Source organism: Nerophis lumbriciformis, linkage group LG09, assembly GCF_033978685.3.
Source record: "Nerophis lumbriciformis linkage group LG09, RoL_Nlum_v2.1, whole genome shotgun sequence".
Classification (NCBI taxonomy): Eukaryota; Metazoa; Chordata; class Actinopteri; order Syngnathiformes; family Syngnathidae; genus Nerophis; species Nerophis lumbriciformis.
In genome coordinates, this window is record NC_084556.2 from 17,968,750 (window position 1) to 18,040,838 (window position 72,089).

At 39.0% G+C, this 72,089-nt stretch overlaps 2 protein-coding genes across 8 annotated transcripts in view; both read left to right on the forward strand.

The window, feature by feature from the left end:
- Positions 1-3,486, forward strand: part of puraa (purine-rich element binding protein Aa) — a 10,063-nt gene extending 6,577 nt beyond the window's left edge. For all 3 annotated transcript variants that reach the window (XM_061962444.2, XM_061962445.2, XM_061962446.1), the window contains exon 2: positions 1-3,486. This exon is cut by the window's left edge and continues 306 nt beyond it. In XM_061962444.2, coding sequence (XP_061818428.1) covers positions 1-659 — 659 coding nt within the window. In that variant the 3' untranslated portion in view covers positions 660-3,486.
- Positions 3,487-11,200: 7,714 nt separating this feature from the next.
- LOC133607625 (uncharacterized) lies at positions 11,201-59,629 on the forward strand. Of its 5 annotated transcripts, XM_061962441.2 has the most exons (8): positions 11,201-11,786; positions 11,894-12,023; positions 12,311-12,763; positions 25,986-26,133; positions 26,238-26,337; positions 28,932-28,973; positions 39,117-39,384; positions 58,488-59,629. In XM_061962441.2, exons 3-8 carry the CDS (start codon positions 12,577-12,579, stop codon positions 58,706-58,708), a joined length of 966 nt encoding a protein of 321 aa, XP_061818425.1. In that variant the 5' UTR covers positions 11,201-11,786; positions 11,894-12,023; positions 12,311-12,576; the 3' UTR covers positions 58,709-59,629. The 5 variants fall into 5 exon arrangements, with proteins under 5 accessions (XP_061818425.1, XP_061818424.1, XP_061818423.1 ...); XM_061962440.2 differs by lacking the exon at positions 11,894-12,023; XM_061962439.1 differs by lacking the exon at positions 11,201-11,786 and having other exon boundaries at positions 11,793-12,023.
- The last annotated feature ends 12,460 nt before the right edge of the window (positions 59,630-72,089 follow it).

The following is a 72,089-nucleotide window of genomic DNA, read 5'->3' on the forward strand; positions in this document are numbered from 1 at the left end:
TCGGGGCCGGTGGCAACAAGAGCCGCCTCACGCTGTCTATGTCGGTGGCGGTCGAGTTCCGCGACTACTTGGGGGACTTCATCGAACACTACGCCCAGTTGGGTCCCAGCAACCCGGGCATGGTGCAGGATGAGCCGCGGCGGGCCCTGAAAAGCGAGTTCCTAGTGCGGGAGAATCGGAAGTACTACATGGACCTGAAAGAGAACCAGCGGGGACGCTTCTTGAGGATCCGGCAGACCGTGAACAGGGGGCCCGGCTTGGGGTCCACGCAGGGCCAGACCATCGCGCTCCCGGCGCAGGGACTTATCGAGTTCCGCGACGCTTTGGCCAAACTTATTGACGATTACGGCGTGGACGAGGAGCCCGCGGAGCTGCCGGAGGGCTCGTCGTTGACTGTGGACAACAAGCGCTTCTTCTTCGACGTGGGCTCCAACAAGTACGGCGTGTTCATGCGGGTGAGCGAGGTCAAGCCCACCTACCGCAACTCCATCACGGTGCCCTACAAAGTTTGGGCCAAATTCGGGAGTACATTCTGCAAGTACGCCGACGAGATGAAGAAGATCCAGGAGAGGCAGCGGGAGAAGCGAGCGTGCGAGCTGCAGCAGCAGCAGCAGCAGCAGCAAGAGGAGGTGCAGGCGGATGATGGAGACGAGGATTGATGTCCAAGTCGTGAGAATAACCAGAAAATATCTACTGTATAAAATAAATCTAACAATTAACGGTTTAACTCCAAGGGAGCATCACCCACAATTTAAGAAACCTCCACAAGCTGACAGTTCTGACATGTTGTCACTCATCGCTGGATGTTACCCCCACTTATCCACCATTAATACAGTAACTGGCTGCTAAAACAAAGTAATAACATATTTGAACATTGTTTTCCTACTTGACAATGTTGAACTGAGTGTTTATTTCCCTTATTATTATTGACAAGAGATACAACTTTTTCTACCAGTTAAAAGCTAAAAACAAAAGTGTTTGCGACGTCCGACTGGATTTGCGGACATCTAAAGTAAGCGTTTCCCTTTTCCATGTAAGCTAACTTCAGCACAAATCTGATTTTTTTGAAACCAAAATTCAGAAAGTTTATAAAAAAAAAAGGAAAAAAAAGGTTGTCACATGTTCTCGCCATCTTATTTACCTTTACCTGTGACTAGAAATGTGTTTACTCATCAATTAAAATGAGGGCTAGGTCTGATTTGGAAACTGTCTAGAAACCATCCAGTTTAAAAAAAAAATAGGAACAAGTGCTCTCTATATGTCTTGCAATATGCATCACATACAAATCAATATCGACCTGGTCAGTGGTTCATGACGTGTTGACATTTGCCCGAGGCATTCAAAGACATTGTAAATCTTGTTTCAGTGGAAATTGTTGCCATGCAAATGGATATATAATGGACTACCTTCGTGTGTCGTCGTTAATGCAATGTGTTGAGTTTAAAAGGTACAAAAAAAAAAGAGCATTGAAATGAAATGACAACATGTAGCATACGCCACCAAAAAGCAAATCGGCCAGAACTGAAATGTCTAAACGGTGCCAATGAAGGCGTGCTGTTGCTGCATGATTGTCCGCACTTAAAAAGTTCCGATTTCGTTGGCCTCCCAAAATATTGGCTCAAAGACCCTTCCATATTAGTATCTGCCTGTATTGCACGACGCTCAGCTGTGACTCCTGAGCGATGTCCACCCAAAGGCTTTGCTGGTGTTGGAAGTGTCAGGAAGGAGACTTCTTCTGCCCGCTATTTGTTGGGAGGGTTGGGTGGGGGGGTGTGATTCGATTGTGTTTTTGTAAATATTTGGGCTGCCACACGGAAAAGCAACTGGCTCCGGCCCAGTTCTGTCGCATCTCATAGATGTGTGATAGCAGTTTTATAAACTCTTGCCAGTTGAGTTGAGAGAAGCTGGCAACAATCAGATCAATTTACCTCAGCATTGAGTTCGATGTTTGCTTCCATTCTGACTGGAAACCAGCAAACTTTGTCCTTGACCACCTATTATTGGAGCCTATATGGTATAGAAAGCTTACTGGGAGCGTCCTCTTCAGCATATAAAACAACCTGGTGCCTTACACACTCCGCATGCTTACACGCTGGCCTGGTGCTTTGGATCGCAAACTTTTGACTTCTTTTCAACTCTTCCATTTTTGTTCGTGTTGTCTCGGCCCCCGACTCGTGGTGCTAAAAAACAAAACAAAAGGTTTGTCCTTCATTATTCCCCGTTATAATCCCGCAGCCATCCAGGTATCGGCCTACATGTAAACATGGAAGGGGAGGGGAGGTCACCTGGATGCCATGATGCAGAGGAGTTAGCACCAAGCACATTAAACAGCAGGAGTGGCCTGAACTTATTGCAAATAGTTGTTGACAAGTCTCCATCGCCGCCCCTACCCCATCTCTTGTCGCTCAATTACAGAGTAGCAAGCATTTTTATTTTTTATTTTTTTACCTTCTCAGCATTATTCCACTTTAAACTATTGGAATGTTTTCGCCCACAAAAAATATATCTATTTTTTATGTGCAACATTTCATGACTTGTGTGCAATATCCGTATGTGCCAACGGTGGCAATGTATGTATATCAATTAAAATATATGATTACTATTTCAAAGCATGTGACTGAATCCATGTTTATTTGCACTTAAAAAAAAAAAGAATGAAGGAACACGGAAGGTGATATAGATAGCAGCCGCTGCGGGTCAAGTTCACATGCATAACTTGAAACAGAACAATGAAGGTGCATCGAAAATACTTTTGGTGAAGAATCTCCCTTTTAGCTTTAAGCTAAGAAAAGGTGCTTGAGTCTAGTCTCCATTTAAGTTGTTTGGTGAACTGTCTTCAGTGGTTGTTGTGTGTACGTGTAGCACTTTGCTTTCCCATGCAGGTTCTAAAACACCTGACCCAATACTTTTGTTAAGACTATCTCAAGAATGTCATTATCTCCTCTCCTTTGTTTAAAAGAGGACATTTCATCTTTTTGTTTTCTTACATGGGATATAACTTATGTATATTATGACACATCTGGAGTTTAATTTTGCCCTAGAGAGTAGCTATATTCACTATGTTTTTTTTCTTCCAATGTTTAAAGAAAAATACCAAAATGTCGACTATATTCAGATGAAAAAGTATGTTTGATTTTGATGTAGTGTTTTTTTTTTCAGTCTTTGACATTCGCATCGATACTAATGACTAAAGCTTAATTTTACAGCCTAAAAAAAGAAATGCTAAATTGAAACACCTGAAAAATAGCTGTGTCTTCTAGAGAATTCTTCATTCCAGTACTGTATGTGTCATAACAGGCTGTAAAATAAAGCATTACTTTCATCATGATTGTTGCTACTTTCATTCCAATGCAGCCATTCCAGTTAGGACACTCGCTATAAAGATGAGAGCGTGCTATATAAAGAGCATACTGATGATGAAATGACATCTTCATTGGTATTTGAAAGAAAACGTTTTCAATAAAAGCTGAAGTTCTCCCACTGCAACATGTTTTGCATCAAGGAACTACAAACCGATATCAAAGCTTTGTAATTCTGGTGACGTAATTTACTGCAGCTAGTCTAGCAGTGGCCACTAGAGGGGAGTGTTTGTTTATAAATGACAGGCATGAAAAGGACCTTGTGAATATTTTTTTCACATATTTGGGGAGGCCTAGACAAATGGCGTACCTGCAACCCTCAGGCATCCCTCCCTTTCCCCACAAAAACACTTAATTTTTCCAGTCCTAAACATTTTTAATTAAAACAGGAATGTTTTATATAGATCATGTTTATATCAATATGTACACATTCTAACAAAAATGTAATATACATTAACACAAAACAAAAAAATTACCTAACATAAAATAAATATGTTATATTATTACAATGTGCAAATATTCATAACATATTTACAATGTATACTTAAATGATTACTGCGATGAGGTGGCGACTTGTCCAGGGTGTACCCCGCCTACCGCCCGAATGCAGCTTGGAAAGGCTCCAGCACCCCCCGCGACCCCGAAAGGGACAAGCGGTAGAAAATGAATGGATGGATGGATGGAATTTTTTTTTTCAATCCCAAATTGTTCTTAGACAGGCCTGTTTCAAGGTATTTGGGGGCCCTAGACAAATGGGGTACCTGCAACCCTAAAGCCCCCCTCCCATTCCCCACAAAAAACCCTAATTATATTTAACGGACTGAAGCATATCACACACTAATTTTTCCAGTCCTAAACATTTTTAATTAAAACAGGAATGTTTTATATAGAACATCCATCCATCCATTTTCTACCGCTTATTCCCTTTGGGGTCGCGGGGGGCGCTGGAGCCTATCTCAGCTACAATCGGGCGGAAGGCGGGGTACACCCTGGACAAGTCGCCACCTCATCGCAGGGCCAACACAGATAGACAGACAACATTCACACTCACATCCACACACTAGGGCCAATTTATGTATATCAATATGTATACATTCTAACAAAAGTGTAATTGACATTAACACAAAACAAAAAAATAACCTAACATAATATAAATATGTTATATTATAACAATGTGCAAATATTCATAAAATACTTACAATGTATACTTAAATGATTACTGCGATGAGGTGGCGACTTGTCCAGGGTGTACCCCGCCTACCGCCCGAATGCAGCTTGGAAAGGCTCCAGCACCCCCCGCGACCCCGAAAGGGACAAGCGGTAGAAAATGAATGGATGGATGGATGGAATTTTTTTTTTCAATCCCAAATTGTTCTTAGACAGGCCTGTTTCAAGGTATTTGGGGGCCCTAGACAGATGGGGTACCTGCAACCCTAAAGCCCCCCTCCCATTCCCCACAAAAAACCCTAATTATATTTAACGGACTGAAGCATATCACACACTAATTTTTCCAGTCCTAAACATTTTTAATTAAAACAGGAATGTTTTATATAGAACATCCATCCATCCATTTTCTACCGCTTATTCCCTTTGGGGTCGCGGGGGGCGCTGGAGCCTATCTCAGCTACAATCAGGCGGAAGGCGGGGTACACCCTGGACAAGTCGCCACCTCATCGCAGGGCCAACACAGATAGACAGACAACATTCACACTCACATCCACACACTAGGGCCAATTTATGTATATCAATATGTATACATTCTAACAAAAGTGTAATTGACATTAACACAAAACAAAAAAATAACCTAACATAATATAAATATGTTATATTATAACAATGTGCAAATATTCATAAAATACATACAATGTATACTTAAATGATTACTGCGATGAGGTGGCGACTTGTCCAGGGTGTACCCCGCCTACCGCCCGAATGCAGCTTGGAAAGGCTCCAGCACCCCCCGCGACCCTGAAAGGGACAAGCGGTAGAAAATGAATGGATGGATGGATGGAATTTTTTTTTTCAATCCCAAATTGTTCTTAGACAGGCCTGTTTCAAGGTATTTGGGGGCCCTAGACAGATGGGGTACCTGCAACCCTAAAGCCCCCCTCCCATTCCCCACAAAAAACCCTAATTATATTTAACGGACTGAAGCATATCACACACTAATTTTTCCAGTCCTAAACATTTTTAATTAAAACAGGAATGTTTTATATAGAACATATGTATATCAATATGTATACATTCTAACAAAAGTGTCATTGACATTAACACAAAACAAAAAAATAACCTAACATAATATAAATATGTTATATTATAACAATGTGCAAATATTCATAAAATACTTACAATGTATACTTAAATGATTACTGCGATGAGGTGGCGACTTGTCCAGGGTGTACCCCGCCTACCGCCCGAATGCAGCTGGGATAGGCTCCAGTGCCCCCCGCGACTCCGAAAGGGACAAGCGGTAGAAAATGGATGGATGGATGGATTTTCTATATAAAACATTCCTGTTTTAATTAAAAATGTTTAGGACTGAAAAAATGAGTGTGATATGCTTCAATCCGTTGTCTGTCTATATAGAACATATTTAAATCAATTTGTATACATTCTAAAAAAAAAAGTGTAATTTACATTAATACAAAACAGAAAATAAACCTAACATTATAAATATGTTATATTATAAAATATGCAAAGATTCATAAAACATTTACAATGTATGACTTACAGTAAATGATTACTGTGATGAGGTGGCAACTTGTCCAGGGTGTACCCCGCCTTCCGCCCGAATGCAGTTGAGATAGGTTCCAGCGCCCCACGCGACCCCAAAAGGGACAAGCGTTAGAAAATGGATGGATAGATGGACTTAAATGATTATGGGTTCTTAAATAGTTAACAAAATAAATAAAAATGAGCAAACAAAAAAGTAAACATAATCCCCAAGAGGGACAAACGGCCCTTCTGTTGCATCAGCACTAGTGTGGAATCAAGCTGCCTTGATGAGGTGGATGCAGAATCGATTATAGTTTCTACATTTTTGTTCTCCTCCGATAGTGTCTTTGGCACTGTGCTATAGTGTCATTGTCATTCATTCATTCCTCGTTGTCATTGTGCATATGAGACTTTTGGCTGCTGGAAGGGGCCCCTCAAAGGGGAATTTTGCAGTGTCTTTGACATTATTCTGATATTGTCATTGTATTTCCCGGTGATAGAATCTCAAAGTTCTAGTTGCGGTTAAATTCATGCTGGGGCCCCATTGGTAATTGCCTAGTTTGCCTACTGCAACGGGTCTGTTAGGGATGCAATGGTCACAATTAATTAAAAAAATAATCTGCAAAGATTTGGTATTGTTGATGAGTCACTTGATAACATTTTAATTGATAGGCCGGCAGGAAGGTTAATGTTTACACTTTTTTTTCTTTTGGTAAATGATTGCAGCTACAGTACTGGATACAATCCTGTGATGTTCAGGGCCGTAACCAGGATTTGACAAATATCAAGGTCAAAATTCTGCAACTCCTGCCTTCACCCTGTTCTCTTTCCGTTTCTCCGTCTACTGTTTGTCCCTTCTCTCCACATTCTATCGCTCTCTCTCCTCTTGCCAAATGTATTACAAGAGCACTAAGTAAAATGAACTACAACTCCTTCATATCAACATAGACACATTTAAATAATAATGACAGAATGTAATCAACAAAATACAAGAAGTACAAGAGTAAAATGCTATTACTCTTGTTGATACGCTGTTAAATTCAGGCTATAAGTTACATTGTGACTGCCAGAGGAAACTTCTGTGGTCATTCTTTAAAGCAGATTATCTGAGCACACAAAAGTTTAGTTTCTTTAACATAATCAGTCTGTGTGTGTACGGTACTGTTCACCTGACTGATTTTCCAAGTGACAATCAGGGGTGGACTGGGTCAAAAATTTGGCCCTAGACTTTTTGATCCACGTTTATTACTCATTTTTTGTATTTCATTATGTGTTACTTTTGTTACCATATGTAAAAATCTGCACCGCAACCACATAATTGCCTCATTATGAGATAAATAAAGTTGTATCCTATCCTAATCAAAAACATTCGTTTCTCAGTAATTTATGTGTTTTTTTGCTCTTTGATTGAATATACACTAACAGGTTTTAAAAATAAGTTATACGTCAAACTCATAAACGTGTACCGCAGATCATAAGCAATTATTGATTTGACTAGTTGACTAATCGAAAATAAATAATGACTGACTGGTCGACTATTAAAATAATCACGAGTTGCAGCCCTGGTGTTACTGGTAGCATAAATTAAATGCAGTTTATTATGGTGACTATACAGTGGTCTACTGTATACATTATACTGAAAAGTACTCCCCTATGATGAAGGGCCAAATGGGACAAAGTTAAATAAAGCATCAAATAATTACCAAAGTGTGCTATTAATTAATTAAATCATTAAATAATCACAATAATGAATAAAAAAACATGAATTAATGAAATTGATATATTTTTAAATAATTAAATCATGAAATCTTAATCATGAAATAATACAGTCATGAAATAAGTAAATGGCTAAATGTAACTTTACGTTAAATTAATAAATGAAACTTCTAATAACTCATGTATTTATTCAACTCCAATTCAAATTGATGAATGACACATTTAAAGATATATTTATTGAATTTGGTCCTATTTGGCCTACTCAGTGGCCTAGTGGTTAGAGTGTCCGTCCTGAGATCGGTAGGTTGGGAGTTCAAATCCCGGCCGAGTCATACCAAAGACTAGAAAAATGGGACCCATTACCTCCCTGCTTGGCACTCAGCATCAAGGGTTGGAATTGGGGGTTAAATCACCAAAATGATTCCCGGGCGCAGCCACCGCTGCTGCCCACTGCTCCCCTCACCTCCCAGGGGGTGATCAAGGGTGATGGGTCAAATGCAGAGAATAATTTCGCCACACCTAGTGTGTGTGTGACAATCATTGGTACTTTTAACTTTTAACTTTTATTTAGATAGGACCAAATAGCACCCACCGCGACCCCAAAAGGTAAAAGCGGTAGGAAATGGATGGATGGATGGCCCCCCATATCCTATAGAAAGCTGTTGATTTCTTTAAAATATTTGCCCGGTGAGGGCAGGGTTGCCTGTTCAGAGTCGTGTATAAAGAGAGTATGGCTAACTCGGTTTGAGGCGATCACCTCAATCGTTGCTCAAAAGACACTCACATGACTACCAGGCGCCATTATTGCTACCAACTTTGAGCTGATGCTGTCATTCGGGAGGAGCTCAAAGTAAAGCCGCTGCTCCTCCACATCAAGAGTTGCCAGATGAGGTGGTTCGGGCATCTGGTCAGGATGCCACCCGAACACCTCCTTAGAGAGGTGTTCGGGCACGTCCGACCGGCAGGAGGCCACGGGGAAGACCCAGGACACGTTGGGAAGACTATGTCTCCCGGTTGGCCATGGGAACGCCTATGGATCCCCCGGGAGGACCTGGACGAAGTGGCTGGGGAGAGGGAAGTCTTGGCTTCTCTGCTTAGGCTGTTGCCATCGTGACCCGACCTCGGATAATCTGAGGAAAATGGATGGATGGATGGGCTACGTGTCTGCGGCGCTTTCTTGTTTCTTGTTAATTTTTCGACGTGTCAAAATCCCCTGTTTTGCAACATTGGGGCTACTCCACCCTTGAGAAATGTGGAAAGCTTTTACATGGCTTTACTCACAACCCGGAAAGAAGACAAGTATAGGAACTAGTAAAGATTTGCGAACAACACTGGCGCGTCACCGATTACACCGTTGTGTGCGAGGTAAACACACAACACAATGTCTGTGTTTTGTTCAGGAGAGAACAGACAGAAGCTAATACAAATAATAACAGAAGAAATTAAGAATAAAGAGATGGTTAGACAAAAAAAGACTCTTTGAATCGCAGTAAAACTGAAAAAAATGCTATTCAGTATGAGTAGAGTAAAAGAGAAATTCAAACACAAATACCAATAGACGGACATTGAAAGAGTTAAAGAAACCACATTTTGGGTGTAATAATAGATTAGAAAATGAACTGGAAATCTCATAAAAATATACAACATAAAGTGGCAAGAAATACCCCAATAATAAATACAACAAAATATGTTGTAAAAACTGCGATGAGGTGGCGACTTGTCCAGGGTGTACCCCGCCTTCCGCCCGATTGTAGCTGAGAAAGGCTCCAGCGCCCCCCGCGATCCCGAAGGGATTAAGCGGTAGGAAATGGATGGATGGATGTTGTAAAAAATCACTCCATAGTTTCCACTGCTCGCCAGTATTACCTATCTGAGTTATTATGCAGAAATATGGGGAAATAAATAAGTACACGTAGCATGTTACAAAAAAAAAGGTCAGTTATAATAAAACATAATGAGTGATACATACAGTGATTACAAATACAGTGAAGGCATCCACCACAGTTGATATACTTTACACAAAAGTCATAATTTCTTCTGATTGTTGGTCCAAAGCTAATGAAGACTAGGTGAGGCTAATAACTTTTTTATTTTTTTGGTCGGTCTGTGTACATTTTTTATGTTCATTGTGCCGTCGGGTGCGCGTTAGAGAGCCTGGTGGTCACTAAAAACTGCAGGAATGTGGCAGCAGAGTGCGTCAAATACGGCCACAAAATTATACTTTCACAAAATAAAAGCATGTTTCATTGTAGGTTTAGTAGGTAGGTCTTTATTGTCATTACACAAGTACGACGGAACTTTGTTTTCAGTACAAACCCGTTCAAGATTAGACAAACAGTGTACAGGGTTACAGAACAGGAACGCTGATGGGTCGCGACAAGGCGCCCCGTAAAAGATGGGAAAAAGGTAAACGCTGGGGAAGGATAAGTAAAAAAAATACAATGGGGCCCAGTCGAGAGTGGGAAAAAACCTCCATAGCAAAGCCCATATACATATTACAACATACATCTCGAGACTTGCAACAGAGGGGAGGGAGTCGGGACTATGGTGGCAGGCTGCAGGCTCTTCAGGCGCTGCCCAAGATCTTGTCAATGTCATTGAGGCCAGTTAAATAGTGCTAATGTTTAGATTTGGACAGCAGTGCAAAAAGAGGCAACAAGAAAGTTAAGACAAGACAAGACAAAGAAGCAAGCAGGAGAGATAAGGGAGAGGAGAGGGGAGCGTCTGCCCTCGATGAGTGCCAGTGAGCTGAAGTATGTTTATATATATATATATATATATATATATATATATATATACTTATAATATTGGTTTATTTGGTCAGATATATATATATATATATATATATATATATATATATATATATATATATATATATATATATATATATATATATATATATAATGACTTTAGTGTTTCTGACCAAATAAACCAATATATACTATATATATATATATATATATATATATATATATAATGACTTTAGTGTTTCTGACCAAATAAACCAATATAACAAGTATACATATATATATATATATATATATATATATATATATATATATATATATATATATATATATATATATATATATATATATATATTGCTTGCACCGGGCACAGCTGCACATGACACGTCCTTGGTAGCAAAAATGGCGCTTGTTGTTACATACAACCTCGATATGACCATTTCAGACATGCTAAAAATATAAAAAATCCAATAATGACTAACCCTCTTGGGCATTTCAGTGGGATTTTGTATAATGATAACGTTTTCAATAATACATTTTTACATTTTATCATGGGGCATTTTCCAACACGATGCCTTCTGTCCTTTCAGGGCCACCGTATCTCTACTCGAGATTCGCAATGCGGAAGTGAATCAAAACACGTCGGCCTGTATACGGTACATATATTCGCTGTATCGCGTTGTTAGCACATTTTATAACAGAATGTTTAATAATGGAAAAATAAACACATTAATTTAAATCGGTGAGGAAAAAAGAGGCAGTCTGCGGACCTTGAGAGCTAACCGCGGCCATGACGACAAGGACTGAGACAGGGGAGGGATATGCTCAGCCACTATGGGTGGGGCGAGGTTGTAAAAACATTGTATGTATTCTTGATTTTTTTAAAGCCGAAAAAAAAAAGACTACTAGCAACCTTCTACCAGTAATGAAATCCTTCATGGGAAAGTTTTGGTTTCAAAATTTTAGGTTAGGTTTTCGTCTTTGAAATGTATCCACTTTCATGTATTATATTATAATATCTGTGGGAAAGAACACTTCTTAAGAGACATCTTCAAAGACAGCGTCAAGTAGACCGTAACAAAGAAAGAGAGTCTCCGGCAAGAAAGGCGGCTTCAAAGTGATGAGGGGAGGGAACATCATGGAATGCTGTGATGTCATCAGCGCAGTCACACACACACACACACAAAGACAAGGAGGCTCTCAGCTTACTTAGCATACTCTGGTGTGGAGCAGCTGTCTACATCCTGCTGTGAGTACCCTCTTGCAAACTCCTCTTTTTGCTCTTTCTTTCTACCACTTTCCCCCCCGTTCTTAGATTCCCATGTTTGCACACTTAACCGGTTAATAACTCAACAGCATCAGGACTTCACTGGTTTCCAATCTTGAGCTTCCTTTCCCTCCAAGTGTGTTGTTGGCTGTGTGGAAGCCATTGTTTGCCTCCATGCTGTGATTTTGGGGGGTGTCCATTTTAGTGCTCTTCTTAAAAGTAAGTGCCCCTCTTTGTCTACTTCTTGCAAGTTGAAACTTGATTTAAAAAAGAACGGGGTTATTGTGAAAGTGAATGGAGTCAGGGTTTGGGGAAGAAATAGGAGGAGGGATCGGTTAGGGGTGGGATTTTATTTTTCTCTTAAAGATGATGACAGAAACAGTCCCATTCCTTAAGAATCTCCTCCCCTTCTGGGCAGTTAGGATGTAGGCTCTGGCAGGCTCAAGCTGACAAGTGACAGGAATGAATTACGTCAAGAATGCTTGTCTGTTTTTTTCCGTATATAGACGCTGCCGATGATGACAGGAAACTGATGTCTCAGCGCGTGGGAGAAGCCGTCAGCAAAGAAGAATCAGCCTGTCTTCTCAAGTACGAGGATGAGCACTGGACTTAATTTGTGATCCAAAGGAGCATCCTTCAAGAGGATTTTGGCACATTAAAGACGATGATATGAGAGCGTGAAACTATAAGTCCACTGTCTGGAAGGAGAAACTACCTCACTGCACCTCCTCAGCCTGGTCCACTGTCCGAGTCGCTCCGCGCTGCCATCACCATGCTGCAGCAGATCCTGAACGACATGTACATCGAGCCCGATGTGCTGGAGGCTCTCAATGACGACCAGAAAAAGACCCTGTTTCTAAAGATGCGCCAGGAGCAGGTGCGACGCTGGAACGAACGCGAGGAGAAACTGGAGAAGGAAGGCGGGGATGCAGAGTATAAGCGAACAAAGCCAAAAAAAGGTAACCACTCAATTGTCTTTTGCTTCAAAGCTGTCTAACTTTCAGTAGTCCACGACTTCGTAGCATCAAAAGTGCCGACTTCATACTGCATACAAGTCTTTAAATGGTGTAAATCGGTGAAGTAAAACCTGACGTTATTTGACATTTGTAGGCGATTTCGGTGCAGTGGTGACTCTGTTTTGGGAAACGTAAATAAGGCAACAGTATAATGTGAGGACACCACCTTCTTGTTGGTGGAAAAAAGCTCAACATCTTTCAATCAAAGCATTAGAGGCAGTTTGGTTGCAAAGAGAGAGGGGGGAGGGTAAGCCGACACTGCTGTCAAGTGGCCAACTCCAAAATAACTCAAATAACCATAGTCACACACGTGAGGTTGTACTAAAAACAAGAAAATCAACCGAGGCAAGATGGACTGTACAATACAAAGTGTACGTAAAACTGCTAAATCCTACCCTGGACTCCAACGAGTAACCTCAAAACTCTGAGTGTGAAGTTTATGACCCACTTAGTTCTCATGGCAATATTTACAAAGTTGTTCTGAATCACGTAATAGAAGCCTGCATCAGCCATGACAGATTTAACGAACAGAACTCAGGGCCGCCGTCCCCCGATGCAGCTGTTTGCCAACACAGCACAATGTTTATCCCTCAGTTCATTTGGACAGTTTATAGTTTCCTCAAAGACAAACTTAGTTGAGCTTGACACCCTCCAGCTGCTCCCTATTACATGAGGTTGGGCCGTTTGAGACGTGGCCACGCTGGAAAGGATGAGAAGTTTAAAACAAAGTGTTTATACAGGATAGTAGTGTTATATTCGTGAAGGGTTCTTAATGTCATTAATAGCGTCGTCAAAAGTATCGCTACTCAAATAAGTATCTACTAAAGTGCTGTGTCCGGATATGATACTTGTTTGCTAAATTATTTTTACTATAGCTTGCATCGCATTATTTTCCTTTAAAATCAGCATCATCCTGTCGTTTAATGGTTAGTTACAATAAGTAGCCTTGTTTTGACCTGCATGCATCAATTAGATCAGCAAACATAAACTTTATATTAGCTATCATCTGCTAAAAACATTACTTCATTTTTCAAATTATCCAAGGCTGTCGATATCTATCTTATCTACTCAAACAAAGTAAGGGTAGTCAACTCTTGTTTGTGAGTCCTTGATTGTCATCAAAACAAAGTGAATGGGGGAAGGACACTTGTGTCAGCCTATGGAGATAGGGTAGTAAAAACAACATTAAAAAAAGGGCAAAATCCTAAAGTGGACTTTCAGCGATGTGGCTGGATTGTGGTGATATGTCAAGTGTAGGTTAGAATTGGAGTGTTTTTTATTGGAAGTGTTTTACATTTTATTTTCTAGCCCACTGAGAATGTATCCCATAACAACATAACATGTTTAGGATTTGCTTTATTAATCTCCATAGTTGTAATGTAAAATGTACATACAATGTGAAATGGACAACAAGTAAGCATGACTTGGTAAAACATGGCTGGAAAGAGTAAAAAGTAATATATTACTTACTGTCTATCTGTGTTGGCCCTGCGATGAGGTGGCGACTTGTCCAGGGTGTACCCCGCCTTCCGCCCGATTGTAGCGCCCCCCGCGATCCCAAAGAGAAGAAGCGGTAGAAAATGGATGGATGGATGTTATTAAAACAAAAATCTAATAAATTAAAGTCAATGGAAAAATTGTATTTAGAATTTGTGCATTTGCAAAATTGGCTGGGCAAAATCACATCATTCTAAAACCCTTGACAGTGTTGTCATATTTGTATAGGATCTTCATGGCATGGCTGGTCAACATGTTGATCGCAGATGATTTGAACATCAATAGGACAAAATGTGCATGTTTTTCTTCCAGGCTTTCTTAATGTTATTTCCCCCAGTCACATGTTGCCAATTTATACAAGTCATGGCGAATGATGACACAAAGTAGGGGGAAAACCGTGCAATCATTAGTGAATGATATCACTCGGAATTGTTTTCTTTAGGGTAAAAGCCTCTGTGTTGGAAGCAGAAGGCCATGTGCCAAACTGGTTTGACACACTGCAGAATCTCACCTTTCTGCATTTCCTCCCTGCTCAGTGCTGGGAAACTTACATAGTATACAGTGTAGATTTTCACCCACAATGCATCTGGTTCAAATGTTGAAGTTGTGCATGACCCGTGGCTGACTGATACAGCAATATGAGCTGTCTCTTAGGGGCTAAATACAAAGCACTTCCTATCAGCTGCGCTGCAGTGAGGAAGAACAAACTTCTTTCTGTTGCTCTTTATTGACTGATGTCCCTTTTAGCAGTGCTGATATCACAAGTTTTTGCAAACCCTAAAACAGGAAGTGAGTCAAGCCCTGAAACAATTAGTAAGGGGCTGAGCAGGAAGCAAGCAGGAAATGTATGTGTTTGAAACACACACAAAAAAGTACAATCTTGAATGTGTGGCTTTGCAGGGGTGTGTGGTTTTTGTGCACAGAATAAAACTTCAATGGGCCATGGTGGTCATGGGACTTGTGTGAGTACTCTCTACGTTACTCTATGCGCACCATGTTGGTCTTTGTGTCTTTGCCACATGATCCACAAGCCGTGATGTTTTCAGCGACTAAATATTTTGAGGAAGATGTACTTTGTCTGTTAGCTTAGCAAGCTATTTCCTGGTTCATGGAGTATGGCAGTGACGTGCAGTCAGGGGAGGCAGGTGAGGCGGGCCTCACGTGCCATCATGGAAAGAAAAAAAATGTAAAAAGAAAAAAAATTAAATTGTTATATGTATCCAGTGATTATACTATAAAGTTATTTTCCATTTAACTTCACCTGTTTTAGATTATTTTTATTCAAAATCGCTGAATTTTCACATTTGCCGTTCAAATACTGAGAAGAGACTGAGAAGTCACCAGCCAGTTGAGGCACGTCACTGAGTTGAGTCTCGCAATGGATTGCGCAATGACTCGGCTAACTGCTGGCCTGCTGTGCAGTGAGACCGTATTGCTATATGAATTATATTATACATTTCCATAGTTTAGTTAGCTGAGGTATATAATGTACAGTGTATTTTGTCAACAACTGTATGTGTGTAATGTATTTCTTGTGCTGAGCAATCATAAAACGGCTGCGAAGACGCACTGGCTGAGGCTCGCAGTAATCCCGCCTCATGGTGGTAGAGGGCGCTAGTGATCCCAGAGATCATTCTTGCGACTACTCGGCTGCAGAATAAGTGATAACAAGCAGCAACAGTTAGCGATCGTTTATTTTTTCCTCTTGCCTGGACGTTTAACATGGAGGATTACATATCTAAAATAAAACAGTTTTCTAAACTGGACTTTCAATCGAAGCAGGAGGTAATACTTAAAGGAAGATCTCCATCGAGACAGAGAGACTTTTAAAACTGAAGAAAGATAAGGAAGACTTCTATAAACAAGTTATCGATGCTTTTGTTCAAAAGGAGCTGCACATGGACTTCATTTATAAGTAAAGGTAAGACCATAATAACGTTTTTTTTTTAATTAAATGTGCTTTTTGTGTGCTACAGTTTGTATGTGTAAAGTTAAAGTTAAGTTAAAGTACCAATGATTGTCACACACACACTAGGTGTGGTGAAATTTGTCCTCTGCATTTGACCCATCCCCTTGATCACCCCCTGGGAGGTGAGGGGAGCAGTGGGCAGCAGCGGCACTGCGCCCGGGAATAATTTTTGGTGATTTAACCCCCAATTCCAACCCTTGATGCTGACTGCCAAGCAGGGAAGAATGCTGGTATGAGCTTTTAAACATAACCCGTTAACTGCTGCCAATCAAATGGTGAATAAGATACTCTTTAGAGTTCATATGTTTGTAAATCTGACTGTGATGAAGTCAGTGCCTCACCAGCCATGAATCTCACCGCACGTCACTGGAGTATGGTACTGAGTACAGACAATGGTGTGCTGCTGCCAAACAGACAAAAATGAAAATAATTTCCTCCATCAGCACCTCTACAGATTTACTCACACAATATAACGTTTTTTTGGCCACTAACATTTGTTAGAATGGGTTATGATTTAAATAATGTAAGAAGAACTAACTCTATTCCTGCTATAGCCGGCTAACTCCATAAAAGTACCGTATTTTTTGGACTATAAGTCGCTCCGGAGTATACGTCGCACCGGCCGAAAATGCACAATAAAGAAGGAAAACAACATAAATACGTCACACTGGAGTATAAGTCGCATTTTTTGGGGAAATTTATTTGATAAAATCCAACACCAAGAGTAGACATTTGAAAGGCAATTTAAAATAAATAAAGAATAGTGAACAACAGGCTGAATAAGTGTACGTTATATGACGCATAAATAACCAACTGAGAACGTGCCTGGTATGTTAACGCAACACATCATGGCAAGAGTCATTCAAATAACTATAACATATAGAACATGCTATACGTTTACCAAACAATCTGTCACTCCCGATCGCTAAATCCGATGAAATCTTCCTCCCCGGTGTCGCCTCTGGTATGTCCTTTCTTTCTGCTGCACGATTGCCGTTCACTGCTGCATATTTCACTACGTCCAGCTTGTAATCTGCAGTATATGATTTCCTTTTCGGTGCCATTTTTGTTCAGTCCTTCTCAGTTTTTATAAGTTACCGCCAATGTTGATGTGATCCATTTTAATAACTATGACAGTAGCATATAGCATATAGCAGTTAGCATCCCATGACCCACAATGCACTTCCGCCATGACCATCCCCCGCCAAATTCTTATTGGTTGACGTGTGAGTGACGATTGCTGACGTTTGCTTCGTCTCTTACGCGAATAAGATAAATAATATTATTTGATATTTTACGGTAATGTGCAAAGACATGCACCTGGGGATAGGTTTATTGGCAACACCAAATTGGCCCTAGTGTGTGAATGTGAGTGTGAATGTTGTAGTCTATCTGTGTTGGCCCTGCGATGAGGTGGCGACTTGTCCAGGGTGTACACCGCCTTCCGCCCGATTGTAGCTGAGATAGGCTCCAGCGCCCCCCGCGACCCCAAAGGGAATAAGCGGTAGAAAATGGATGGATGGATGGATGGGTGTTAATAATTTCACACATAAGTCGCTCCGGAGTATATGTCGCACCCAAGGCCAAACTATGAAAAAAACTGCGACTTATAATCCGAAAAATACGGTAACTACAACTACCATCTACAGAGTATTGTGTACATTAGTGACACTTTTTTTGTATTTTTGTTTTAACTATGGCCCTGCGATGAGGGGACGACTTATCCAGGTTGTACACCGCCTTCCGCCCGAATGCACCTGGGATAGGCTCCAGCCACCCCCACACCTCCTGAGAGGGACAAACAGTAGAAAATAGATAGATGGATATTTTAACTGTCAAACATACCTACTCTAAATACAAACTTTAGTGGACATTGCTTTTGTAGTGTTGCTTCAAAGCCTTGCTCTCTAACTAACTAAAATAACGTAAAGTAACCCTGAAGAAAGTTGTGTGTAAATAGCTTATTATTGAAAATTATTTGATATAACAAATGATTTACAACATTTTGTATGCATTGTTTTTGTTGCTAACTTTACTACAAAGATTTGTAGAATTAGTTTTTTGCCACTAAGTGCAACATAGTTACCAGCAGGTTTTTTTTTTTACTTGGGACGGCGTGGCGCAGTGGGAGTGGCCGTGCGCGACCCGAGGGTCCCTGGTTCAATCCCCACCTAGTACCAACCTCGTCATGCCCGTTGTGTCCTGAGCAAGACACTTCACCCTTGCTCCTGATGGGTGCTGGTTAGCGCCTTGCATGGCAGCTCCCTCCATCAGTGTGTGAATGTGTGTGTGAATGGGTAAATGTGGAAGTAGTGTCAAAGCGCTTTGAGTACCTTGAAGGTAGAAAAGCGCTATACAAGTACAACCCATTTATCATTTATTTATCATTTACTAACCAGAGGTGGGTAGTAACGCGCTACATTTACTCCGTTACATCTACTTGAGTAACTTTTGGGATAAATTGTACTTCTAAGAGTAGTTTTAATGCAACATACTTTTACTTTTACTTGAGTATATTTATAGAGAAGAAACGCTACTTTTACTCCGCTACTTTTACTCCGCTACTTTTATCTACATTCAGCTCGCTACTCGCTACTAATTTTTATCGATCTGTTAATGCACGCTTTGTTTGTTTTGGTCTGTCAGACAGACCTTCATAGTGCCTGCGTTTCAACAAATACAGTCACTGGTGACGTTGGACCAATCAAACAGAGCCAGGGGTCACATGACCTGACTTAAACAAGTTGAAAAACTTATTGGGGTGTTACCATTTAGTGGTCAATTGTACGGAATATGTACTGTACTGTGCAATCTACTAATACAAGTTCCAATCAATCAATCAAAAGTGTGAAGGAAAAAAGACAATTTTTTATTTCAACCGTACACCCCGTCAAAAGCCTAAAGACCGACTGCACAGTTCCTGTCTTCACAATAAAAGTGCCGCTCCATCGCGCCTGCGCTTTCAAAATAAGAGTCTCCGAAAGCCTGCGCAAACAAGCTAGCAAGCTACGGAGTTTGCCGCCAATGTATTTCTTGTAAAGTGTATAAAAACGAATATGGAAGCTGGACATATAAGATGCCAAAAACCAACCACTTTCATGTGGTATTAGACTAAAAAGGAGGAACTTTTTTTCTCCTCCATTTGAAAACGTGGACGTTTGTCATCACTACTGTCTGATTACAATCAATGCAAGTCATCAGAATCAGGTAATACACCAACTTATATTCTTGTCTTCATGAAAGAAAGGAATCTATATGTGTTAAACATGCATGTATATTCATTAAAACACTATTAACATGTAAACAAAAACGGCAAAACAAATAAATATAAATTATATACTGTATATATCAATGTATGTATATATATATATATATATATGTGTGTGTGTGTATATATATATATATATGTATATATATGTGTGTGTGTGTGTGTGTATATATATATATATATATATATATATATATATATATATATATATATATATATATATATATATGATATGTGTGTGTATGTTACTCATCAGTTACTCAGTACTTGAGTAGTTTTTTTACAACATACTTTTTACTTTTACTTAAGTAAATATTTGGGTGACTACTCCTTACTTTTACTTGAGTAATAAATCTCTAAAGTAACAGTACTCTTACTTGAGTACAATTTCTGGCTACTCTACCCACCTCTGCTACTAACTAACAAACTAAACCTATAAAACATCTAATAGGAATCAACTGTTGCATAATCATGAATAACTATAAATAATTAAAAATAACCATCTACGAAGTTTTGTATAAAATGGTTATGTATGTTTTCCACTACTACCTAAAAATGTTCCACAAAAGATTTGGTCAACTAGGCAGCATTGTAGTTTTTGCTAAAAACGTATTTCCACGCTACAAAGTTTATTGGGTTTAAATTATGGGTCTTGCCACTTAACGATGGCGACTAATGGAAATCAGCTTTGTGGTGTACTATAATAATGATTAATTAACTGAAAATAAGTCAAACTAATCCCTCCACACAGGATATTTGTTCTTATATTTTGCGTTAATAAACCAGATGTGTGGTTTTTGCTACTAACTTAGTTCCCATCACTCTTCAACGTTTTGAGGAAATAAGTCATGGGTTCTTGCCACTGGCTGTCTTTCAAGTTATATGTACTATTCTAAACGAATTTAACATGTATTAAAAGCCAAGTAATCCGATACAACATTTCATGCAAATTGGTTGGAGATTTGGTACTATTCAAAACTGATTTAACATATATTAAAAAACAAGTAATCTGATACAACATTTAATGCAAATTGTATATATAGTACTTTCAATTTCTCTTCTAAACAGTAATATGCTGTGTATGTCATTAATTATATGTGTCACTCCTGCAGCATTTGCTATCAAACGGGTTAAACAACAACAACCAGCACGTTTGTTTCCATAATGCTTTAAATCATACGCTTTTGTAGCCCTGTGGCAGGATTCTAGGGGAACAATCACTAAAACCCTAAAGCACTGGTTCTCAAATGGGGGTAAGAGAGCCCCCGGGGGTATTAGAAAGTACTTCAGCACTAAAATATATCTATAGTTTAAGCCCGAACGATAAATTAAAATGAACTCGATAACTTTGCGTCATCGACACATTGCCTTGTCCCTGTGTGTTTGTTGTATTCGCTTTCAAAGGAGGCGGGACTGCTCGCTTACACAAACAGGACGCACGGACAAATGCTCGCTACTCGCTAGTAAGAGGCCGCAAGGTAACCAGAATTAGGAGGAAAAAATATGTGGAGTAATATTTCTTCTTTAAACAGAATGAGAAACATGAGCCCATCACCGTTATGCTGAATTTGTTGGAAAGTGATGGCAACAAAAAAGACAACAAAAACAGACCCACTTTTTCCTTCTGGGGAAAAACTGCACTTCAAGTTGTTAAGAATGTATTGGAGTGCAATGTTTGCTAACAAAGATTGAGAGTTAATTTTATTTATTTATTTTTGCTTATTTAGGATGATTACAAGTTTTTAACCTTCCATTTACTGTAGTAAAAATGGTGATGAAAAATAAAAGTGTATTGCATTTTAAATGTCTTAATGGCCTGGCGCCTTCTTATCTATTCGACCTGCTTTTACGGTATCAACCCTCTCGGATCCTGAGGTCCTCTGGCACTGGCCTTTTAGCTTTACCAAATACCAGAACAAAAACCCACTGTGAGGTGGCATTTAGCCACTATGGTCCCCACCTGTGGAACAGCTTGCCAGAGAGCCTCAGGACTGCAGAGAGCGTTAACATTTTTCAAAAAAGGCTAAAGACACCTTTTTAATCAAGCTTTTACTAATCATCTGTTTGTTTTATTATGTTATTGTGGTGTTTTTTTAATCTTAATCATTAATATTTCTAATATTTATATTTACATTTTTACATATATTTTAAATGGCGTTAATTTTAGTTAATCTCCAATGCCATGACATGTCTCTTCTATTGTTATTTGTTTTGTTTTGTACAGCACTTTGTGTTTGCCACTTGCCTGTGCATGAAAAGTGATATATATAAATAAAGTTTTGATGTGGTTTATCGGCAATCATTTGTGGACCAATATATCGTCCAGAAAAATGTATCGGCCCATGCCTAAATACAGTGATGAAAGTGAGGGTGCATTCATACTTGTGTGTTTGTCAGCGGACTAAATAATGCTGAGTTAATCATATGCATAAAATTGAGAACCACTGCCATAGTCATGGTGACCGTGCTGTTTCCTTGGCAACTTGAGTACTGAGAAATCCACTGCCCCACACAGCAGCAAAAAACAGCTCTTAAAGGACTTTTTATAGATGTTTACTTTGCCAATAGAGCAAGGACTTTTTGTGGATGTTCATTTTGCCGCTACTCTGTATTAAACACAAAACCAATACTGGGAAGACAAGCCGTCTTGCGGAATGGCGTTCTCGATCTTCTCAGAAAGTTCCCGTGTTGGTAAATTGTTTTTCCCACCATGGGCCATCATTTGCTTCTGGCCACACATGGCATAAGACTTCCCTTTTGTAGCTGCCTGTTATAGGTGTCTTGTTTATCAAGTTTTGTGTTTTTGTAGTACTCCTGGTATGCCTGCCTGGAATGTGATCCACAGGGCAGGCTGGCAAAACCAGTTCACCATGACGTACTTCATTTTAAACAAACCAACACTTAACCCCGTCAACCTGCGTCAGCTGCAGCTGTCACAAGTTCATGTCACTCACGACTAATGACGCTGACTGCAGCAGTGAGACAGACAATGTTTGGACGCTAACAGGAAGTTCAGCTATTTATCTCTGTTAATGATGGGAATCAAATGAGTACCGGTAAATGTTTTTTTTAAAGTTCTAAATCAGATGATGCAATTTATAAGTGAACAAAGAAGTATGTTGGGATTACATGGACGTCGTCGTCTAATTTGTACAATTGGCATGCATGTAAGTTTTATCATCACTGTGGTAGAGACACAATGTAAGCAAAACACAGGAAAAATAAAACACATGTTTAGAAATATAAATGAATGACTGTGAGAGGCCTTCAGCAGGACACGGTTCTAGTTAGTCTCCAGTAGGACCAGAAAAACTCGAAAGATTTATCGCTGGTCACTTTTTTGAAAAAGACTAGGGGTCTGAATGTTTGCTTAATCTTAACGACAAAATCCCTAAATTGGCAACACTGATCCCTCCTGCTGAGTAATTTTATTCTCTGGCAGACCAGGTGCATATGTGGTCTGTTAAGAAGCAGAGTTACAATGCCATATGCTCTGTGGAGTTGTAACGACAAGCTCCTGTGCGTTTACAGACATTATAATGTGTTTCTGAGTGGGGGGAACAGACAGGGCCCATTTTATTCGTGGCGGGGTGCCACAAATCAATACATCACATCACATATTCAAATTTGCACAACTCATCAAGTCCAAAATGAAGCAGATCTTATTTGATTAATGTCTCAGCAATTCCTGGTTGTTCTCTTCCAGTGTTTTAAGTCATGTACTATATTACCATTTTCTGAGGGTAGGCGAAAATGTAACAGAATAATGATATAATATTAAAATATAATTAAGTGTGGAAAATATTATGATATGCATATAGGAAAAATGTTTGAAAAACATTGACGTTTGTGGGGCTCCAGTCTATTGCATATTATTTGAAAAGGTTGGGGGTTATTTTATTTTTTAAAGCATATTTAACATATTTTTGGCCTGAATTACGCATTTTCAAGCATAAAAATGGCTAAATGAACTAAAAATAGCAATATTACAATAGTATTCAGCCAACCATCCATCTTCTTCCGCTTATCCGAGGTCAGGTCGTGGAGGCAGCAGCCTAAGCAGAGAATTACAATAGTAGTGGCTGCTAAAAGCGGCCACCGATTGGTTCAGCCTCAGCCAGCATTACTATATTGAATAAAATAAGTGTAAAAGTGACTCTGTGGGTTTTTTTAATGTCTATAGGCCTCACATACTGTTAAAACCCTATTTAGAAAGCTGTTAACAGGTATTGTATGCTGTAGCTATACAAATATTTGATTTATGGTTGATAAATTGATAAATCAGTCAAGCCCAGAACCAATTACCAGCGATTAAGGGGGGTTTACTAAAAATAAATACAGACTGCACAGTGGGATGGATCAAATGAATTCAGAAATTAATGTTATTAGACATAATAAGAAACACAAAGCATGATATTGACTTCTTGCGACAGATTGTACAAATGCGCAAAATAAATGACGTACCAATACATTGTCAATTTTTTTGCAATCTAAAGTACATCATATTACATAATGAGTCACTATATATAATTTAATTATATATAATTATATTTATTGTCTGACTGTATGACTTGCCATTAGGCCTAGACTTAAAACATACTTGTATGTATCATCTAATAAGATCCATAGCAAAAGCTTTTAATCAAAAATGAAAGTCACAAAAACAATAATTCCCAATTAATATTTTGGTTAGCTAAAACAACATTTCTCAATATGATGTAGTGGAGTTCTATAACTACAATAAACATGGAGTTGTATAACTACAAACCCCGTTTCCATACGAGTTGGGAAATTGTGTAAGATGTAAATATAAACGGAATACAATGATTTGCAAATCATTTTCAACCCATATTCAGTTGAATATGCTACAAAGACAACATATTTTTATGTTCAAACTGATAAACATTTTATTTTTGCAAATAATCATTAACTTTAGAATTTGATGCCAGCAACACGTGACAAAGAAGTTGGGAAAGGTGGCAATAAATACTGATAAAGTTGAGGAATGCTCATCAAACACTTATTTGGAACATCCCACAGGTGTGCAGGCTAATTGGGAACAGGTGGGTGCCATGATTGGGTATAAAAACAACTTCCCAAAAAATGCTCAGTCTTTCACAAGAAAGAATGGGGCGAGGTACACCCCTTTGTCCACAGCTGTGTGAGCAAATAGTCAAACAGTTTAAGAACAACGTTTCTCAAAGTGCAATTGCAAGAAATTTAGGGATTTCTACATCTACAGTCCATAATATCATCAAAAGGTTCAGAGAATCTGGAGAAATCACTCCACGTAAGCGGCATGGCCGGAAACCAACATTGAATGACCGTGACCTTCGATCCCTCAGACGGCACTGTATCAAAAACCGACGTCAATCTCTAAAGGATATCACCACATGGGCTCAGGAACACTTCAGAAAACCACTGTCACTAAATACAGTTTGTCACTACATCTGTAAGTGCAAGTTAAAGCTCTACTATGCAAAGCGAAAGCCATTTATCAACAACATCCAGAAACGCCCCCGGCTTCTCTGGACCCGAGATCATCTAAGATGGGCTCATGCAAAGTGGAAAAGTGTTCTGTGGTCTGACGAGTCCACATTTCAAATTGTTTTTGGAAATATTCGACATCGTGTCATCCGGACCAAAGGGGAAGCAAACCATCCAGACTGTTATCGACGCAAAGTTCAAAAGCCAGCATCTGTGATGGTATGGGGGTGCATTAGTGCCCAAGGCATGGGTAACTTACACATCTGTGAAGGCACCATTAATGCTGAAAGGTACATACAGGTTTTGGAACAACATATGCTGCCATCTAAGCGCCGTCTTTTTCATGGACGCCCCTGCTTATTTCAGCAAGACAATGCCAAGCCACATTCAGCACGTGTTACAACAGCGTGGCTTCGTAAAAAAAGAGTGCGGGTACTTTCTTGGCTCGCCTGCAGTCCAGACCTGTCTCCCATCGAAAATGTGTGGCGCATTATGAAGCGTAAAATACGACAGCGGAGACCCCGGTCTGTTGAACAAATGAAGCTCTACATAAAACAAGAAGGGGAAATAATTCCACTTTCAAAGCTTCAACAATTAGTTTCCTCAGTTCCCAATCGTTTATTGAGTGTTGTTAAAAGAAAAGGTGATGTAACACAGTGAACATGCCCTTTCCCAACTACTTTGGCACATGTTGCAGCCATGAAATTCTAAGTTAATTATTATTTGCAAAAAAAGAAAACGTTTACGAGTTTGAACATCAAATATCTTGTCTTTGTAGTGCATTCAATTGAATATGGGTTGAAAAGGATTTGCAAATCATTGTATTCCGTTTATATTTACATCTAACATAATTTCCCAACTCATATAGAAACGGGGTTTGTACAATAAACATGTTGTGTGTCATTGTTACCTAATTCTTACTTAATGGTGTCTTTTCCTGGCAGCCAACAGCAAGAATGTGAGCTGGCTGCCTGGCCGCGATGGAGATGACGTGGCTGTCATTGTAATCGGGGAAGTGGACGAGCTGACTTCCAAATTCATCTGCTCAGGACTAGGAGAAAAGAAGGCTCCCAGTGCACAATACAACACAATGTAATATCACGTTACACAATATACGCAAATATACTGCAAAATGCATTTCATAGACTTTCACTAAATGCAGGCTTCATAACACTTTTTTTATTCATTTGCTGCAGAAACCAAACAATTTTGAAGAGCAGAATAAACGCAGAAGTCTCGACTGAGAGAGAAAACGTCCCTCCTCAGACACACGCTGGAATATCTCTTAATTTAAAGGTAGGCAAAGAATGGAATCTAGACAGATCCAAGTACAGTATCTCAATACGCACTGGCCTTTTTGTAACCTCATGTCCTCATGCTCTCAATATAACATCTCAATCCAAATATAAGACTATCTGACCTAATGTGCAAAGTGTATATTTGGGTTTGACCATACTCTGCCACAAGTTCAAAACACCCATACCGACGTAAAGGCGGTATTTTAAATTCAAATAAGTGCATGGCCTTGAGATATTTTAGGACGCGTGTTTTGTGTAACTGCTGATTTTAGACTCTTTGGTTGAGAGGTTCCCTCCGAGTACTCCGGCTTCCTCACATCTCCAAAGACATGCACCTGGGGATAGGTTGATTGGCAACACTAAATTGACCCTAGAGTGTGAATGTTGTTTGTCTATCTGTGTTTGCCCTGTAATGAGGTGGCAACTTGTACAGGTAGTACCCCACCTTCCGCCCAAGTGCAGCTGGGATAGGCTCCAGCACCGCCCGTGAACCTGAGAGGGATAAGCGGTAGAAAATGGATGGACGGATGGGAGGTACATCCTTTTTCACCATATCTGGGGGGGAAAGGTATATTCTCTGTTGTCATAGCAACCTTTGAACACAGCCAAGCATGGTGTGCACGCTTTGTTGGGAATTTGACTACGCTGGACAGTCAGAGTTGCTTTTTAGAAAATTAATCTTTAGAACAACATTACTCAAACAACTGCTAGTAATGACAATAACAACAATAGTATAGTATTCTAACGTTAGTTTGATTGATAAAAATGGTAATAGGATATTGTTTTTAAAAAAAATATTGTTCATGTAATTGTTATATCTTACTATTCTTTTGTTCATAATAATTATACTAGTAGATTTTAGTAATAGTATTAGTAGAACAGTACAGTAGTAGTACAATAGTGTTACGAATAATTTTGTATAATTTATTTTAGTGCAATATTACCTACTGCCGATATTTGTACTAGTAGTTTTATTAATAGTTTTAATAGTTGCATTTATCTGTAGTAAAATTATAGTGATTTATTATTGTTTTATTTTGATATTTGTATTTATATTATTTGATGTTAATCTAACTTATTTTGATAATGACTTGTTATAGTTTGTATTTGTAATTATTTCACTAATGCTTGAAATAACTGAATAAATTACCAATGTTATACATAGCAAACAGTGTGCAGCAGGAGTATCAATGAACCTGACAACAGCATTTGATACAATTAATCATAATAATCATCTAAATTAACATATTTAAACCTTTGGCCTCGGGGGGTTGTTTTAAAACTTAGTTAAAAGCTATTTACTGAAAAGGTGACGCTCAAAGAAGACACATCTTGATGTCTTGATATATTATAGTGTATACCCCGGCGGTCAATACTGGGACCAAAACTGCATATCCAAAATATTAAGGTCAGAAAATACTTTTTTTAATATAATTTGCAAATGACAATACTGCATTTTGTTCCCGGGAAAATGCAAAGGGCCAATCATAGTGGAAATTAAAAAACAAATTCCGGTAAAAAGTTGGTGTGGTGAAAACAGACTTTATTTAAACCTGAGCAAAAAAAAAAAAAATTTTATTATTTGGTAATAGAACATAAATACAATATTTACAGGGTACATTCAGACACATTTTAGGGATTATAGTACCGGTAATAGAATGAGCTTGAAAGCTCAAATTAACAAAACTAAAAAAGCACTCCGAGAGCGCAGACCTGTGCCAGGCCCTACCTCCCCAGAGTGAAAGAAATTCTGAATAAGAAGGTGATCCGGATCACACCCAAAATGTAATCAGTTGTTGCTTATCCCTTTTCTGATATTTCCAGAAAGGTAGATGAAAATATGCCCATAACATTTTGAGTTCTCTATGGATTAATGAAAGAAACAGAGTAACAACTCTTGTCTGTCTCGACTATCTTTGTCTCTGCGGGGCCTCAAGCATTCACGGAAAAGCGTAAAAATGACCTGGATCAGGCTCAAAATCTAATCAGTTGTTTCTTATAGCATTTAGGATATTTCCTGAAAGTTTTATGAAAATCTGTCCATAACATCATTTTGGTAACTAACTGACAGACATACCAATGGTAATAGTGACAAGAAACTCCATACTTTTCACTGGTCTAACCGTATCTAAACTATTGTGTAGTGATATGGGGAAGTAACTATAAAAGTAGACTTCACTCAGTAACTGCACTACAAAAAAGGGCTGGTAAAATAATGATAATGCTGGACACAAACCCTTTTTTTTAAAGTCACTTATATTATAATTTTCTAATCTGGTACATACAGTAGAAATCGGAAATCATGCACAAAGCAATCAACAACCTGCTACCCAATTTTGTAAACATTTCTCGTCAACAAATGAAAATAAATATCACCATAGGAAAAAACTAGTTGTGCATGCACGACACTAAATGTATTGCATTTGTTCATTATAACTGAATAGATTGATTCAAACTCTTAACTTTACTATCACATTTCCTTAGAAAATTGCTAACCACAGGACCGTGAACAAACTATCAGTAAATATTTATGATTAAATGTATTCATTTTCCAACTTTTTCCAAACACTTAACAAACTTGTGTCTTCCCAGCAGGGGAAATGTGAGGAGAAGAGCACTTTACTCCCCCTGCCGGTGAGTTTACGCGTTGACGTGACGTCATTACCAGCCCAGTGCTTAGATTGCGTCACAGCTGCCCACTCACCCTTCCTGTAATGTCTTCGTTGCACCCACAGGTGTCAGTGAGTGAGCATTCATCAGTATCCTCACCTGCTCAGGAGGTGCTTTAAAGTCATCTTTTTGATGAAATATGCACAAATATAAGCTTTTAAACTAGAACAGTTACATTTTATTTGTATATGCTTGGAATAGTTTTTTTTAGGTCATTCCCACTTGCTAATGAGTAACAGGAAGCTGGTGTCCCCTCACTCGCCACCTCTTTCCGTATCACGTTTCTCCCAACATTCCTTTGCCTGAGTTCTAACAAGAGCCTCAGTAGCTCATGTCCACACAGATGAACTCAACTGCACCCCAATGAAAGTCTGGCTTGCTGCACTCTCACACATCACACCCTCATATTTAAAAAGCTTGTATGCATGCATGTGAGTGCAGGTGACACAAATGGAGCCAAAAGAAGTTGAATTGCAAGCGGCGAGGTGGAATATGTAGGCCGCCCGAGAACAGATGGTTGATAAACTTGATCAGGGAATTAGAGGGACGTGTCATTCGCAGATGGATGGGATTGCGGGAACGTCTCCAGAGGTTTTGGGCGAGTCCAGCAGCTTTCGGCTGTTCTCAGGCTTTTTTGCCACAGAAGCAAACTCACTCATTTGTTCCTTTCCACTGCAGCACATTTCTTAGCAACCCGCCTGCCGTGGACACAAAAGACCCACAGATGCTCTACTAATACAAGAGGAACTGTTAAGATCAAATACAATCCATCCCGATTTGTTCAAATTTAAAAAAAAACAACATGTTTCTCTGAAAAAAATGGAAATTGAAATACCCTATTTTTCGGACTATAAGTCGCAGTTTTTTTCATAGTTTGGCCGAGCTCCAGTGCGATTTATATATGTTTTTTTCCTTCTTTATTATGCATTTTCGGCAGGTGCGACTTATACTCCGGTGCGATTTATACTCCGAAAAATACGGTAATCTGTTTCAGGGTCAAGCTGGGGGCTATCATAAAACATTTCAATGTAATGTTTTCAGTACCATTTTTACATTCTTAAGTGCAATACAAGTGTAAAAAGAAAATATAGAAAAAAAAGTGAAGTGAATTATATTTACATAGCACTTTTTCTCTAGTGACTCAAAGTGCTTTACATAGTGAAACCCATTATCAACATCCTTAAGCTACCTTTAGACCAGTTTGGGTGGCACTTGGAGCAGGTGGGTAAAGTGTCTTGCCCAAGGACACAACGGCGGTGACTAGCATGGCGGCACTTTTTTGTAAAAAATACAAACTTAAAAAAAGTTGTTTTTTTTAAATTCAAGGAACTTTATTGTCATACCAGCACACATGAGACGGCACAAAATTTAAAATCCGAGGTCCCAGATTTCGCCCAAAAAGCTCCACAAGAACAACGGTATGAACATAATTAAATATATAGGATTTAGTCTAGGTTTTAAATAGGTTGATAAAATGAAATTACGCTAGGTTTAAGAGAGTGGAAATTGATGCTTGTTAAAGGTGCGTATTCTTAATTCCCATGCAAGTGAAAATAGATGTTAACTACAATATAATGTGCTATATTAAATAAAAGTAAACTAAAACTGCCCATAATGAAGACATTGTGTTTAAAGGAGCGAAAAAAGAGGCTCACTTCTTATTCTTAAAGCCAATCCAATCCAACTTTATTTGTAGAGCACTTTAAAAAACAGTGGACCAAAGTGCTGTATAGAATAAATAATAAAAGGCACAGGCTAAGAAAGACAACAAGATACAGTTGAAAAGAAAAAACACCTACACTGAAATTAGGATTTAAAAAGTAATTAAAATAAACCACAATAAAAGCAAATCAAAAGTAATCAATAAAAAATGACTAAAACAAGTAAAATACTATAATGGCAGACAAGTTGAAAAGAAATTAAGCGCAGTAGTTCAAATTACTGTAGATATGGTATTAGTTTATTTCGATCATGCATACACTTAATTACAATGTAGTACATCACATATTTACAGTTTCACATTTCAACAAGTACGGAAAAGGAGTAGGAAGAAGCAGAGCTTATTTAATCTTACCCCTATCCTACTGCTTCAGGCAAATCCTAAATACAACGGATTTGTAATTCTTTTATTAATTACCTCTGCCAATAGGTCATGTGTTTGTCTGGGTTTTTAAGTTTAGTAATTTAGTTAGCAGCATAACTCAAAAAGTTATGGGAGGATTTTGATAAAACATTTATTTAGAAAAGTGTCTGAAATCGGTTGGATGATAAAAGATTTTTACTTTGTTACTTTAAGGGGAACTGTGCTTTTTTTTTTTTTTTTTTTTTTCATTTTGCCCATCATTCACAATCCTTATGTTAGACAAGCACACTTGTTTTTTTAATTTAATGCATTCTAACTAGTAAATAAATATTAGCAAAAGTCTGCAGACAATGGAAATCGCTTATTCCGCGTATAAAGCACTTTTAAAAAAAAAACATCCAAACACTTCCATTAAGGTGTTATACAAATGCTGTAAGTATATATGTAGTGTAACAACAGGCACATTCATGATAACATGTAATATTTCTGTATTTTGCCTATTTGAAGCATACGTCAGCACATTGATTACAACGTTGGCTTTTCCCTTCAACAACAGCACAGGCTACTACTAATCATGTCACATTTCATGAGAACCAAAAAACATAATAAAACATAACTTACTGTACAATGTCTGCTCTCACTGGGATGCCGACTGAGAGGATGTGGATTATATTCCCGTTTAGACGAAGAATTGTTCATAATCCTCGCAAAGACAAAAGTGCCATTTCAGGTCTCTTTCGCCATTTCCGGGTTTAATTTGGCGGTAAAGTTTACCAACTTCTCTGTCTATGGCAACAACTTTCTACTATCTAGGTGAGAGGAATGATTTATAATCTAGAATTAACTTTCACAAGCTCAGAGGTGAGAAAGCAGCTCACCAGCTCATGATGTCAATACAGCAGCATAAACTAGTTAGTTTCCTGTCATGATCAATACGCCGCTAAAAATAGGTCCTTAACGTTAGTGCTTATAACAACAATATCGCTAATACTTGGTTAATATTCAGGTCACAAAATGTAAATGGAGCATTGTTGGTACTTTTTGGATGTTTTTAAATTGTGTTTTGTGGTCGCAATGACGTCATGACTTCATAGCTCCCATTGACTCCATTGTAAGCAGAATTTTATTTACGAGTTAGAATGCATAAAAAATACATATGTGTGCTTGTCTCTTCATAAAGATTGGGAATTCTAGGGAAAATTTAAAAAGTGCAGTTCCTTTTTAAGTTTGCTGGACTTGTGCGTGTGTGCGTATTTGCGTGCACGCGCGTGGAACCATCACCCACAGAAATAAAGAGAGTCGATGAATAACAAGATTAACTTTTTTTATTTCATTCCGCAAAGAGTGAACCCTTTTGCAGCCTGATTGGAAGTGAAAGACAAACACAACAAACACGCACGGACATTACAATTCAATTAATCCTTCTATTAACTGGTGGCGGTAATGTAGTCGCTGGGGTTTGTCTGTTTTTTTGTTAGGTAGCATTATCAACGTAGACCAAAAAGGTATTGGAAGATTTGGATGAAACTTTTCGCAACTGTCAGAAATGGGTTCAGAAATAAGTGATTACATTTTGAGGGTGATCCGGATTATTGTTTGAATTCAGGACATTTTAAATGATTATTTTCTATTGAGAGATGGAGCCTAGCAGAGTTCTGGGCTCTCCCAAGTGCTTGTTAGGTTTTCTTGTCATCTTTTTTGGTGCCATGTTTTACTGAGCAGCCAGGACAGATTTGTTGCATGATTATTCAACATCAAATTGACATCAAGGTTTTAATTAGTGCGATAAATACCCGCAAGGGGCTGAGGTTTTTTTTTTCTTCCGCCGCCGTGACCTGCATTTGAGTGACAAACATGTTGGCCAATCACAATTGCTGAGCCACGCGTTTATTCGTCTCTCGCTTCAAACAGGGAGAAAATCTTGAGAGTGTTTATTTAACAGTAGAATAAACTGAACGCAGTGAGCCCTCTTTTCAGTTATTCACAATCTTTAGCTTTGTGGGCGGAGAGCGGGGCGCCAGCTTTACACATACACAGGAAGTACTTACAGACAGCCTCCCTACTCGCTACGTGACTCGCCGGTGAGAAGTTCTGCAAAGTAAATATAAATTAGGAGGAACAAAATGTAATTACAAAGCCAAATGTCCTTTTGTGGTAATATTTCAGTTTTAAAACCGGATGGGCGATATGCGCCCATAAAACAAAATATGTATATGTATATATAATATACTGTATATATAATACATTATATAATATATATATATATATGTATAATATATATATTATTTATATATGTATATGTATGTATGTATATATATATATATATATATATATATATATATATATACATATATATGTGTTACATATATATATAAATATATATATATATATATATATGTGTGCGTGTGTATATATATATATATATGTATATATATATGTATATGTGTATATATATATATGTGTGTGTGTGTGTATATATATACATATATACTGTATGTGTGTTTATATATATATAATGTATATATGTATATGTATAAATGTATACATATGTATGTATATATATATATATATATATATATATATATATATATATATATATATATATATATGTATGTATATATATATATATATATATATACATATATATGTATATATGTCACCAGTGTTGGGACTAACGCGTTACAAAGTAACGCGTTACTGTAACGCCGTTAGTTTCGGCGGTAACTAGTAATCTAACGCGTTATTTTTTTATATTCAATAACTCAGTTACCGTTACTACATGATGCGTTACTGCGTTATTTTACGTTACTTTTTATGTAGTATCGGCTAGAAACTGAGGATCTGAGTGTGTTTTATTCCAGCGAAGCAGAGACGTGCTTCTGATTCTTCCTCTGCGCTCTCTGTGTGTGCGTGTGACTGTGTGTCTGAGTGTGGGCAGGGGAGGGGAGGGGAGGGGAGGGGAGGGGGGTGCGCAATACAACCGTTGGCCAACAAAAAAGTAACCACAGAACACTATACGCCTATACGGTATAGTGTTCTGTGGTTACTTTTTGGTTGGCCAAGCGGACGTGACGACAGGCTGTCCCCACTCAGATCCGCACAGACGGGAGGGGGCGTGCCTTAAGTCCGGCTGGAAATCGGCAGAAATTTGGAGAATGGTTGTCCCAGGGAGAGGCAGTGAAATTCGGGAGGGTTGGCAAGTATGAGATATTCTCACTTCTTTTCTTTTGTCGAGCACAAAGAAAAGAACATTTTAGTTAAATGTAAGTTGTGTCTTGGATCAAAGATCCCGTCTACTGCCCAAAACAACAATTCAAATCTGCCTGGTTAGGCTCTGTGTATGTCACGTGTGCCTTCCTTAGGTGAAGCCAGCTTTACAGCTATGTTGTTGATTGATTGATTGATTGATTGATTGAAACTTTTATTAGTAGATTGCACAGTACAGTACATATTCCGTACAATTGACCACTAAATGGTAACACCCAAATAAGTTTTTTAACTTGTTTAAGTCGGGGTCCAGATACAGATATATACTATCAAATATATACTAACATCATAATACAGTCATCACACAAGATAATCATCAGGGTATATACATTGAATTATTTACATTATTTACAATCCGGGGTGTGGGATATGGAGGGGGGGGGGGGGTTAGGTTTGGTTGGTATCAACACTTCAGTCATCAATTGCATCATCAGAGAAATGGACATTGAAACAGTGTAGGACTGACTTGGTAGGATATGTACAGCAAGTAGTGGACACAGAGAGAGAGATAAGAAAGTATAAGAAAAAGTGTCTACATTTGATTATTTACAATCCGAAGAGGTATTATGTGGAAGGGAGGGTGTTAGTTTAGGGTTGTAGTTGCCTGGAGATGTTCTTTTAGTGCGGTTTTGAAGGAGGATAGAGATGCCCTTTCTTTTACACCTGTTGGGAGTGCATTCCATATTGAAGTGGCATAGAAAGAGAATGAGTTAAGACCTTTATTAGTTCGGAATCTGGGTTTAACGTGGTTAGTGTTAGTGTTAGTGTTATTATGCTGTTTGTTACTTATGTATGTTATGTTGCAGCTATTTAAAATAGTTTTGTCAATTTGTTCTGGCCTGAAATAAATTGGCCCTTTGAAACATATCTTTGTCTTTGTGTGTTGTATGTAGAGCACATTGCTTAGCAGAGTTCAGTGATGCAAATGTATGTCAAGTTGATCAACAGATTGTATTATTCTCCAGTGCAATAACAGTACTAAAATGAAGGCTAAAAGGGCATTAATGGGAGCTTTAAAAAAAAAAAAAGTAGAAGAAGTAACTAAATAGTTACTTTTCACAGTAACGCATTACTTTTTGGTGTAAGTAACTGAGTTAGTAACTGAGTTACTTTTGAAATAAAGTAACTAGTAACTGTAACTAGTTACTGTTTTTCAGTAACTAACCCAACACTGTATGTCACACACAGATATATACATATATATATATATATATATATATATATATATATATATATATATATATATATATATATATATATATATATATATATATATTATATATATATATATATATATATATATATATATATATATATATATATATATATATATATATACATATATATATATATAATTATATACATATATATATATATATATATATATATATATATATATATATATATATATATATATATATATATATATATATTAGTCAAGGTTTGTGTGGTTTATCCGTTATACAGTGCTCAATACCGGGGTAGAGCGGAATATAGCCTCTGTGTTTTTTCCTGACCTATATATATATATATATATATATATATATATATATATATACAGTATATGTATATATAATATATATATAAGACATGCACCTGGGGATAAGTTGATTGGCAACACTAAATTGGCCCTAGTGTGTGAATGTGAGTGTGAATGTTGTCTGTTTATCTGTGTTGGCCCTGCGATGAGGTGGCGACTTGTCCAGGGTGTACCCCGCCTTCCGCCCGATTGTAGCTGAGATAGGCTCCAGCGCCCCCCGCGACCCCAAAGGGAATAAGCGGTAGAAAATGGATGGATATATATATATAAGTGTGTGTATATGTGTGTATATATTAGTGTTGTCCCGATACCAATATTTTGATACTTTTTGGTACTTTTCTAAATAAAGGGGACCACAAAAAATGGCATTATTGACTTTATTTTAACAAAACATTTTAGGGTACATTAAACATATGTTTCTTATTGCAATTTAGTCCTTAAATAAAATAGACATATATGTGTGCGTGTGTATGTATGTGTGTATTGTTATATAGATATTTTGCATACTTTTGGCCCGCGGACACATTTTTTTTAGCCCTTTGTGGCTACCCACTCAAAAGGCTTGGGCACCACTCAGCCTATAGTACTGAGTCTGCATGAAGCTAAATATTTTTCTAAGTAAATTATTGCATATTTTTCTAATTTGTGGCACCTTGAGACAAGAATATGTTGACATCCTAAAAGTATGTCTTTGTTGTTTTTGCAGTTTTATGTATAAAGTACAAAAATCAAAAATTGAATCGCAATTTTGGAGAGAATATTCGCATTTAGTTTTTTTCTCAATCGTACAGCCCTAGCGTTTAGTCGTCATCACAATTTTTCTCACTGGTATCACTGATGCTTAGGGATGATGTTTGATAAGAAATTATCGAGTTCAAGCCCATTATCGAATCCTTTTATCGAACCGATTCCTTATCGATTCTCTTATTGAATCCAGATAGGTTGTTGTATATGGAAAAAAAACACACACTATTTGGTTTAACAAAAGCTCATTTTTATTTTATAAGAATAAAATAAAATAAAATAAATAAATAAATATTGACTGTTGTTACCCCCCTAAAAAAATATATATATATATATATTTTGACTGTTGTTACCCAAAGTATATTAATTAGGATTTTTCAGAAAAACAAATACATACAGTAACACAAAAACAACCTGTCTCTGTGATCACTATAGGTGTATAAATAATAATATAGTGTTAAATAAAATCAGTCCCTTGGGCACAAAACTGAAAATAATACAGCTCTCCAAAAAGTGCACTTCTGCTGCTATTGGAACATACTAAAGATACATACTATGACACTAAGAACACCACAGTCATCAATCAACAATTATTCTTCCATAAAATTAGCATGTCTGTTTTTTCAGGATCTAGTCTGACCCGCTCTTTGCTAATCGTGTTGCCAACAGTGGAAAAAACACGTTCACTTGGCGTGGAACTAGCTTGGACACACAGATAGGTTTGACGACATCCTCCTCCAGTCTGTATCCAAACCATCAGTGTGGCCTCCTCCAGGAATGACTGCACGTCCTTGTCCTGGAGGGAAAATGAGGGACAGACACAGCATAGAATTAGGGGGGAAATTAGCTGAATGTGAAGACTAGGGTGTCTGTTATTAAGTCTATAACATTAGTATGTGGAATAAAATGATGGACTGGATTAAGTAATGAAGTTAAACATTGTACTGATATGATCCACTTCAAGAGGTTGTTCAAATTAATAGTGCTTCCAAAGTACAAAGAAGAATTAGGAAAAATACTTTCAACCTTATTGAAAATAAGATATTCTTCATCTCAGTATATTAATAATGACGGAATTAATTAATTACATATTACAAAACTGTTGTATATACTAATTCACAGATGTTATTTTATTATAAAAAGGTCAGTAAATGATGTATATATTTGTAAACGCTCTGAAGTGGGAAAGGGGTAGGATTAAATAAGCTTTACTTCTTCCTACTCCTTTTCGGACATGATGTAAAGTAAAATGATATGAAACTGTGATGTGTTATGCTGTAAGTGTGTTCATGTACGAAATAAACTAAATAAAGAAAGAAAGCACTAGTTTATTAGACAGACCTGCAAACTCTGGAGTGGTGTAGGCTACAAGATACCGTTAACGTTATCAGACACATACAAAAAGGCTAACGTTAAAGTTACCGTTAGCCACTGACTATGCTTAGGTAATGTTAGTCTAGCTAACATTATGGCAGTCCTGGTTGAAATAAGAGGTAACGTTATTTTAGCCTACAGGCTACAATTGAGCAAATATGGAAATTAACCGGCAACAGTTAACGTTAGTTACTCACCGCCACTATCACTGGAACTGGGGCTGCAGATTGAAGCACAGGAAGAGGGGCGTGCTTTGTCATCTCTGTCGCTGCTTCTCCATGTGTCGAAGACATGTTTCATCATGCTTGTTGTACTTCCCCCCTCACATGAGAGCGAAGCCTAGCAATAATTGCATATTGCCGTTTCCTCGTCGTATTTTTTTTTAAATGAAGCCATGCCATGAGGCGTTTTTTTCGGTCCATTATTTTTGCTGCTTTCTGTATCTGCCGCCTAATGACTGCGCTACGTCATTTCCTGTGATCTCCCACAAGGCATTTCCTGTGGGACGGGATTCGTTCCCAGGGATTAGAATAAAGAACCAACTCTTTTTCTTTACTATAGTGGCCTCGATAACAGGAACCGGTTCTCAAAAAGGGATTCGAGTCCATGGAATCGGTTCTTTTCTTATCGTACAACCGAGTGAACCGGTTTCGAACATCATCCCTACTGATGCTTCTTTGGTAGTCTCACTAATATACCAAAGCAACATTTTTTTTTCTTAATTGCACAACATTTAATTTTGTTGAAATGTGCAGGTTCTAATGTAGAATGATTAGTTACTGCAAAACAGTGGCTTGTTGCTGCCGATGCGATTGGTGCTGCAGCTCGCTGCGTCCTGATTAGGAGAGACGAGGAAGCAAAACTGGGAGCCTTTGCTGATGAAGCTGGCACAAGATCAGCGAGGAAGATTAGCGAGCCAGCTTGATTTCCAAGTCTCCTTATAATTTTCTTTCCACATGCAATTACATTCTTAATCAGTGGTCACTGGTCTGTTTGTGTGCTTACCGTGTGCCATCATTAAAATGATGAGTCAGTGATTCAAGTGTGCGAATTAGCTGTCAACACTGATTGTCTAATTTCTCTATTCCTTTTTCTGCAGCAAGAGGAGAAGTCAGCAAGTGAGGCCAAGGAGAATCCCCGGCTCTCTGTCAACCCCAAGCTTCCCAAGAGATCCAACGCCATTGTGCGGCCGGCGTCCACAAACGTGGCGCCGGGCCCCGTCAACAATCTGAGACAGGCCAGCTCGGCGCCAACTCCTCCACTCCCCAGCGACGTCGTCAAAGCGGACTGTGGGACAACGTCAGCCTCCAAAGGGGCCTTGCAGTCACAGGGCCCTGCCAAGATTAAGGAGCCCCAACAAGCCAAAGGTGGGTGAGCGTTGCATCATGGGAAAGGGCACTAGGGTCGCGTCACACATCGCTTTAGAGATGATGTCATATTGGATGGGTTGTCATGATGTAAAAACAAGATATGACGCTACTAATAAAATTAGGATGTTCCTAATTTAATATAATATTTGAATTGAAGCTTATATTAATGATAATAGTGAAATAAAATAATATTGTATAATTTAGTTGTGGTATGTGTCTATTAATATTTATTGTACATTAATATTTATCAATCTATATTTTGTATCTAATCAACATTTATTTTAGTTTTTTATGTAACAGGGTAAAATTTATTGGAAGAAAAGCTGATCATAATCAATGGTACATTTTATTAACTCATCATTTACATTTTTGAGTCGACAGTATTATAGTGTATATAAAAATGTTAATAACACATTTATCAAATATTAGTTTTTGTGTAATTATATACATTTTATTGCAACCAGCTGATTAAACTCAATGTTACATTTTATTAAATGATTTAAATTTCAGATTCCACAATCTTCATAAACAATGGACTGTATATAGACACATTTTAGGTTAAAATGTTAAAACATGTAATACATATTAACTGCTTTGTGGCACAAAAAATTAAGCAAAAGAAACATGTTTAATATTTGTTTTCAAATGCTTTATATTCAAAATACCATTACCAGTATGATTAATACGCACTTGTATTTAACAAAAAAATGTTTGTTCTTTTCTTTAATTTTTTTTACTGATTGAGAGAAATCAGCCTTTTAGTGAGGTATGTGGTGGCCATTTTGGCTCAAGTGTAAATTACCAATTGTGGTTCCTTGCCTTAGAAAGGCTGCATTGTTCCCTCAGTCGCATACGAAGAAATGTGTGACATCCTACTAATGATGGCAGACATCCGTCAATATAAGTTATTTTTTTTTACAATGGGCAGAGCCAACACATATTTTCCAACATGTCTGCCACAGTGTATTTTCCATCCATTCTTGGACGTCTCACAAAGGCGGAAGATAGAAAACACAGAAAGTGGATGAAAAAGTGTGAATGTGTATACATGACGTCACTCGCTGCGTCTCCACTGGACCAAACAATATGGCTCAGGCTTGAAAAGTTTTGCTGTGCTGCAGCTGGAGAAGGATTTATTTCCTATTTACCAGCTAATGTGCTGGCCAAACAGTACCTCAGTCCCCTGGAATCTTTATGGAGTGGCAAAGTCAGAAGAGGCCAGCCTGGAGGAGGGAAAAATGTGAATACGACTGATTTGTGACATTGCAAACGTCTTTTGGTGTTGTTGTTGTTGTCATGGCTGCACATATTTATTTATGCACGTCTAAAAATAGTAGTTCCTCTATGAATTGTGTGGGAATGTCGAACAAATGCGAACTTTAAAGGCCCTTATTATGCAAAATGTACTTTTTAATGGATAATATGACCATGAGAGCAGAGCATCCCAAATCTTGAACAATACACAAGCCTCAAGCTTGGTGGCAGCTGTTCTTAAATTAATAAACAAACTGACCGAAAAAAATTGCCTTTGGTTTACCGTGAGTATAATAGGTATTAGGGAGGGAATGGTTTATGAAAAAAATCTCCACTCATCAGTTGACTTGACTCGGTTCAAAGCGCGTGTGTTGTTCGTATCTGTTTTTTTCCTTTGTGTTAGTAATCAGTTTGGAGTGTCGGGCCTTATGATTTTCGCATTAATGAAATGGCAGACAGAATTGGGAAATAAAAACTATTAAACTGAGAAAATTGCAAAAATTGACACAGGGCCATTCTAACGCTGACATCTTTGCCACTCATTTCATAGATGTTGACCTAAAGAGGTCAAATTCCCCACAAAATACGTTGTTTTTAGGCTTGTTTTCTAACGAGCTGCAGCAAATTTTGGTATGCCCACTTTTAGCTTCAAAATGTGGGCGGGCCTGCATTAAGTGAAGTGAAGTGAATTATATTTATATAGCGCTTTTCTCTAGTGACTCAACGCACTTTACATAGTGAAACCCAATATCTAAGTTACATTTAAACCAGTGTGGGTAAAGTGTCTTGCCCAAGGACACAACGGCAGCGACTAGGATGGCGGAAGCGGGAATCGAACCTGCAACCCTCAAGTTGCTGGCACGGCCACTCTACCAACCGAGCTATGCCGCCCCAACATCACCTACAGAAGACTGAAAGCAATTTCATATTGCATAGTGTGTTTGTTTTGGTAGCATCTTCATCCCCAATCATTTTTGTGCAGATTCTGAAGAAATTTGCGTTTTTCCTCCTGTCAAGCCCAAGTCCACGTAAAACTACTTGCGGGTAAATTGGATTCGCAAAAAATAAGGTTACATGGTCGATATCAATTTTGTCCATTTTTCAATCATACACACCATTTTAAAAAAACAATTTTTTTTTTTAAATGTCTTTTAGTTTTGGTTTTATTTTGAAAAATGAGTGAACAAATGATATACAGATTAGTCAGTTACAGATATGGCAGCTATACATTTTATCAATGTCTTTTTGTTTAGCAAGTAGACTAACCAGCATGCTTTTGCTGTTCATATGTGACTGTAATGTTAGGACTGTGGCTTACATAGCTAAAGTTTGTATCCTACTGTCCCACTCCTTAATGTTACGTTGTTGTATGTGATATATGGATTCCATTCCGCTGGACAAGTGCTGAGTTACAGTTTCTATGTATAGTTAAAAGTAAATATAGTGCTTTTTGGGGCCACACACTGTTGCAGACTTTAACAGTTCAAGCTACAAACACACCATGGTATGTTCCTAGTACTAGGGCTTATTAAAATCACTTTTAATTGCAGCATACTGCCATTACACTATTGTGGGACCTCTACTTTAGAAGTTCAAAAATAGTATAATATGGGAGGGACCGTTATGACAGCACATCATAAAGATCCTGCAGTACCATTTAACAGGGATCCCAGGTATCCTCTGTTTAGCAGAAGTCCGCTCTTCATCTAGCCCGGTGATTCTCAAACTGTCTCCATCTAGTGGGACGCCAAATAATTACTTAAATATCGGGATGTTATGATGCCAATACGGCACTTTTTGGAGGTTTAGGTGTCAGGGAGTATATTTAACTAAATCTCCGATACCATACCAATATGTATTTTGTAGGAAACCTCCGGTGTACGACCTAAATAGAGCGCACACAAGCCAGTAAGTCCATTAGCATGCTCAAGTTGCGAAACTGATATGACTTCATCTCTGTTCCCCGGAAATGGAAGACCAAAACACTAATGGAGGACTGCGCTACCAAAGCAAACATCATGACGGCGGTGTGACAATATTACAGACTTGAGCAGCCAAGAAGTCGCACGGCAACATGCAAATTTTGCTATGTCTCTGTTTCAAGGGGTGGGGCACGTGTAGAAAGCTTCAGTCCAAGCAACTTAAAAGAGAACTGCACTTTTTTGGAGCTTTGTCTATCGTTCACAATCATTATGAAAGACATGACTACAGATGTATTTTTTCCAATGCATTCTAGATATTAAATAAATGTAACTAAAAGTCCGATTCCAACGTAGCCAATGGGAGGTCCTCTATTCCACCCATAAAACCCAATAAATAACCATCTAAAAAGCGCCAACAATACTCGATTTACATTTCGTGACTTTAATATTACCCAAGTATTAGTAATATTGTTATTATCTAAAAAGCGCCAACAATACTCAGTTTACATTTTGTGACTTTAATATTACCCAAGTATTAGTAATATTGTTATTATAAGAGCTAACACAGACAAACTATTTATAGCGGCGCCGTCATCACAAGCTTGTGTGCCTATGTATACATAATCAAGTGGTCAGCTGTTTCCTCGCTACCCTGCTCATGAAAGTTTACTCTGCATCATAAATCATGCCTCATCTGGATAGTAGAAGGACAGGGACGTATTCCGAAGAGTTGATCAACTTTGGCATCCAATTTATACCCGGAAATGGTGAGAACAACACAAAAAAGCCTTGGTCTGCGCTTAGTTCCATTCCCCCTTTTTTTGCGAGGATTATGAGTCATTCTTCATTTAAACGGGAATACAACAAAATTCTATCAGTCGGCATCCTAATGACAGCAGACCTTGTACAGTAAGTGATTATTATGTTTGTTGGCTCTCATGAAGTCTGCAGTGAGCAGTAATCAATAATGTTGGAAAAAATCTGAATGTTGTGATGGGTTTCTGAAATGATTGCGCCGTGTTTGCTTTAAGTGATCAAAATACATAAATATTAAATGTTTTTATGAATGTGTCCAATACTACTTCCCATATAATACTAACCGCACGTATATAAAACCCTAATGGAGGTTTTTCTAAGGGCTTAATGGGCAGAATAAAGCGACTCCCAGTGGCTCCATTGTAAGCGGACTTTTGATCTCATGTATTTGCTATTTAGAACGCATAAAAAAGAAAAACACATGTGTTTGTCATACATAAGGATTGTGAATAATAGTCAAAATTACCCCAAAAAAGTGCAGTTCCCCTTTAATGAAGCACTTGAAAGCCCGCCATGCAGACGCACACAATGACATTACCACAGCTAAAGCTAAGGAGGCAGGACAAAAATAACAAACTTTGACCATTTCATTCCAGTGAAAATATACGTTTTCACGAAAAAATACCAACGTGGAGCCGGCATTTGCAGTCAACTAATGGCATTCTTAGTATTGAAGGATCAATCGCTCTGAGCGGTGAACAATGTGGGATTTCGCAGCTTGCTTAGTCATAAATACATGATCGAAACAGCCCTTCCTGGCCTATAAAAGATTGTTAGCGAACTCATCTCCACAACAAGACAATATATTTGGAGCGGTGATGTCACATCTTTATCAGTGATTATCTTCCCAGCACATTGGGTCCTATGTAGAAAATCCCTTCCAAAGCATCGTAAAAATGGTCAAATATCTTCAATTTTAGGGGGCGATACCCCTGAACCCCCAAAATGGCCCCTTGAGCGCCAGCTCAGTGATATATTCAATTCCTCTACCTCGCTGGGATCCCCGATTTAAATTTGGCTCCTAGTGGCTGTGAGCCACATAGGGGTGACATTAAAGCTAGCTGATTGGAGGCTTATTCAGCGATATGATGACAGCATTTCCACATTATTTGTCTTTTCGCTCAATCTGTAGCACGCTGTTTTTTTGTTCAATACAAATATAAATTGGATGATTTAGCTCGATCAACTGTGATAAAACAGCAGCTATTTGTTTTTTAAATTGAAGACAAAACTCATCCAAAACTAATTGTGTTAGTGTAAGTTTGAAATTAGCACCATCCAGTGGAAAACAATGATACTGTAGGGGAGGGAAGGGGGAAAATCCAGTAGGAAAGAATGTCTGTTTCTATTAGATCCCTCTGCTGAAAGAACGCTTATCCTGCATCACACTCGTGTATAACTTCTATCAACAACAGAGGCTCATTTTAGCAACTTCAAAGCATAGAAAGTCAAATGGATGAGTTTCCCCATTACCCCCTAAATATTAAATAAATAGCTAATAAATTCAAAAAAGTTGTGTTCCTCACTTCACAGTAAATCCTTAATGTTTTCTAGCACTTTAAAGTACAGTTGAACAGGATAAGTATCCAAATCAATTCCATGACTTAAAATTAAATTGGAATTGCGGTTGAAAACAGGAAGTAGAATTGAAATTCCACAAAATCTATATATTCCCTCTCATATACAGTACAGACCAAACGGTTGGACAAACCTTCTCATTTCAATGTGTTTTCTTCGTTCTCATGACTATTTACCTCGTAGATTGTCACTGAAGGCATCAAAACTATGACACCTGTGAAGTGAAAACCATTTCAGGTGACTACCCCTTGAAGCTCATCGAGAGAATGCCAAGAGTGTGCAAAGCAGTAATCAGAGCAAAGGGTGGCAATTTTGAAGAGACTAGAAGCTAAGATAGGCTCCAGCGCCCCCCGTGACCCCGAAGGGAATAAGCGGTAGAAAATGGATAGATGGATATAATATAAAACTTGTTTTCAGTTATTTCACCTGTTTTTGTTAAATACATAACTCCACATGTGTTCATTCATAGTTTTGATGCCTTTAGTGACAATCTACAATGTAAATAGTCATGAAAATAAAGAAAACTCATTGAATGAGAAGGTGTGTCCAAACTTTTGGCCTGTACTGTGTGTATATACGTATATATATATATATATATATATATATATATATATATATATATATATATATATATATATACAGTGGGGCAAAAAAGTATTTAGTCAGCCACCGATTGTGCAAGTTCTCCCACTTAAAATGATGACAGAGGTCTGTAATTTTCATTATAGGTACCGGTACACTTCAACTGTGAGAGACAGAATGTGAAAAAAAATCCAGGAATTCACATTGTAGGAATTTTAAAGAATTTATTTGTAAATTATGGTGGAAAATAAGTTTTGGTCACTTCAAACAAGGAAGATCTCTGGCTCTCACAGACCTGTAACTTCTTCTTTAAGAAGCTCTTCTGTCCTCCACTCGTTACCTGTTTTAATTAATAAACCCGTTTGAACTCGTTATCTGTATAAAAGACACCTGTCCACAACCTCAAACAGTGAGACTCCAAACTCCACTATGGCCAAGACCAAAGAGCTGTCGAAGGACACCAGGAAAAGAATTGTAGACCTGCACCAGACTGTGAAGAGTGAATCTACAATAGGCAAGCAGCTTGGTGTGAAAAAATTAACTGTGGGAGCAATTATCAGAAAATGGAAGACATACAAGACCACTAATAATCTCCCTCGATCTGGGGCTCCACGCAAAATCTCATCCCGTGGGGTCAAAATGATCATGAGAACGGTGAGCAAAAATCCCAGAACCACACGGGGGGACCTGGTGAATGACTTCAGAGAGCTGGGACCAAAGTAACAAAGGTTACCATCAGTAACACACTACGCCGACAGGGAATCAAATCCTGCAGTGCCAGACGTGTCCCCCTGCTTAAGCCAGTGCATGTCCAGGCCCGTCTGAAGTTTGCCAGAGAGCACATGGATGATACAGCAGAGGATTGGGAGAATGTCATGTGGTCAGATGAAACCAAAATAGAACTTTTTGGTATAAACTAAACTCGTCGTGTTTGGAGGAAGAAGAATACTGAGTTGCATCCCAAGAACACCATACCTACTGTGAAGCATGGGGGTGGAAACATCATGCTTTGGGGCTGTTTTTCTGCTAAGGGGACAGGCCGACTGATCCGTGTTAAGGAAAGAATGAATGGGGCCAGGTATCATGAGATTTTGAGCCAAAACCTCCTTCCATCAGTGAGAGCTTTGAAGATGAAACGTGGCTGGGTCTTCCAGCATGACAATGATCCCAAACACACCGCCCAGGCAACGAAGGAGTGGCTCCGTAAGAAGCATTTGAAAGTCCTGGAGTGGCCTAGCCAGTCTCCAGACCTCAACCCCATAGAAAATCTGTGGAGGGAGTTGAAAGTCCGTGTTGCTCGGCGACAGCCCCAAAACATCACTGCTCTCGAGAAGATCTGCATGGAGGAATGGGCCAAAATACCAGCTACTGTGTGTGCAAACCTGGTAAAGACCTATAGTAATCGTTTGACCTCTGTTATTGCCAACAAAGGTTATATTACAAAGTATTGAGTTGAATTTTTGTTATTGACCAAATACTTATTTTCCACCATAATTTACAAATAAATTCTTTAAAAATCCTACAATGTGAATTCCTGGATTTTTTTTCACATTCTGTCTCTCACAGTTGAAGTGTACCTATGATAAAAATTACAGACCTCTGTCGTCATTTTAAGTGGGAGAACTTTCACAATTGGTGGCTGACTAAATACTTTTTTGCCCCACTGTATATATATACACATTTCATGCATGACTGGTTTACATATTTTCTAGCAATATTAATACTATGAACCTCATGTACACATGTTACAGCAAAGGATTTTCACCAATAAATGTGAACTTAATTTGATGTTTTCTAACTTTTAAAAATGGAAAATGCTGGAAAAATGGTTAATTTCCCAGAAGGCTTTACTTTATCCAAGTACTCAAGATAGTTGCCAAGCCTTTGTTTGAAAGCCTGCCTGTTGACAAAGTTGATGGTCAGAGCGAATTTCTCAAAAAAAGTTGAAAATGGTGGTAAATTTGTGTTTAATTGTAGTGTTTGTAAAGTGTTTTGTTAAAACTGACATTTCTTTCTGCTACTTGACGGGAAGGAATTTCATAATTCTACTTCCTGTGATTTTATTTCAAAATCCTGTGGGGGTGGAGCTACATTATTTCAAATTCCTATTTTTATATTTTTTATTTCAATTTCCTATTTTTCAACTGAATTGAAAAAAACTATTCTTTGGACTATTCGTCATATTGACAGTTTCTGGCAGAACCAAAGACGAGTCCATTGCCAATGTTCTCTCAAGAAACACAGGAAAGATGAGATTATAAGAGACGTGTCTGTGCCCACGTTAGTGGAGCTCACGGGTAACAAAAGAGGAGCAGAACAGCTGCAGGACACGCAGCGCTGGATAAATGTGACTCCACGCCGGACAGGGAATACTGAGCGAGTGTCTGTCCTTGACAATGGCAGGAAGCTCGTTCCAAAAGGGAAGAGGTGGCCGACAAACGTTCCTGCCTCAGCTGTTTGCTTTCGCATGTGGGTCGCGACAACCATTCCTGTTTCCCCTGAGCAGGAAGTGTGACCTGCAACAGATGCACTTCACCAGCCCCAGATGTACTAATAATACTTTCACTAAACCAGAGGAACACAATAAACGTACTGTGACTTCACGTCACAATAATAATAATAATGTACATTTTAGTATGGTATGATTTGTTTCAGGGCAGCACGGTGAAACAGTTAGTGCATGTGCCTCACAATACGAAGGTCCTGAGTTCAATCCCGGGCTCGGGATCTTTCTGTGTGGAGTTTGCATGTTCTCCCCGTGACTGCGTGGGTTCCCTCCGGGTACTCCGGCTTCCTCCCACCTCCAAAGACATGCACCTGGGGATAGGTTGATTGGCACTAAATTGACCCTAGTGTGTGAATGTGAGTGTGAATGTTGTCTATCTGTTGGCCCTGCGATGAAGTGGCGACTTGTCCAGGGTGTGCCCCGCATACCGCCCGAACGCAGCTGAGATAGGCTCCAGCACCCCCCGCGACCCCGAAAGGGACAAGCGGTAGAAAATGGATGGATGATTTGTTTCAGTCACATTTAGGAACATCACGTTTACACAATTCGACATGTCCGAAATGGGGTCGAAAGAAGCAGAGTTTATTTGAACCCTAACCCTTTGCTGTGTTTGTCACTAATTAGATCATTTACACCATATCTTTTTAAAATTGTGTTCATATCCTGTGTGGAAAGACAGAAACGTGTTGGGGGGTGAAAAAATCAGTAAGCAGATGTTTAAAAAAATAAAAAAATAAAAAATAAAAAAGTACTATGATAAGAGACAATGTGTTGCTTGTGTAGGGTTAAGGAAAATTATGAAATAATGTAAAAAAAAAATTTGATTAAAATGTGTTTTTAATTAAACATAAAAAATGTATAAATTACAGTAAGTGTAGATTAAAAAAATTGATAAGTTATACGAAATACTGGAGTAGAATTGCATTTTCGCCCAAAAACAAGTACTTTTTGTCTAAAATTTCTGCAATAACTGATTGGTGATGATCAGTTATTGAAATATATTGTTTCACATTGTAGAATTCAGCATATACTAGGTTATTATTGTAGAGTTGTTATTAGTTTTTGATGACCTCAAGCTGTGTGTTGTCTTTTATGTTCTTGTAGTCATCGTCAGTGTTTGTCCAGTTACTTGATGTCTTTGACAGTAACTTTTCTTTCCTCCAATGTTAAATTTGGCATTTGGTGTTCTGAGTTTCTTTAATTATCCCCTGCTTTCTTAAGTCGCTTGCTTTCTCGTCGATATCGGCGTTGCGTTTTGTCAGATGCTCATTGTTGTAGATGTTAGTTCCTCTGTTTGCTTCTCTGCCTAAGGAAAGCCACCCTGTGGTTTTTGTTGGTGAACTTTATGATGATGACTGGTGTGGTGTTCTATAAATTAGAACACATGTTTCAATGGTGTTGATATCCACGTCCACCATCTTTGATTGCAGAAAGTGGACTACCTGTTGTTTTTTGATGAAGCGACATCATCTAGTTGTCGTCCTCTGCTATCAGATGCCCTAGCATGTATGTAATTTGGAGCCCAGTTACAGTCACATTGCTTATGCACTTGTACTGTTCCAAATCATCAATATTTATATAAATGAAATCTGGATATTATATTAAATTGTTTTGTAGAACTGCTATTCCAGATCATCAATATCTATATAAATGAAATCTGGATATAATATACAATTGTTATGTAGAACTGGGCATGCAACTCACCAGACATACACAGGTTGTTAGTAGAATCCTCTTCCACTCCCACATGATGACATCACTGGTGGAGCTGGTGGATGTCTCCTCCACCTTCCTTACTTCGACTTGAGGACGCCCCACAGCTGCTCGAATGGGTTCAGGTGTGAAGTGGACATACTTGGCCACTCCATCACCTTTAACTTCCTCAGCAAAGCACGATTCACATCCAAATCGTGATTGTTATCCATTGCGATTCTAAAACGAATCATCATTTTCAAAAAACCCACCCCCACAAAATGGTATTTATTATTTTTATAACAATTAATTTCTAAAAATATGTTTTTCAGGCCATCTTCATGCAACCACAAGGAGCTTTTCTAAACAATAAACAGTTTTGAAAAAGTTTCAAACCAAACATTGCAACAATCGGTTTGATCAAGAATCATGTGGAAACGAAAATTGATTCAGAATTGTTCTCACAGGAATCGGATCGAATCATTAGGTACTCATCGATTCACACCCCTAGTAAACGCGTGTTTGGGCTTGTTATTATGTTGGAAAAATGCCATGCAGCCCAAGCTGTGAATTTATGTGTCTCTCAATAAACCCCAGCCCTCAATGGTGACAGCACTCATGCAACCATGATGCTACAATCACTACACCTGACTGTTTGCAAGACACAAGTCTTGCTACTTGCTTGTGTTACCAGCTGTTAAGACAACAATGGCTGTGTGTTGACACATTTTTGGTAGATAGTAAATCTCTACAAGCTATACAATGACTACTCCAAAGTGTATCCTGTGTTTTAATTTCTATAGTATTGTGAGATACTGTCCAACATCTGGGTATATCTTAGGACAGTGGTTCTCAACCGTTTTTTTACTCAGTGCCACCTCAGAAAACACTTGGCTCTCCAAGTACCACCTTAATGCATACTTGCCAACCCTCTCGATTTTCCCGGGAGACTCCCGAATTTCAGTGCCCCTCCCGAAAATCTCCTGGGACAACCTTTCTCCCCAATTTCTCCCGATTTCCACCCGTACAACAATATTGGGGGCGTGCCTTAAAGGCACTGCCTTTAGCGCCCTCTCTCACCTGAAACCTTCACCCCTTAACAGCCGCATGCTGTGCAGGCGTCCGCTTTTCCTCCATATAAACAGCGTGCTAGCCCAGTCCCGTAATAATGTAGCGTTGGACGGGTTTAACAATGGTCTTTACTCGAAGATGTCAAGAAATGCTGACACGTTGTATGATCTTTAAACTGATTTTATGATAACGTTAATTTCAACCACACACACACAAAACAAGTAAATGCAATGCATACTTGGTCAACAGCCATACAGGTCACACTGACGGTGGCCATATAAACAACTTTAACACTGTTACTAATATGCGCCACACTGTCAACCCACACCAAACAAGAATGACAAACACATTTCGGGAGAACATCCGCACCGTAACACAACATGAACACAACAGAACAAATACCCAGAACCCCTTGCAGCACTAACTCTTCCGTGACGCTACAAAAACATCTACGGCTTTTGGAGCTCAGTGCACAACTGCACACACAACAAGAAGGAGACGAAACAGAAGAACAAAGAAGAGACATGGCGACGACGAGTAAGTAGAAGAAATACGCTTGCAAGTTCCAAAATAATTGGAAAAAAGAATTTCATTTCATCCAGGACAGCTCGAAGGGGAAGGGGCAGGCAGCACCTCAACCCCGCCCCCGCAACCACGCCCCCCCAACAACAACAACCCCCCCCCTGAATTTGGAGGTCTCAAGGTTGGCAAGTATGCCATAATGACCAACAAGTACCACTATAATGACCAACATTACTCAATTAAGTAATTATTTGGCGTACCACTACACATTGCTTGCGTACCACAGTTTGAGAATTAACGTTAAGGGTAAACATATATTGTTGCTGTGTATATTCTTATATAGATATATTCTTATATATCCAGCTTGTGGTAAACCTCAAAATGAATATCAACAGCTTGGTGTGAAGTGCAACATGTGTCACTTTACACAGTCTTTCGTGTTTATTGTGTTACAGGATTGTAGATGGATGATCGAGAACAAGCTGTTCAATAAAATAGCAGCCAAGTAGTGCACTCTTATTTTGCCCCAACGACCATTTCAGCAAATCTTAAAGGGGAACTGCGTTTTTTTGGAATTTTGCCTATTGTTCACAATCATTATGAAAGACACGGCGACGGATGGATTTTTTAATGCATTCTAAATATTAAATACATTAGTACAAAGGTCCGCTTACAATGGAGCCTACGGGAGCCGTTCAATTCTAGCTATAAAGCCCCTAAAAACATCCAAACACCTCCATTCAGGTTTTATATACATGATGTAAGTATATAGGTAATGTAGTAGTGGAACATTTATAATAACATTTAATATTTACGTATTTTGATCATTTTAAGCATACGCGGCGCATTAATTTCAGAAGCGCATCACAATGTTTGCTTTTTTTCATCACTGATTTATGCGCAGACTTTATGAGAGCCAACAAACATAATAAAACCTCACTTACTGTACAATGTCTGCTGTCATTAGGATGCCGACTCATAGGATGTGCATATATTCCAGTTTGTCTGTTTTACCGCTTATAATAACAACATCACTAATAATTGTTTAATATTCAAGTCAAAAAACTGTACATTTAGTATTTAGGATCGTTATTTATCCGATTTTATTGGTGGAATAGTAAATCTCCGATAGGCTCCACTGTAAGCGGACTTTTATTTACGTTTATTTAATATTTTAGAATGCATTAAAAAAAAAATCCAGCCGTCGTCATGTCTTTCATATTGATTGTGAACTAAATTCCAATAAAAGTGCAGTTCCCCTTTAAGAGTGACATCATCTGACAAACGGGCCCACGCCAAAACATGTTTGTCTACTTCTTAATCCTGTTCAGTGAATTTAAGTAACGAACACAACAATTGTGTATTCAGTACTGTATAAAATATCCACAGTGCGGTTGTTAGCTGGGAGAAACATGAGATGATAGAAGCCCAGAACAAGAAATTTAACGTTTTGCAATATAGTAAAGCAGTACACAAGTCTCTGTCCAGACTGCTCAGTGCAATATGGCTGAAGTCACAACCACAACAAATAAAAATAAATGCACTGCAAAATGCCTTAGAAACATAAGCAATTACCGTATTTTTTTAAATATAAGTCGCACCGGAGTATAAGTCGCACCTGCCGAAAATGCATAATAAAAAAGGAAAAAAACATATAAGTCACACTGGAGCCCGGCCAAACTATGAAAAAAATTGCGACTTATAGTCCGAAAAAATACGGTAATGTCATATTACACTTTTATGACGATGTTCACTACTCACTCTTATAGAGATGCCACTGTTTTATGGTCATCAATCTGCAACATGTGTGTGTGTTAATGTTTGTACAGTTTCAACTTGTGGAGCATCTGTATGCATCTCCAGCAGCTTGCCTTTGTGCGTGCATGTGTGTGTGTGTGTGTGTGTGTGTGTGTGTGTGTGTGTGTGTGTGTGTGTGTGTGTGTGTGTGTGTGTGTGTGTGTGTGTGTGTGTGTGTGTGTGTGTGTGTGTGTGTGTGTGTGTGTGTGTGTGTGTGTGTGTGTGTGTGTGTGTGTGTGTGTGTGTGTGTGTGTGCGTGCGTGCGTGTTTATAAAGCTTTATCAGCAGAGTCGGCTTTCCTCCCGTCTCTCCTCACCTTCAGAGGGAAAGGACGCACATTCCTGCGCCGCTTCCCGACTCTAGCCCTGGGCGACGCTCAGCCCCGTGCTGATAAGTGACAGGGGCCCCAGTGGCGTGCACGCACACACACACACACACACACACACACACCCTGCCCTTCTGTCCACAGACGTGCTGCTGCTCGGGAATTCTGCCCTCTGCCCCACTTCTGCCTTCCCCCCCCTCCCTCTTTTCCCTCGCTGTCGCTCTCCTGACGCGGGGTCTTTAAAGAGATAGATTGGTCTTTAATTTCAGCGCCAGTCTGGTCAGTGGCACTACAACCCTACCACCCACCCCTCACTACCATCCCTCAAACTGGATGGGAATAATCAATCTGGAGTGATTTAACACATTTATTGCGGTCTACTTTAACGCTTGTGTGTCTGCATAGTTACCTTTTGTTCTATTATTATATAATTAGTTAAGCAGGTTACTATGCAGTGCATGCAGGTTGTGTGTTTAATTATTTTGTCACCTTAGTTGAGGCCAAAAACACACACACACACCCGCCTCTCTTGGTCTTTCTCTCGGTCTTTATTAAGCATTCCACTCAGACCTGCACCAAGGCTCTGAGCACAGAAAACACACTCTGACCGTCTGTGTGTGTGTGTGTGTGTGTGTGTGTGTGTGTGTGTGTGTGTGTGTGTGTGTGTGTGTGTGTGTGTGTGTGTGTGTGTGTGTGTGTGTGTGTGTGTGTGTGCGTGCGTCCGCCTTGGTGCGTGCCTGAATGTGTGTCAGCCTCAATTGCTGGAGCCTGCCCAAGGTTTCCGTGGTGACCGCACAACACAACGAGACAATCAGAGGCAAGCCCACGCAGCGCGACGAGAGGACATTAACACAGGGACCGGGAGGGGGGGTGGGGGGAGGTCAGAGGTCAGAGGAAGGCAGGGGCGAGGCGGACGGACACAGACGAATGGGGGTGTACTGAGGGAGTGCAAACAACAATAAACAGGAAGGTTTTTGGCCCAGATGACAGCGAGATGTTAGTCAGATTGGTTTGCACGCGCGAGCCAATTGGTGAGCAGGAGGGCCGCGTGATGTTGTTGTTTTATAGCGTGAGAATGTGTCTCCTTAAATCCCCACCGATGGAGACGCATGCACGTCGCTCTATTTTGTGTGCTGGCCACACACACACACGCACGCACGCTCACATATCTGCGTCCCCCGGGGATGACGCTAAAAATATGTGGCTCCTCAAGCCTTCTGGTGTCTGAGCAGCGTCTGTCTGCTCTCCGTTCCCTCTCTCTTCCTCCCTCCCGCTCTTCCTCCTCCATTCCTCCCTCAATTACACCCTCTTCCCAAACACACTACCTCAGCGAGCACGCACACACACAAACTACGGCCAGCTGTGTCTCTACTGCACTTCCATGGAGGATGACCTCAGCTCAGCCATGGTGGAACACAAAAAAAAAAAAAAAAACAAGAGTGAAGAAAGCTGTAGTATTATTCAGAAAGAGGAAATGATTAAAAAGTTGTTGAATCATTCTGAATGCTCAATTGAACATTATATTAGTGGTTGTCACCTATTTTTGTTTACATGTTTACATTTGTATAGCGCAGTCGTTTTTAAACTTTTTTCCACCAAGCACCACCTCTGACAACACTTGGCTCTCCAGGTGCCAGCATAGTACCAACTTTAAAATACAGGCCGAAATATTCATTAAAAACAAGACAGAGGTTTTATTTAACAAGTATATCTATTATTTTTGGCCATTGTAACATTAACACTCACAGTTTGAACAGCAACACTGTGTTTGAATATAGGACATTAAAACTCTATACTTTACTTTAACACTAGATCAGGGGTGTCAAAGGTACGGCCCAGGTTTTATCCGGCCAGCGGGCCAAGTTTGCTAGGTATAGAAATGAGGCGAAAATTTTAAATGAAAGCAACTGCTGTTCTAAATGCGTCCACTAGATGTCGCAATAGCAATTCTTTGTATCTTTGTAGATTATGCGACATTAAAAATAAACCACATGATGTTAGTGCACCAGTCGAGGAAAATTAGCAAAATAATAGGGGTGTGGGAAAAAATCAATTCGAATTCAAATCGCGATTTTCACGTTGTGCGATTCAGAATCAAGTTCAAGTACCTCGGAGTCTTGTTCACGAGTGGGGGAAGAGTGGATCGTGAGATCGACAGGCGGATCGGTGCGGCGTCTTCAGTAATGCGGACGCTGTATCGATCCGTTGTGGTGAAGAAGGAGCTGAGCCGGAAGGCAAAGCTCTCGATTTACCGGTCGATGTACGTTCCCATCCTCACCTATGGTCATGAGCTTTGGGTCATGACCGAAAGGACAAGATCACGGGTACAAGCGGCCGAAATGAGTTTCCTCCGCCGAGTGGCGGGGCTCTCCCTTAGAGATAGGGTGAGAAGCTCTGTCATTCGGGGGGAGCTCAAAGTAAAGCCGCTGCTCCTCCACATCGAGAGGAGCCAGATGAGGTGGTTCGGGCATCTGGTCAGGATGCCACCCGAACGCCTCCCTAGGAAGGTGTTTCGGGCACGTCCGACCGGTAGGAGGCCACGAGGAAGACCCAGGACACGCTGGGAAGACTATCTCTCCCGGCTGGCCTGGGAACGCCTCGGGATCCCCCGGGAGGAGCTGGACGAAGTGGTTGGGGAGAGGGAAGTCTGGGCTTCCCTGCTTAAGCTGCTGCCCCCGCGACCCGACCTCGGATAAGCGGAAGAAGATGGATGGATGGATGGATGGATGGATTCAGAATCGATTCTCATTTTTTTTAAATCGATTTTAATTTTTTAATTTTTATTTTTTTATTTTTTTACATTTATTTTTTATTTTTTATTAATCAATCCAACAAAACAATACACAGCAATACCATAACAATGCAATCCAATTCCTAAACCAAACCCGACCCAGCAACACTCAATAAACAGAGCAATTGAGAGGAGACACAAACACGACACAGAACAAACCAAAAGTAGTGAAACAAAAATGAATATTATCAACAACAGTATCAATATTAGTTACAGTTTTAATATAGCAGCGATTAAAAAAATCCCTCATTGACATTATCATTAGACATTTATAAAAAAATTAAAAAGAACAATAGTGTCACAGTGGCTTACACTTGCATCGCATCTCATAAGCTTGACAACACACTGTGTCCAATATTTTCACAAAGATAAAATAAGTCATATTTTTGGTTCATTTAATAGTTAAAACAAATTTACATTATTGCAATCAGTTGATAAAACATTGTCCTTTACAATTATTTTTACAAAAATCTACTACTCTGCTTGCATGTCAGCAGACTGGGGTAGATCCTGCTGAAATCCTATGTATTGAATGAATAGAGAATCGTTTTGAATCGGGAAAAAAATCGTTTTTGAATCGAGAATCGTGTTGAATTGAAAAAAAAAATCGATTTTGAATCGAATCGTGACCCCAAGAATCGATATTGAATCGAATCGTGGGACACCCAAAGATTCACAGCTCTAATAAATAACATGATTGTGCGTGCTGCTGGTCCACTAATAGTACTAACCTTTAACAGTTAATTTTACTCATTTTCATTAATTACTAGTTTCTATAAAACTGTTTTTATATTGTTTTACTTTCTTTTTTATTCAAGAAAATGTTTTTAATTTATTTATCTTATTTTATTATTATTTTTAAAAAGTACCTTATCTTCACCATACCTGGTTGTCCAAATTAGGCATAATAATGTGTTAATTCCACGACTGCATATATCGGTTGATATCGGTATCGGTAATTAAAGAGTTGGACAATATCGGATATCGGCAAAAAGCCATTATCGGACATCCCTACATGTAAGTAAATTTTATTTATAAAGCGCTTTTCACAGATAAAATCACAAAGCACTGTACAAAACATAGGTAAAGTAAAACAACAATTCAAATTAAAACAACGGGCAACACCATAAAAAGGATAAAAAGTGGATTAAAAATGACAGTTAAAAGGTGTATTAACTAAAAGCTTGACTAAAAAGAGAAGTTTTCAAATGTTTCTTAAAAATGTCAATACCGTCAAGATCACGGAGGGACTGGTGCAAGTTGTTCCAGAGTCTGGGACCTATAGCCTGCAATGCCAGGTCTCCACGGGTTTTAAAACGAATTTTGGGGATCTTTAGAAGACCCTGGCCTGAAGACCGAAGGCTGTGCCCTGAAGAGTCGGGGCATAGCAAGTCAGAGATTATATAGCAGGGGTCCCCAAAGTGCGACTGGCCCGAGATCAATTTTTAACAGCACATTCTAAAAATGCAATAACTAAAAAAATAGAATAAAAGAGCAAACCGGTGTAATAATAATCACCAGAATCCCTTCAATCCAGCACATCACCCCTGTTCTGCAGCAACTCCACTGGCTACCCATCAAACATCGCATCCACTTTAAAATAATTCTCCTCACTTTCAAAGCCATCCATAACCTCTCTCCATCATACCTCTCTGACCTGATCCATGTCGCCACGCCCTCACGTTCCCTAAGATCCTCTTCATCCATCCATCTCACTGTCCCTTTATTTAAACTGTCCACCATGGGTGCCCGAGCTTTCAGCCGCTGTGCCCCACATCTTTGGAACTCTACCACCAGACCTTCGCAACTTAGATTCAATATCCCTCTTCAAATCAAGACTCAAAACACACCTATTCCTGACTGCTTATCCATTGTAATCATCTTTTCTTTTCTCTTTGTTGTTGTTTTTTTATCCAATTTGATTTTATTGTTTGTACGGTGTCCTTGAGTGCCCAGAAAGGCGCCTTATAAATAAAATGTATTATTATTATTATTATTATTATTAATAATATAATGAGAAAAGGTTTAAAAGTTGATGCTAATAACACAAGTCAAGACAAATTTTAATTTATTGCTGACTTGTGACACTTTTATGAGTCGGTCCCTTTCGGATCCGAAGAGCAAGTCAATTTTAAACTTGTGCCATCCAGTTAATAGTGTAAGTGTCAACATTCTTAATCCCGTGATAAGATTTTCAGTGTGAAGGGTTCTTCCTCAATGAAAGATCGTCTTGTTTTTCTGCAGTGGCTACATTCGATCTGCCTGGCAGGGCGACCTCAGTGAAGGTGGGCTTATCAGCCAGCACGGCGCCCGGCGCGGGGCGGGGAAGAGTGGCCCAGCTGATGAAAACCTTCAGCATCGATAACGTTCCGACGCCCCCGCACAGCCCCTCGCGTGGCATCAAACCCCCCCTCCCCAGCAAGCCTAGCCACTTGAACGTCGCCAGCAGTCCTTCTGTCAGGTAATCCAGGCGCTGAACTCCGAAGATTCCCAAAGAGGAGCAAAAGGCACTAGACGAAGGACAGTGGAAGGAGCGCAGTGACGATTGTTGCTACGTTGCTGTCACTCTAAAAGCACAACCATGGAAATGCTTGAACGTGTTATCTTTTTATTGACTCACGCAACAGTACTGTAGACGTTCTCACTGCAAAGATACATTTGGATTTGCCGACCAATGACAATCACGTATTTACTTCCTGTTGAAGCTTCTCATTTGATGTTAGCATTTGCTCATGTGTGGGTTTTTTTTTTTTTCATATCTGAGACAAAGCTTAGGTCAGGTGATATAAGGTACTGAAGGGTCCTTCTTTAAAAAAAATGGTGTTTCACATGACCCTGCCTCAGTGCGACCTGTTGAGGACCAATGATGTTGCCAAATATTTCCACCCGTCTCTCCCAGTGGATCAAACGGAGGAAGGTTTGATGGTCATTGCCATATAAACAAGTGTGATCAGTGTTATGTCTCAGTAGCGTATTTACAGACGTGTACATTGTTGTTGATTTTTTTTACTTGTTTTTACATTTTCTATAGGGAGATTTATATATATATAAATATATATATATAAAGGACCAGTTTACAGTGTGTACAAATTTATGGCACATTGTATGTCAAACTTGTGTGTTTGGATCAGAAGCAATAAAAAGATGTATTTAAAAATGCAAATATCTCCACTGGACATGATTCTGAATATTAACGACACGATATGTAACTATGATTTATTTTTTTTGTATTTGTTAATTGTGTTTTAGACATATATAGTTGATATAGGGATATTTATATATATATAAAAGACCAGTTTAAAGTGTGTACAAATTGATGGCACATTGGATGTCAAACATATGTGTTTGGATCGGAAGCAATAAAAAAATGTATTTAAAAGTGTAAATATCTCCACTGGACATGATTCTGAATATTAAAGACACAATATGTAACAATTATATTATTTTTTTTACATTTGTTAATTGGGTTTTAGACACACCGTTTATATAGGGATATTTATATAAATATAAAGGACCAGTTTACAGTGTGCACAAATTGATGGCACATTGGATGTCAAACATATGTGTTTGGATCGGAAGCAACAAAAAAATGTATTTAAAAGTGTAAATATCTCCACTGGACATGATTCTGAATATTAAAGACACAATATGTAACAATTATATTTTTTTACATTTGTTAATTGGGTTTTAGATACACCGTTTGTATAGGGATATTTATATAAATATAAAGGACCAGTTTACAGTGTGCACAAATTGATGGCACATTGGATGTCAAACATATGTGTTTGGATCGGAAGCAATAAAAAAATGTATTTAAAAGTGTAAATATCTCCACCGGACATGATTCTGAATATAAAAGACACAATATGTAACAATTATTTTTTTTTAACATTTGTTAATTGGGTTTTAGACACACAGTTTATATAGGGATATTTATATAAATATAAAGAACCAGCTTACAGTGTGTACAAATTGATGGCACATTGGATGTCAAACTTGTGTGTTTGGATCGGAAGCAATAAAAAGATGTATTTAAAAGTGCAAATATCTCCACTGGGTGTAATTCTGAATATTAACGACACGATATGTAACAATGATTATTTTATTTTTATTTGTTAATTGTGTTTTAGACATATATAGTTGATATAGGGATATTTATATCTATATAAAAGACCAGTTTACAGTGTGCACAAATTGATGGCACATTGGATGTCAAACATATGTGTTTGGATCGGAAGCAATAAAAAAATGTATTTAAAAGTGTAAATATCTCCACTGGACATGATTCTGAATATTAAAGACACAATATGTAACAATTATATTTTTTTTACATTTGTTAATTGGGTTTTAGACACACCGTTTATATAGGGATATTTATATAAATATAAAGGACCAGTTTACAGTGTGCACAAATTGATGGCACATTGGATGTCAAACATATGTGTTTGGATCGGAAGCAATAAAAAAATGTATTTAAAAGTGTAAATATCTCCACTGGACATGATTCTGAATATAAAAGACACAATATGTAACAATTATTTTTTTTTAACATTTGTTAATTGGGTTTTAGACACACAGTTTATATAGGGATATTTATATAAATATAAAGAACCAGCTTACAGTGTGTACAAATTGATGGCACATTGGATGTCAAACTTGTGTGTTTGGATCGGAAGCAATAAAAAGATGTATTTAAAAGTGCAAATATCTCCACTGGGTGTAATTCTGAATATTAACGACACGATATGTAACAATGATTATTTTATTTTTATTTGTTAATTGTGTTTTAGACATATATAGTTGATATAGGGATATTTATATCTATATAAAAGACCAGTTTACAGTGTGCACAAATTGATGGCACATTGGATGTCAAACATATGTGCTTGGATCGGAAGCAATAAAAAAATGTATTTAAAAGTGCAAATATATCCACTGGACATGATTCTGAATATTAAAGACACAATATGTAACAATGATTTTTTTTTTTTACATTTGTTAATTGGGTTTTAGACACACAGTTTATATAGGGATATTTATATAAATATAAAGGACCAGTTTACAGAGTGTACAAATTGATGGCACATTGGATGTCAAACTTGTGTGTTTGGATCGGAAGCAATAAAAAGATGTACCGTATTTTTCGGAGTATAAGTCGCACTGGAGTATAAGTCGCGCCTGCCGAAAATGCATAATAAAGAAGGAAAAAAACATATATAAGTCGCACTGGCCAAACTATGAAAAAAACTGCGACTTATAGTCCGAAAAATACGGTATTTAAAAGTGCAAATATCTCCACTGGACGTGATTCTGAATATTAAAGACACAATATGTAACAATTATTATTTTTAAACATTTGTTTATTGGGTTTTAGACACATACAGTTGACAAAAATAGCCTCAAATGCTGACCCCCCCCCCCCCCCCCCCCCGCCCCCCAAACCCCCACAACAAGTTAAAAAAAAAAATAATCTAATTAAATAAAAACAAAACCGCAGACAGTTGCATTCCTGAATGGCCCCAGAGAGATGCAACCACCAACGAGCACATACAAGGCTTTTCAACCACCAACATTTCAATTGTGTTTCAATCAAGGTTAATTTGGAGATCAGTCTCCTACATATCTCAGAAAGGCGCCCCGCAGTTCTTGAAACTTTGCAGAACAACCATCCAATGTCAGCCCAATCTTTTCCGGTTTGAGGGAAAAAAATAACATCTTTAAAGCTGGGGTACTTGAATCTTGTGTCACCAGGCAGAATTCAAACCGTAAATCCTGGATTCCCTCGCTGATAGTCCCTCCCAGTTTCCTCCTCTCTGGCAGTGCACGGAATCGCGCACGAAAGCTGTACGTGCACACAGCTAGTACCATAAACACATAACAGTCGCGTTGAGCAAACATTGATCCCGCGTCAACTGGACAGCGATACTGGTTTAGAAAGGGACATGATTGCAATTGGCCGCCATCACGTGTCACAATAAACAAACAAGCCGGTGTGTATAATCAGCGCCCCTAGCAACCAGAGGTACACAAGAAAAGGAGCACTGAAACAAAAATAAGTCTTAAAACACAGGAAAACCACAAAGGCAAAACAAGACATGACATGTTCTGACAGGTCATGACAATAATTGTGTAAGCACAAACAATATACAAACCCCGTTTCCATATGAGTTGGGAAATTGTGTTAGATGTAAATATAAACGGAATACAATGATTTGCAAATCATTTTCAACCCATATTCAGTTGAATATGCTACAAAGACAACATATTTGATGTTCAAACTGATAAACATTTTTTTTTTGTTGCAAATAATCATTAACTTTAGAATTTGATGCCAGCAACACGTGACAAAGAAGTTCGGAAAGGTGGCAATAAATACTGATAAAGTTGAGGAATGCTCATCAAACACTTATTTGGAACATCCCACAGGTGAACAGGCAAATTGGGAACAGGTGGGTGCCATGATTGGGTATAAAAGTAGATTCCATGAAATGCTCAGTCATTCACAAACAAGGATGGGGTTAGGGTCACCACTTTGTCAACAAATGCGTGAGCAAATTGTTGAACAGTTTAAGAAAAACCTTTCTCAACGAGCTACTGCAAGGAATTTAGGGATATCACCATCTACGCTCCGTAATATCATGAAAGGGTTCAGAGAATCTGGAGAAATCCCTGCATGTAAGCAGCTAAGCCCGTGACCTTCGATCCCTCAGGCTGTACTGCATCAACAAGCGACATCAGTGTGTAAAGGATATCACCACATGGGCTCAGGAACACTTCAGAAACCCACTGTCAGTAACTACAGTTGGTCGCTACATCTGTAAGTGCAAGTTAAAACTCTCCTATGCAAGGCGAAAACCGTTTATCAACAACACCCAGAAACGCCGTCGGCTTCGCTGGGCCTGAGCTCATCTAAGATGGACTGATACAAAGTGGAAAAGTGTTCTGTGGTCTGACAAGTCCACATTTCAAATTGTTTTTGGAAACTGTGGACGTTGTGTCCTCCAGACCAAAGAGGAAAAGAACCATCCGGATTGTTATAGGCGCAAAGTTGAAAAGCCAGCATCTGTGATGGTATGGGGGTGTATTAGTGCCCAAGACATGGGTAACTTACACATCTGTGAAGGCACCATTAATGCTGAAAGGTACATACAGGTTTTGGAGCAACCTATGTTGCCATCCAAGCTACGTTACCATGGACGCCCCTGCTTATTTCAGCAAGACAATGCCAAGCCACGTGTTACATCAACGTGGCTTCATAGTAAAAGAGTGCGGGTACTAGACTGGCCTGACTGTAGTCCAGACTTGTCTCCCATTGAAAATGTGTGGCGCATTATGAAGCCTAAAATACCACAACGGACACCCCCGGACTGTTGAACAACCTAAGCTGTACATCAAGCAAGAATGGGAAAGAATTCCACCTGAGAAGCTTAAAAAAATGTGTCTCCTCAGTTCCCAAACATTTACTGAGTGTTGTTAAAAGGAAAGGCCATGCAACACAGTGGTGAACACGCCCTTTCCCAACTATTTTGACACGTGTTGCAGCCATGAAATTCTAAGTTAATGATTATTTGAAAAAAAAAAATAAAGTTTTTGAGTTTGAACCTCAAATATCTTGTCTTTGTAGTGCATTCAATTGAATATGGGTTGAAAAGGATTTGCAAATCATTGTATTCCGTTTATATTTACATCCAACACAATTTCCCAACTCATATGGAAACGGGGTTTGTATAATTGTTCATCATTAAAGGGGAACTTGTCGTGCTTGTAACGCGAAAACAAGACAACTTGAAGTATCTTTTGACACACAAAAACGTGTGCGCCGTTTATTCCATCAAAGACGAGACTGAATGCTTGCTTACATCAAAGAGACTCAAAAAGGCGGTCATGACAAACCCCCACCTTTGGGTAAATCTCCTGACGGTCACTTAAAGGGGCTGCACCGAATTACTCACTCTTAACTGCATACTGTATATGAATGCTAAACAAGAACAACATGGTTATGTGCCCAATAGAACAATGACAGTGAATAATGACAACAAAGTCAAGTAAACAGGTGTGGTGAATTATGTCCTTAAAGTAATCGCTACAAACTTCACTTTTTTTTGGAATTTTGCCTATGGTTCACAATCATTATGAGAGACAAGAAGACAAAAGTGGTTTGGTTTTTTTCCGCTTTCTAACATAAAAATCGTCTCGTTCTTGGTGGCTAGCAATGCAGCGAATGGGAGCAATCAATTCTACCTCTAAATCACTCTAAAAATGCATTCGAAAACTGTCAACAATACTTTATTTACGTTTTGTAACCTGCATAATAACCAAGCTGTAGTGACATTCTTTTTGTAAGTGCAAACACTGAGGAACTCTTTTCCTAGCGTAGTAACACATCGGCGTACTTCGGTATTAGTCGTAAAAGCTCGACGTGCGCTGCTATGGAAACAGAAATCAATGCACCAAAAATGATTAAAAATGATCCAAATACGGTGAATATTGAACATATTGTTATGAACGTTTCTGTTACTACATTATATCATACCAAAGACTATAAAAATGGGACCTATGACCTCCCTGCTTGACACTCAGCATCAAGGGTTGGAATTGGGGGATTAATCACCAAAAATTATTCCCCGGGCGCGGCCACCGCTGCTGCTCACTGCTCCCCTCACCTCCCAGGGGGTGAGGGTGATGGGTCAAATGCAGAGGATAATCTCACCATACCGAGTGTGTGTGTGTGTGTGACAATCATTGGTACTAGAGATGTCCGATAATAATGGCGTGCCGATATTATCGGACGATAAATGCGTTAAAATGTAATATCGGAAATTATCGGTATCATTTTTTTAATTATCGGTATCGTTTTTTTGTTGTTGTTTTTTGTTTTTTTAAATTATTAAGTCAACATAAAAAACACAAGATACACACTTCTTTCTGTTATTAATATTCTGGTTCTTACATTATATATCAATATATATCAATACAGTCTGCAAGGGATACAGTCCGTAAGCACACATGATTGTGCGTGCTGCTGGTCCACTAATAGTACTAACCTTTAACAGTTAAATATACTAATTTCATTAAATACTAGTTTCTGCTGTTTTTATATTGTTTTACTTTCTTTTTTATTCAAAAAAATGTTTTTAATTTATTTATCCATCCATCCATCCATTTTCTACCGCTTATTCCCTTTGGGGTATTAATTTTTTTTTAAAGTACCTTATCTTCACCATACCTGGTTGTCCAAATTAGGCAAAATAATGTGTTAATTCCACGACTGCATATATCGGTTGATATCGGTATCGGTTGATATCGGTATCGGTAATTAAAGAGTTGGACAATATCGGAATATCGGATATCGGCAAAAAGCCATTATCGGACATCTCTAATTGGTACTTTAACTTTAATATATAGATTTGCAGTGTGTATACAAAATGTTGATGGAGGGTTTTGAAGTTGTCTTAGAGGGCTTTGAAGGCTACTACGCTGACTCCCGTTTTTTATCATCTTTAAAATCGAAAAGAAAAAAAGACGTGTGTTCTTGTCTCTCATAATGATTGTGAACGATAGGCAACATTATTTTTCAAAAAGTGCAGTTCCCCTTTAAGATTGGCTGGAATGGTAGGGGACAAGCGGTAGAAAATGGATGGATAGGTAGTTGGGGCAAAATAGAGTGCACTACTTGGCTGCAACCAGCAGAGGCGCTGTTCAGCCACGCTCAACTAGTTTGCTGTCTAAAGAAGTATAACAAAAAGAGCTACATCCACGCAGATGCAAACAATATTCGGGATGTAAACAGGAGTTCAGAACATTGTCACTTCCTCCCCAGCGGAGGTTCATATTATGCTCCTCCACAGCAGCATCGGAAAACCGCTCAAGTAACCGAGACGCCGCGTCTGCCGCCAAACAATGGCGGTGGCTGTTCTCTGACGTGCAGAGAGACATGGTGGACTTGCTTCCAGGAGATATCTGTGGCCGGTCCCTTGGCTGCCCTCCCCTCACATCCCGACACACTAGCCCTCTTCATCCAGGCCGCTGCTGTCGTCAAGGCCCTCCGGAGGCAGATTTTGTTGTCTGTTTTTTTTTTTGTGTGCATTTTTTGCTTCCTCACACTCGCAGATGGAGGAGAGAAGGGAAGAAAAGAAGAAGCGAGGGATGAATAAAGAGCGAGCGGGAAGGAGAGAAATAAAAGCCTCGCTGCGTGCCGCGGCTTTCCAGCACACCGTCAATAACTCCCCCCCACCCCCCGCCCGCCTGCTCCTCCGCCCCACCCCTGGGGGCAAGGGCCATGTGATACGGAGAGCATGCGGGCACAGCTTCACCCCGAGGCGGAACGAACGGGGGCCCTGCTGCGTCTCTCCTGCATGATTAATCTGGCTGAGGGGCAGGAGGACTGCCACAGCCCCCGCTGCATTAACTCCATGCTCGCCAGGGCCGCATCAACACACATTCGCAGTGCAGCCACGCTTCCACGCCGGTCACATCCATACTAATTCAAGGTGCGCCCTACGAGGCGCCACTCTTAACTGTATTTGTCGTTCACACGGGGGCGGCGTCTCGCACGCGCACAGCGTCGTGACTATAATCCTCGGTAATGTCGCCCCAGAGGACCCTGGCGTGAAGGTCGGACCTCTCATGTGACCTCCGTCTCGTCCTGTTATGGAAGTGTGCGGGTGCCAGGGTGTCGTGGCGTTCGCATGACGACGGCGGCGGCAGACTGTCCGGGAAATGTGGCCCGGTCTGGAATGTGACGGCCAAATGTTCACGTGACAGATACCCTGGCTTGGACTGCAGAGTTGTCACGTTGTCTCACAAAGAGACAGATAATGTAGACCATACTTGACAACCTTGAGACCTCCAAATTCAGGAGATTTGGGGGGGGGGGGGGGGGGGTATATTTATAGCTACAATTCACTGAAATTAAAGTATTTTTTATAAAATAAAATAAATACTTGACTTTCAGTGAATTCTAGCTATATATATATATATATATATATGTATTTTATTATATATATATATATATATATATATATATATATATATATATATATATATATATATATATATATATATATATATATATACATATAAATCAAATAAATACCGTATTTTTCGGACTATAACTCTCAGTTTTTTTTATAGTTTGGCCGGGCTCCAGTGCGATTTATATATGTTTTTTTCCTTCTTTATTATGCATTTTCGGCAGGTGCGACTTATACTCCAGTGCGACTTATACTCCGAAAAATAAATACTTGAATTTCAGTGTTCATTTATTTACACATATACACACATAACACTCCTCTCTACTCATTGTTGTATTTGAAAGTGCAATGCTTTGCAGCCAGTAGCACAGCCTTTGAAGGAGCATAGGTATGGGCAGTGTAATATTCTGGGTTGGAGTCAATAACCAGGCGAGGTGACGAAGTTACGTCTCTTTACTTCATACTTCAGAACCGACTCCCACACTTGCCCATGACAAATTTGTGCTTTGTTTTAAAGATGTGATATTGGGATTTACACTATATGAAAACAATTTGAATATGAATTTTACCTTAACAACCTCATTATACTATTGGCTAAGTTTTCTATTCATAAATGTAAGTTTCTCAATACTCGACCTGTTTTTTGTGCCTTTAAAAAATATTTAGAACTCTACATTAAAACACTCTCTACCTCTAACAACCAAAAAGCTGTGAAAACGATGATGCTGTGCTCCAAATTTGGATTATTTACGGAACTTGTGTGAGCCTATGGCTTTACATTTTTTTACATATATATATATATATATATATATATATATATATATATATATATATATATATATATATATATATATATTGCATTCTTCTTTAGTTGCTTTATTGAGTTTACAAACTCCCTGGTGCTGTTTTGTACTGTTTTTGTACTGTTTCTGTACTTGTTTTGATTATTTTAAATTTTTTTGATTGTATGTAAATGTTGAATGTTATAAATAAAGGTTTTGGAAAAAGAAAACAAAGACTCCCACACTTGCAGTCAGGGTGTGCAATACAACGTAAACCGTTGGCCAACCGAAAAGTAACCACAGAACACTATAGTGTTCTGTGGTTACTTTTTGGTTGGCCAAGCGGACGTGACGACAGGCTGTCCTCACTCGGGTGCGCACGGACCTGGAGGCGGCGTGCTTAAGTCCGGCTGGAAATCGGGAGAAATTCGGGAGAACGGTTGTCCCGGGAGATTTTCGGGAGAGGCACTGAAATTCGGGAGTCTCCCGGAAAATTCGGGTTGGTTGGCAAGTATGATGTAGACCAGGGGTGTCAAAGTCAAGGCCCGCGGGCCAGATCTTTGTTAAATATTATGGCCACTGATTGGTTCAGGAGCAACACGGGCTCGGGATCATTCTGTGTGGAGTTTGTATGATCTCCCTGTGACTGCGTGGGTTCTCCAGCTTCCTCCCACCTCCAAAGACATACACCTGGGGATAGGCTGATTTGCAACACTAAATTGGCCCTAGTGTGTGAGATAGGCTCCAGCACCCCCCGCGACCCCGAAAGGGACAAGCGGTAGAAAATGGATGCATGGATGAATGGCTCAGCCTCAGGCAGATTGTAAAGGTGAACAAAGGATGTCATTTCATGTCGCGAGAGCTCTCATATTAGGTCCTTTTCCACCAAAAGTTCAGGATCCTCTGGTTCCTGGATCTATAGGTTCCTGTAGAAGTGTGTAGTTTGTGTTTCCACCACATTCCACAGTTCAGGGTAGTTTATACAAATCAGGCTGATGACGTGTGGAGGAGTGGTTTACTATATTTCTATGCTGATAGCATGTAAATAAACAGACAATATTAGGTCGCAGTTCTTTAACTAAATAGCAAGTCATTGAAATTCAAAGCAATCATATACAAAAGGATGTGATTTATGAAATAAAGTCTACCAAATTGTTCATAAAAAGTCAGGCTTTTGTCCGCAATGTCCAACAGTCAGAAAGTCGTCCTCTTGGTAAATAATGAATTCATGAGGGTCAGGCGATTCCTTATGGACCATTTCAGCTGTAAATAACAATATATAAACACTAAATGTCAATTTTTATCTGTAAATAACAATATATAAATAATAAATGTCAGTGCTTATCCTATGGCGACGACACAAACACATCGGCTTTAGTGTTAGCTTGTTAGCATTAGCAAATGGAGTGTCACTGACTACTTTTACAACATGTAATAAAGCAAATAGTTAATATTTGAAGTTATTTACTTCATTACACTCGTGTGCTGCCTCCTTTATTTCACATTTATCCAACAAAGTCTCAGAGTAGAAAGCAGCTGAGGTCGCCGCTTCGAGTCCGACTTCATACTTGTCCGTAAATACGTCGTGCAGCTTCTCGTAACGAAATTAGGTTTGTAAAAATAATAAACAATAAACTGCATATAGTTTAAAGCAGAGGTCCCAAAACTACGGCCCGCGGGCCGGATCCGGCCCCCCAGGATCCAAAATCCGGCCCACGGGAAGTCCCAAGTTAAGCCAAGTTTATTATTATTATTTTTTATTATTATTTTTTTTTTTTTTATCTTTCCTTTCTAATCCATTTTCTACCGCTTGTTACTCTCAGTGTCTCCAAGCCGCTCAGGCAAATCATATTGTCCAAAAATGAATTTTCCCATCTATATATATATATATATATATATATATATATATATATATATATATATACAGTGGGGAAAAAAGTATTTAGTCAGCCACCAATTGTGCAAGTTCTCCCACTTAAAATAATGACAGAGGTCTGTAATTTTCATCATAGGTACACTTCAACTGTGAGAGACAGAATGTGAAAAAAAAATCCAGGAATTCACATTGTAGGATTTTTAAAGAATTTATTTGTAAATTATGGTGGAAAATAAGTATTTGGTCAATAACAAAAATTCAACTCAATACTTTGTAATATAACCTTTGTTGGCAATAACAGAGGTCAAACGATCACTATAGGTCTTTACCAGGTTTGCACACACAGTAGCTGGTATTTTGGCCCATTCCTCCATGCAGATCTTCTCGAGAGCAGTGATGTTTTGGGGCTGTTGCCGAGCAACACAGACTTTCAACTCCCTGCACAGATTTTCTATGGGGTTGAGGTCTGGAGACTGGCTAGGCCACTCCAGGACTTTCAAATGCTTCTTACGGAGCCACTCCTTCGTTGCCCGGGCGGTGTGTTTGGGATCATTGTCATGCTGGAAGACCCAGCCACGTTTCATCTTCAAAGCTCTCACTGATGAAAGGAGGTTTTGGCTCAAAATCTCACGATACATGGCCCCATTCATTCTTTCCTTAACACGAATCAGTCGGCCTGTCCCCTTAGCAGAAAAACAGCCCCAAAGCATGATGTTTCCACCCCCATGCTTCACAGTAGGTATGGTGTTCTTGGGATGCAACTCAGTATTCTTCTTCCTCCAAACAGGACGAGTTGAGTTTATACCAAAAAGTTCTATTTTGGTTTCATCTGACCACATGACATTCTCCCAATCCTCTGCTGTATCATCCATGTGCTCTCTGGCAAACGTCAGACGGGCCTGGACATGCACTGGCTTAAGCAGGGGGACACGTCTGGCACTGCAGGATTTGATTCCCTGTCGGCGTAGTGTGTTACTGATGGTAACCTTTGTTACTTTGGTCCCAGCTCTCTGCAGGTCATTCACCAGATCCCCCCGTGTGGTTCTGGGATTTTTGATCACCATTCTCATGATCATTTTGACCCCACGGGATGAGATCTTGCGTGGAGCCCCAGATCGAGGGAGATTATCAGTGGTCTTGTATGTCTTCCATTTTCTGATAATTTCTCCCACAGTTGATTTTTTCACACCAAGCTGCTTGCCTATTGTAGATTCACTCTTCACAGTCTGGTGCAGGTCTACAATTCTTTTCCTGGTGTCCTTCGACAGCTCTTTGGTCTTGGCCATAGTGGAGTTTGGAGTCTGACTGTTTGAGGCTGTGGACAGGTGTCTTTTATACAGATAAAGAGTTCAAACAGGTGCCATTAATACAGGTAACAAGTGGAGGACAGGAGAGCTTCTTAAAGAAGAAGTTACAGGTCTGTGAGAGCCAGAGATCTTCCTTGTTTGAAGTGACCAAATACTTATTTTCCACCATAATTTACAAATAAATTCTTTAAAATTCCTACAATGTGAATTCCTGGATTTTTTTTTCACATTCTGTCTCTCACAGTTGAAGTGTACCTATGATGAAAATTACAGACCTCTGTCATCATTTTAAGTGGGAGAACTTGCACAATCGGTGGCTGACTAAATACTTTTTTGCCCCACTGTATATATATATATATATATATATATATATATAAAATACAGCCCAGGCCCTGGCCAATGTTTTTTAACCCGATGCGGCCCCCGAGTCAAAAAGTTTGGGGACCCCCTGGTTTAAAGACTATGGCTGAGTAAAAACACCCCAAGATAGTTCCACTGATCAGCGTTCTTCAGCACAAAGATGCCCCACAAAAAGTTAAAGTTAAATTACCACTGATAGTCACACACACACTAGGTGTGGTGAAATTACTGCATTTGACCCATCCCCTTGTCCCACCCCCTGGGAGGTGAGGGGAGCAGTGAGCAGCAGCGGTGGCCGCGTTCGGGAATCATAAGTTCAATCAAAAAGTTCCTGCATTTCAAAAACTCATTTTGTTCTTCTTTCTCTCTGTTGTCAAGTTTGTTGTAATAGAAATACACAAGTCGGCGCGTATATTCCAATCGCAGTCGCGTGTTTGGAAAATACGTTTTAGGAACGCCCCCAACTTTAGGGCTGTGAATCTTTGGGTGTCCCACGATTCGATTCAAAATCGATTATTTTTCAATTCAACACGATTCTCGATTCAAAA

Excerpts from the sequence above, each read along its gene's own strand:
- LOC133607625 (XM_061962441.2), top strand. The coding sequence starts at position 12,577 with ATGCTGCAGCAGATCCTGAACGACATGTACATCGAGCCCGATGTGCTG. Across the intron at positions 26,134-26,237 it reads AGTGCACAATACAACACAAT|AAACCAAACAATTTTGAAGA; the intron begins GTAATATCACGT and ends CATTTGCTGCAG. Across the intron at positions 39,385-58,487 it reads GGAGCCCCAACAAGCCAAAG|TGGCTACATTCGATCTGCCT; the intron begins GTGGGTGAGCGT and ends GTTTTTCTGCAG.